Here is a 72,089-nt window from a genome sequence, read left to right on the forward strand (position 1 = left end):
ACCACTTCTCAATTGGGGTTTACCAGGCTCACACTGGCGGAGGAGCTCGAGTGTCTACGGAAAGACAGACGCGAAACTCTGCGTCCGAGAAATCAAACATCAGTAGGAACAAAATCCGCAACGCAAAGCGCTACCAACGTCGCAAATCAAACGCAAGACACAAATCAGCAAAAAAAGAAGAGAAATGTCAGGAAATGGAACAGGAAGTGAGCGAGTCATTGGTGACTACAGGTACTGCCCTTTCCGTTATCAATCTCACGGACACTGTGTTTACTCAGTCTGAACTACGTATCCTATCCATGGGTCTTACGTTTTGTCCTCCCAGTGACTTTAATTATGCAGACATTAGGATAGATTTATATAAATTCATCCGGAAATTAAAGTTGCAGAAACATTTTGCAGGGAGCAAAGCACGTAAAATACCTGCGCAGACGGATGCAGGCAATCAGGGGCTCCAGGCTTGTGATGCCCCATGTCTGCAGGACATGGAAACTCTTAGAGTAGAACAATCAATGTCCCAGGCCGCATTGGAACAGACTGTTGGGAATATAGGGGGCTTTTCATCGTTCAAACTGCGCTCAACATATACTCCTGTCATGTTATATGACAACATTGACATTTTTCATGATACAACTTCTAAGGAAATCAAGGTGCTGTACGCTAAAATGCTTGGCAATAAAAAGAGAAAATATGCACAGAATGATCAATATTCAAAACTCATCAAGAAAATCCAGGAAAATCAAAATATTATTGTGAGACAGTCCGATAAGTGGGGCAATATAGTATTGTGGCCACGACAACTATATTTGAAGGAAGCCCTCTCACAACTTAACAATTCAGACTGTTATAGACATAGTGACATCAGCCTGGTCAGGAAAGCCCAGGGAGACTTCTACACGTTATTAATGGGATGGAGGTCCTATGGCCTTATTAGTCTTGATGAGCTAAAATATTTGAAAAATGACAATCCGATTATGCCAGTGATGTATCTGATCCCGAAGGTACATAAGAATCCAGACAATCCCCCGGGGAGACCGATCATTGCAGCATGCGGGGGATTGTTGGAAAAGACAACCATTTATGTGGATTCATTCCTCCAAGAACATGTACAACGGTTACCATCATTTGTTCAGGATTCCACTGACTTTTTGCGTAAAATTGAAGACGTAGAATGGGATCCTGAATGGTTTTTGATCACGTTAGATGTAACATCTTTATATACGAGCATAAACCACAAAGATGGTCTACGGGCCATCGAATTCTATCTGGGTCAGAGACAGATCATGATGGTTGAGCATAATCGCATGTTATTATCTATGATTTCATTCTGTTTACATCACAAATTTTTCATGTTCAACAACAGATACTACCAGCAGGTTAGGGGTGTTGCCATGGGGGCCTGTTTCTCTCCCAGCTATGCCTGTTTGCATATGGGCTACTGGGAGAGACAGGTCCTCTTTGGCGAACATGCTGCCATAACAATGAGTTCTGTGGTGCGCTGGTATCGTTTTATAGACGATGTGTTCCTTATTTGGAGGGGCACACGTCTTGAAGCCGAGAATTTTATTGAGACTTTGAACGGCAATGACTATAATCTTTCATTCACCTCAGAGATTAGTCAAGTACAGGTGCATTTTTTGGATATGACAATTTTGAATGACCAGGACAAACTGGAAACTAGGCTATACAGGAAGCCCACATCAGGCAACACGGTACTCCATGCCAGTAGCCACCATCCTTCCCATCTCATACGCAGCATCCCCTATGGGGAGATGTTGCGCATTAGACGATTGAGTAGTACGAATGCCCAATGCCTCCAGGCACAGGAGGCCAGTAAAATTAGATTTCTGGCTAGGGGGTACCAAGCTATTCAAATTGACAAGGCAATTGCCAAAGCGAATGCCTTATCACGTAGTGAGTCCCTCCAACGCAAAGACACTTCTGGACCAGACACCTCCCAAGATCAACCGGCCAGGCTGATCTGGCCTTATAACAGGCAACATGGAGCGCTTAGGAGAATCATCACAAAGCATTGGGATCTTATTAAGTGCGACCCAATTATAGGTGAGAAACTTCCAACTAAACCTATTTTCACCTCTAGAAAGGCATATTCAATGCAGGATGCCCTCGTTAAATCTAGTCCAGAAATTGTGTCACGCAGCAATTGGCTGGACAAAAGTAAGGGCTTTAGGAAGTGCTCCACCTGTAAAGCCTGTCAACACGGGCTTAACAAGACAGAGTTTGCGGTCGCATTTTCCACTGTTGCCCGGAAGATCAAGAAACAGTTGACCTGTAAAAGTGAATTTGTGGTATATGTGCTGGAGTGTCCATGTGCCCTGCGTTATGTAGGTAGCACCAAGCTACAGGCGCACAAAAGGATACTCCAGCACATAAGGGCCATCAACACTAATGACCCGGCATATCCTGTTGCGCGCCACTTCAAGGAGTGCCATAATAATGACAGCGCCCTGTTGAGGTATTATGCCATTGATGATGTGGGCCCACTGAGAAGAGGAGGGAATAGAGAGGGTGCACGAAGAAGATTGGAGACTAGGTACATACTGGAAATGGACAGCAGAGCTCCAGGAGGATTCAACTCCACGGAAGATTTCTATACCTGTCTCTAAACGCTATATGATTTTGACTTCACCACTCCCTTGGGTTTGGGTATTGATCCTGGATATTGTGGGGTCTCGGTATGTTTGGGATCAAGGTAGTCTGTAAAAATTAGTGTTGCCAGTTAAAAACAGCGTTCTATGTAATCCAGGTCCTGAGTATGTCCATTATGCCTATTGACCATACACTTTATCATAGCCCAGGCTTGGGCTATAAGAGTGTATAGCATTCAGGGAAAATGAATTTAATCTTTAAGAATTATACCACTGATAAGAGGAAAACAAAGTTTCATTGAAAATGGTTTCCAAAAGGGAAAACAAAAGAGAAAAAAAGAAAAAAAGAGAGAACAAAGTATATTTGTGCACATATCACGGTTTTTAATCACTGTTTGCTAGTGTTTGTTGTAATGTTCTGTAGATCTTGGTTATAAGGTAGGGGAGGCTGCGATAATGTATCTAATTAAGCAAATTCTATCTCCTCCCCAGTCGACTTCAACGACATAGACAGAAATGACTCTTTTTTTAGATGTGCAAGCTGTATAATAGATAAATCTTTTTTAAATGACTGTTACTACTGGGGCTTTTGGAATGCATTTAAGCAATCATAACCCAACGTTATTTATAACCTGTGGTTACATGGCCATCTTAGAGAGGTGTAAATATATTAATTAGTAGTGTATATATATTTGTTGATGTACTCTGAATTGAAAATTGTGTAAATATTATGATTTGCACTAGTCCATCACTGATTGTATTTTGCACATAGCTAATTTGCACATTGCCTATTTTTATTCAAGGGATTATCCCGGAATGAGTGGCATTTTCTGCCTAAATTCGACTTCCATGCCTAGCTTTGCACATAGCTAATTTGCACATTGCTTATTTATAGTTAGGGGATTATCCCGGAATGAGTGGCATTTTTGCCTAAAGCTGTCTTCCATGTCTATCATTTGTTGATAATATCATGTGGTGAGGTCTAACCAATGACACAACAAAGATCACTTGCACTAGCACTTTAAATACTGCTTCCCCTTTTGCATGCGTCATGTGACCAAGGCCTCTGTGAAGGCCGAAACGTTATGCTGAGGTGCGCCTTCCCCACGACTTAATAAAACTGCTCACCTGCACTTGGGTCTCCTCTTCATTTCTGCGCCAAAGGTATCCGTGACTGGGCTCCAGGCGAGAGAAAATTGGGATTGTTTCATATATATATATATATATATATATATATATATATATATATATATATATATATATATATATTCACTGAAAAAACCATAGGTTATAGACCATATATAGTTAGGGATTAGCATTTACAAAACCTTATTTTACTCACACAAAACCATTGAAATTCCATATATAGTTAGTTGTACTAACTATATATCGCGCACCCGCAATCCACTGCTGATCATGTCACATATTACATCATTCATGACATGGTCAGTGACATCACTGATGACATCACTGATGACATCTCAAATGACATCACTGATGACATCACTGATGACATCTCAAATGACATCACTGATGACATCACTGATGACATCTCAAATGACATCACTGGGGACACAGCGCACTCATCGGGTGCAGCGTTGCTGGCAGAAGGGACCGCTTACAGCCAGGAGCCAGGAAGGAGCCGCGGCGCTCACTGCCATCGAGCGCCGCCGCCGTCCAGCGGGGAAAAACTACATCCCCCAGAGTGCCTAGCGGGAGGAAGGAGCGGACCACGTTTTGGCGCCAGTGAATGGTTTTTTCAGTGAATTTTCAAGGTTTTGTAAATGCTAATTCCTAACTATATATGGTCTATAACCTATGGTTTTTTCAGTGAATTTCAATGGTTTTTTAATAGCAAATATCAAAACCTTTGCAATGTATTCTTCTTTAAATCGAAAAATATTTTTTACATGTTTTTAATACAATTTTTTTTTAATTATTTTTATTGTTTCGCTCCCGGTACGCGAACCGGTTAGCTTCCCGTTAACTCAATTCAGAGCCGCGACCTGGTCCGCGAACCGGTAAACGTTCCGTTTGCGCAACTGTCGCGTCGCGTCAGCATGACGTTTCGCGTTCTCGCGTGATACGTCATATGACGTGCTACGTTAGCGTACCCGGAAGCGCAGCGGTACGCGAACCGGAAGCGATCCGCGGCGCGGCGCCGACCGCGTAACGTAAACACAGCAGGTCATGTGACTCGGTAATAACACTTTTCATTGGTTCATTTCACTTTTGGTTTCCTAATGATGTAATACTAGGTCATGTGATCTAAAATGAACACTTTTCATTGGTTTAGAACTTTTGCTTTTCCCAAATGATGAAAACCCCTCCTTCTTTCCTCACTCTGACTTTCATCTTGGTGAGAGAAAGACCCTTTATTTGCATTCTGACATGGCTTCATTAGTGGCTTCAGCTGGTTCTAACCCACCACCTCCACCAAATCCAAAGAAGAGAGGACCACCAGCTGAAGTAATTTTACCACAAGAAGAGGAAGAACAGGAAGAGGAGGAAGAGGAGGAAGAGCCAAGGTTTTTGCCAGAGGAGCCCAGGAGGTATAATCGAAAAGAGAACTATATTTGGCAATTCTATAAATTTCCTGAGGGGCAAAAAAAAGTAAATGCACGCTACGTGTTTTGCCGTATATGCGGTGATAGACTGTCAAGGGGAACTGAAAAAAAATACAGTTACGGCAACTATACTATGCATCGGCATATGAGTAGGTGGCATCCTAATAATTATAGTGCTGCCCAGCTACGTGATGAGCAACAAAATCCCCTTCCGATGGCAAGAAGATCGGTTGTTCCAGAGGTGTCGGGACCAGAGGCGAGGGAGATGATCCCAAACATTCAAATGTTGTTTGGGCACGTGAAGCAAGTGTGCGTGCACTGCGGCGATTTCATTTGCTACAGGGAAAGTAGCATCATTTTGATTATGCGAGCTATTCAGAATCATGTTAATGTTTGTCCGAAATGCCCCAAAAAATAAATTCTTTTTTTTTTGTTGCTCCTGTTGAGCCCTTTCCAATGGATCGTTTTTGTTTCCCCCCCCCCAAAAAAAACCAAAAAAAATATAAAAACGTTCAGAAAATACAAAAAAAGTAAAAAAATGTTCAAAAAATACTAAAAAAAATATAAAACAACAAAAACATAAAAAAAAAGTTCTTTTCAGAACTACCTCCCCGTTATAAAAAAATTGGTAGAATATTTGGAACTCTGCCAACCTCTATTTCTCTTAGTTCGCTCCCCGGAGCGCTACCCGGTACGCGAACCGGAAGCTAACCAAAAAAATTATTTTTAAAAAAAAAGAACAGTAAGTATAAGGGAAGGAAACAGACAGTTATGTGAAAAGAAAGACAGCTCTAGGGAGTAAACAAGAGATACTGTTACCCACAATCCACTGCTGATGATGTCACATATTACATCATTCATGACATGGTCAGTAATATCATCAGCAGTGGATTGCGGGTAACAGTATCCTTAGTTTACTCCCTATAGCTGTCTTTCTTTTAACATAACTGTCTGTTTCCTTCCCTTATAGTTACTGTTCTTTTTTTAAAAAAAATTTTTGGATCAGTCAGAAACAATGACATTAATAGAAACAGAGAGAGTAAACAAGAGTGAAGAACTATGGTCCTCCTCAGCCACCCTCAGAAAACCAAGTGGGTCAAGATACATCTACCGTGCCCCCTTCTACCCATTCTGAACATTATTTGCCCTCCATCTTGTATCTTGATTCGACCGAAACACAAAATGGTGGACTCCCGTAACGCTGCTGGTTTGCGAACCGGGCCACTTCCCGGGAAGCGGTCCAAAAAAAAAGGTGGGTAAGTAATTCACAGACACTAAGAGTAATAGAGACGGAGTGAGTGAACAAGACTGAGGAACTATGAGAAGAGAGGGACTGAGAAAAAGAGTGGAAGGAGTAGAGTAAGTAAGTAATAGAGAAAGGAATGAGGGAAGTAGCAAAGGCAGGAAAGTGAGGGTTAAAGAAATGAAGCAGTGGAACTAATAGTAGGTGAATGTGATAGAAATGTAACGAAAAGAGTACAACTATTTACCTTATAATTGCCGTTAAATTACTCACTTTTTATTTTTATACTTTCAATCTGTGAAAGAGAGAACCAACATTTGAAAAATATTAAAACATGTATTTAAAAATTACAAAAGACAAGGGAAAAGATTGAAGGACAAATAGTTTTTCAACAACTTTGACACTGACAGAAGCTTCTGCTTCTCCAGGTCCCCTACACAGTCCTAAAGATATACATTTTAAACTAACAGTATCTTGATACAGATGAAGTGAGGCCTATCTTAAAACATGGTGCATCTTTTGCATTGCTCTTGTTTCAGAAAAGTGTCGCTTCAGGATGCCAATAACATGTCTCCTATCCAGAGGTTTGTTTGAGGTGAGGCCTACTCAGAGTTCAAGATGAGATTTACACTTGTTGAAGTGTACAGAGGAGATAATATCTGTGAAAGTCTACCAATGAAGTGAGTCATGTCCACTGCACTCTTCAACAAAGTAGAAACCTCCTATGTTTCCCTGGACAGACCTAAACTTGATCTGCACAATGTGATTCGTAATGATAGGAAACACAGGTGATGTAATTGAAATACGTGCAATTTATTTTGCTCATTTCTCAATCACATCACTTGCGTTTCCTTTGCTTAGGTATCTCATTGTGCAGATGTAGTCTAGCATATGAAAGAATACGCAGAAGTGCAGCACTGCATGCAACAACTTTGACACTTACAGAAGCCTCACCTTCTCCATGCCTCCTACACAGTTCTACATATACATCATAAATGCAAACAGTACAGAATTAATTATACATGTTAAATGGTTTATTTTTGCTGTTCTCAGAATGTATCAAAATTCACTAAAAACTGTGACTTGAAGGTATTCATCATGTAACAGCGGGGAAAAAAAAACACAATCAAAATGATTGTGTTTAAAAAACCCATACAACATCAGAAATCAAAATTCAGAACTCCTTAAAGTTAACTTACTTTCCATGACATCCAAGGATGTCCTATGAACAGCTTACACTCTTTTGTGCTGTTATTACTTTCAGCCCGCCACTTTCTGAAAGAAAATCTCCATCGTTTTTAAAAACACGTTACATGCAATAAATGACTTCTTGCTCTCTACCACAATTTTCCACAAGGCCAAATATGGTCAGAGCAATTTATAACTCTTGGATTTCTTGTAAGCCAATCCCGTCATTTGGCATTTCCGCAACTTTCAGAATTAAAATGTTGAAGATCATTTTCACAATCCTGGAATAGTAATATCTTCCCCTTCTTGCTCAGTCATGTTCTACTTTTCCTATGACACTGATACAAGCAGACTTACACTACCTCTATGACTACTACAATTATTTAATTCTCTACATCACTTTTAATCACAAAGCAATGTAAAACAGTAGACAGCATTGCAGACTTACATTCCCTCTACTCCATGTTTTGATTGGCTGCTTCAATTAGTTTATAAAAAGAAACAGTTTTTCTGAACTCATTCAAAGTGCACGTATTACTCCATAATGTCCAGTCCTATGGTTAGAAGTTATGTCTCTGAACTACACTTATCCTCAAGGCCAAATTGTGTAGGAGCCATTAGAACTTCTTGAAATTCCACAGAACACATCCCGAGATTATTTCCCTAAAATTTTGGTTTTAAAAACACCAGGTAAGAGTTTTTAAGGTCATACGGCAATTTTTTTTTGAAAATTAAAACAGAATCATTGCAGAATGACCAGCCATTTCTAGACTTTAAATAAGCTGTGTAATGTCCTGATGTTATTGAAGGGCCGTCATGATATATAATTGCTGCAGTTACAAAAGTCCTTCCTGATATTGACAACTGCGAAGCTACAAAATTTTTAATTAAAGTTGTCAATTTTGTTCCATCAGGCCTACATCGTTGGAACATTAAAATGACATACTGGCCATATGTTCGTATAAATAATGTGGACATCATTTCAGATTTACATTGGCTACACTCCATGTTGTGATCAGCTGCTTTTACTAGCTTATTAAAGGAGACTGATTTACTGTCTGGCAAAGTTAAATATATAAATCTTTCTGAGTCTACACTAGTAGTACTTGATACCATACAGTTCTCGCAGTCATGCTGCCATTGATAAGAAAGCCCAAACAGCTGATCTACATCTACACCTTCAGCATGTAATACATCAAGCATATACATTAAAAACTCCTGACAATCTTGCTGAATATTTTGAGAGAATTGTGTTTGGCCTGAACATCTGTCTAACAGATTTCGAATTTCAGACACACTTTCTATGTTTCTTCTATCAGTGGTACATTTCTCTAACACAGAATTTAACAAACTGCAAAATCTTTGATCAGAATTGACCACAATCTCTTCTTTTACATATTTTAGAGAAAACAAAACATTAATCACTACATTAGCATAGCAGTTGACACCAGAACTGTTTTCAAACTGAAAACCAACAACATCTTCAACAGAATCCTTTTTGTTTCTGCTTGTAATTTTAGGTTCATTGACTTTTTGTCTTTTTGCTACAACCTCCCCAATATTGTTCTCATTTCTTCGTTTCCGGCCTACCACACGTTTCTCAAACAAAGGATACTGAGGCAAATGTGGCGCATACTCTCTTCTTAACCTATTGTATTCCTTAACACAATCTAGATCCGCACAAATGTTTGTGACATCACACTCAATCAAGTACAATCCCGATAAAGTTCTAACTCGTGACAATGCCACATATGCCATACCCTCCTTGAACACAGAACTGCCAATATTCACCAATGCACTGTCTACACTTAAACCTTGCGATTTATGAATTGTCACCGCATATGCCAAGCAAACAGGAAACTGCTTACGGCGAACATATAAGTCTTTTACAAGCAAAAATCTAGCAGAACAACGAGCAATTAGCTGTACTTCCTCAATGCCATCAAATTTAATTTTTAAAAATTCAATTCCATCTCTATTTCTGTATTTCACAAAATCAACAACATTACCCATTGATCCATTTACCAGACCTCTTTCAACATGTAAATTCCTTCTTAAAATTATACGGCAGTTCAAGCACACATTCAGAGTCTTTTCAAAACCTGCAGTTTTAGATATACTCTTCTCTAATGAATCCAATTTTGTTTTCAGATTCTCAGACAAAATAATTGTTGATCCCATATGCTCTACTCTATCAATAGCTTCCAGTTTCACAATCTCTTGCTTTTCTAAATGCAACATTTTGTTGTTAAATTTGGCACATTCTGCAAGAGTTGGCATCAAACATATTCCAGATTTCTTCTCAGTAATTTTCTGAAAAATATTCTCAGGCACAACATCTTGTTCTGGATATAAATTTGACAGTAATCGTGCATGTAAAGCTTCTTTCCCATGCTCGGTCACTTTTCCAATTCTAACATCTTGTAGAATATTCTTGTAAACTTCATCCTTCGCCTGACGCATATTTTCATGCAGTTCAGCATAATTGAAGTTTAACCATATATTGACGTTGCCAATGCTGCCTAGGCACTTCCTGGTATCTTCATGCGTGAGCATTTTGAACACAGGTTGCCCTTTCACTGGTGTCAGCTGCAGAAGATCTCCGAAAACAATGATGTGTTTGCCACCAAATAACACATCATACTCTGTTTTGAGAACTTCTTGCATCCTCAAATGCACAAAGGCAAGCATGACATTGGAAACCATGCTTACTTCGTCAATGATAAGAAGTTTCATTTTCCTCAAGATTCTCGAAACTTCAAAACAAGCATCTCCAGATAGCTTGTGATATTGTAATTTGTTGTCATGCTCCACTGGCAGCATCAGTAAACGATGTAAAGTAATCCCTTTAATATTATGTGCTGCCAGTCCAGTTGGAGCGGTGACAACACAAGACAGCGATGACTCTGTCCTTTCCTGCAAATAGCATGAAATTGCTTTAATGAGGAAACTTTTTCCAGTTCCCGCTTCTCCACTCACGTACAGTCGGACAGGCTTCAACGACGTACATGAGCACTCTTTCTTGTCATGACTTAATCCATGATCAATTTGCATGGTAACTTCGTCATATATTTTCCTCTGCTCAACGTTGAGTTGTCTTTCCAACTCTTCTAAGTTAACCGCATCCTCCTGAGCATGTGCCATGGCTCTTTCCACTTCATTCATAGCAGTGGCAGCTTCATTTTCAATAACAGGTCCTCCTAGTGGATCCTGACTCAATGAAGCAGAACTCTGACTGTCCTGAGAACTGTCTCTGGCAATCTCGGCTGCAATCGTTGCTTCCTGCTCAATTTCCGCATTCAACATTTCTACATATTTGGGAAAAGCAGGACATTCTATGGTCTCCTTGGCGGCATTGAAAGAGTCTTCGTAACAGAGGAAATCTCCAAGCAGTTCCTCTTCTGCACGCCAAGGCTTGAAAAGTTGCAAAAGTGCTAAATAGAAAAACTCCTTTTTTTCAGGAGATTCACCACTCAATTTTCAATGGTTTACCAAGTGGCATTTTCTTTGCTTGACCAGACATCCCTCACTTCCTATTACAGCATACACTCCTTTCTCAGTATCTTCTTTGATGTTCCTCTTGAATATGTAATTTTGCAGAACCTCATACAGACAAACATTCTCGAGGTGACTGCTTCGATTTGGATAATATGTATCCAACATGTTTGTCTTCAAAATGTTGGTACTGTTTGGCTCCTTTTCCGCCAAATATTCAATTTCCCGCACAGGTTTGAGAACTCGATTACGCGTTGCTGCAAGACCAAGACTCGCCCAAACGATACTCCTGGACTTGGCATAGAGACTTGCTGAAGACAACCGGTCAGAACATTCGTACGCTCCGATTTCTCGATGCGACAACATCTTCAGACTGAAACTGTACAACTTCTTGCTGAGGCTCTTTTCATGGGAAATGTCCTCCCACATATCCTTCAATTCTGTCTTCTCTTTTTTGGTGATGTAAGACATCACATACCGAGCCACAGCCATACAGTTATCAGCCACAAACTGTATATCCATGTTAGCATTCCACATGGACAAAATCACCGGGTTGTAGTCGTTGATGTACTTGGACTCTTCGTTCCTCTTCAAATTGTAAGTGTTTTTAGGTGATTTCTTCATGACATTGTGTCGCAGCGAAGACATCAAACTGTTTACTCTTCCTTTAGAAATCACCGGTCGTGGAAAGCCGAAACGACATTTAGTGTAGAACTTGTCTTTGTTTCGGAATTTACGACGGCAGTACTTTCCACATCGATGGCTTTGGAAACGCAGAACTTTTTCTCTTAGGCTTTTCTTCTCCTTTGCGTTTGGAACAGCACACGTAGAATACTGTTGGATGAAACTCATCACTGAGTCTTCTGGATCCGTTCCAAATTTAGGTGCATCCTTGATCCACAGCAACATATGTATATGAGGAGCACCTCTTGCTTGGTACTCCTTTCTCCAGAAGAAATCCAACACCTCTCCAAGAGGTGGATTCTTCTTATTCATGATGAAAGACATCATAGCTCCAAATCTATGATTGAAGTACCTACATACATTGACTGGATCCAAAGAGCACAGTTCTCCAGGTGTCTTGAATTCGATGTTATCTACGTTAGCATTTGCCTCTCGTAGAAATTCAAGTAAGTCTTCCCAGCCATACTCAGCACAGCTCAGAGTGAGGAACCATGTGGGAGTACCTAAGTTCCTCAGCATACATTTTAAATCACCATGACGATGGTACCAGTACTCATTAGTACCACGCTGACACGCCATGAGATTAATCAGGTGAGAATCCAAAATACTGTCTTGGACATTGACTTTATCCATAAAGTCACTTGCCGAGATGTTTTGCATGTGTATACCACTTTTCAAGATGTGGTTCACTGCATATGACAGTCCAGACAGATCGCTTTCAAACAGGAGATGAAACAAATAAGGAATGCATTGTCGAAACCTAGCATCTCCTGCATACAATCGCAAAGTCCGGTATTCAGAAGCAGGAATTTGATGAGGTCGCTCATCATATCTTCCTCCCTGACCTGTTGGAAAAAGCTGTGGGAAACACCGAGCTTCCAAACTTTCCTCCCAAACACTAATGGGACTCCCTTTGGCTTGTTTCATTTGAAACAACTCAATAGCATTCCCCATGACTTCCTTGGAATGCAAAGGATGAACACTATAATGTTCATATATTTCTTCACTAGTAGAGGGTTCTACTTTCTCAATTTGACCAGCACACAAATCGCTATCCTCTTCCTCACTTACTTCCTCTTCTGCAACATATACATTCTTATAGTATTTATTATTTTTTTTCAAATACAATGTTGCCTTTTTAACTTTCCTAACATCTACTAAATCTTGCCATATTTTCTTATTCTTTGTCGGAACCCCATTAACTAAGATAACCAGAGGTTCCTCTTCCACTTTTTCTACTCCAATTGTGTTAATGTTTTTCTTCAAATCTAGAGGCAAATAAACAACTCTTCCCTTTAATCCTCTCTGTAAATCTGATGGAGGCAATTTCCCTGTCTTTGGCTCCATTCTTACAATAGCCTGAAAGGGATGGATACTTTGAATCAAAATAGATTCATAAGTATTTAAATCCTTCAATTCAGAAGGAATCTCAACCAATTCCAGATTATTATGAACTGCTCTAGCAGGCATCTGGTTTTGATTTAATTTGCAAGAACAATAAGTACACACACGTTGATCCAATCCCAAATCAAAACAATTTTCTACCATCAAGTATGTTGCAAAATCCTTCCATTCACTATTATTTTCCCTTTCACTTTTTGCATATAAATCCACTAACTTAGTCTGATTCTTATAATAAGTGCGTCGACAACACACACAAGTGAAATTAGGCCTCTCACTTGATTTCACCTCAAACGTCGCAATTTCCCTCTGGAAATTATCTGTACTGGAAACCTGTACACTATCTTCCACATTACCCTCTTCTTCTTGCTCAATTTCAACATTCTCCTCTTTACCTCCAAAGTAACAAAACTCAATTTCTTCACATATATTCTTCACATCTATTTCAGAACCATGCAAAAGAGCAGCGCATAATTGTTTAAGCATAATTGCTGGACTCTTAGCATAATACAACATTCTAACTAATTTCCTCACTTTGTTATGATGCACTGCTAGCATCCTGAAATGATGAAAAACACTCTGGCATACTCTCCTGGAAAGACAAGCCAGTGAATGTCCATGCAAACCTGTCACTTCTCTTACTCTGCAAGGATCTAATTCTTGCAACAACATCATTTTCTGCTTCAAACTTTTCTTATTAAATGACCGAACAAAATCACAAAGCAAATTGATGGAATCCTGTCGCACACTGCAAATACTACTACACTTCCAGGTGTACACAGGACCCTTAGCACGTCTTCCTAAAACCTCATTACCTAACACCTCTTCTGCCTCTGTTGTCACAAGTTTTTCTTTTTCAACTGGACAACCATCTTTCACTTCATAAGCACGACCACTGGTGTCAACTGCATGCACCAAATCATTATCCTGGAAATAACTCTCCTCATTAAAAAATGCCTCACAGCTTGAACTATGCATCCATTCTCCAGAAAAAACTTCACAAAAATTACTACGATTAACTATTCTCTTCCATCTACTATTTCTTTTGAAATCAAAAATTGCCTTGTTTAGCTTCCTAATTCTATTGATTATCAAAATAAATAACTTACGTTTAATTTCAAATGCCTGATCAATAACTTTCTCAACTTTTTTTTTGTCTTATAAAAAACTAGTTTATGTTGACCTTTCTTAATATTTTTTAACAAATTGCCAATTATCCTGTTCCGGAACATTCGTTTACGAATCTCCCTAAACTGTTGTTTCCTTCTACTATCATGCACAGAGTTATCTCTTGCTCTAGCAGTAACATTTTTCATTGGCCTTTCTTTTCCATTTGATTTCCTTCTCGTTTTATGGACTGAAACATTTTCTGTAGTAATATTTTTTTTTTTACACATATTTCTTATAAAGTGTTTTGTGCTCTTACCAGGTGCTTTCTTCGTGACTTGACAAATCTTTTTGTTAGAGGACTGCTGCGTATTATTTTTCACCTGCTGTCTTTGACGTTTTGCAGCCTTTCTCTGTCTTTCTATTGTAGGCATGGTGAAATCTTGAAATGATCTGCAGTTGAATCTGTGGAAAAATATAATAAATAATGTTATTAACCATTATTACCAAACAGTAAATCAGTAACAGTGATAAAAAACTTAACACACTACTTGACATTTTAATTAGAAGATTTTTTAGTCGTTGGCAAATTTACAATACAGAAATACCAGAAAAGAAATGACATTTATATTTATGTTACCTATGCTATTTTATATGTGAATCTGATCTAATTTTATGAGCATATTTTAATATTTTATTGAAGACACTACACATAACCTGCTTTTGAAGGTGTCTTTATTTTTAAATTAAACGGTTTACCTTTTTACTTTTTATTAATTATAAATTTTAAAAATAAATGTTTATATTTCCAAAGGCTCAAGCAGGTCAGCTTCCCATCCTATATCATATAATTCGGACAAATCTGCATCCTCATCACGCTCTTCTTCATCCTCAGGATTTAAATCATCCAATGGATCAACATCCACTGATGTTTCAATTACAAGTTCAATGATGAGGTCAAAATCAACTGATTGCAGATTGTCGCTCATGTTGAGGTTGTCTTTATCTTTAAAGAAAGATAACAACAATGAGATGTTGCAGAGTAAGAGACAAATCTCACAGATTATAATAGTAAAATTGTTTAACAAGAGTAACATTTTGCAGCTATTATTTAGCCATGTCCAGCGATGCTGAGCAGGTGAAGCCTATGTCTAATTTTTCACTGAACAGGACTCATCTCTTCTTAACCTTGGATAAGCCTCACCGACTCTGTGTCCCCTGCACATACTTAAATGTAAAGGGGCAGATTTATGTTAAATGGCACATCCCCAGGCATGCACCAGTTAACGTGCACCACTGCTCTGCCACCCATGGTGTGCCGCATTTACAATCAGATAGGAGAAACCTGTGTCAAAACCCTGCGCCTGCTTGAAGCAGGCATAGGTCTTGACGCAACATTGTGGAGATGGTGCACCCCTGAGCCTTGCTGGAGCTGCATCGCACTTGCGATACAACTCCAGCAATGCGCCACCTTAACGGCACATATGCGTCAAGCATCTGTGCCGTTTTTGCCCCATGCTGCGCCGCATTGTAAATGCAGCACACCATGGGTGGCGGAACAGCGGCGCAAGATGACTGGCACATCCCTGGTGATGCACCAGTCATCATAAATCTATCCCTAAGCTTCTTATCTTGTTAGAGATGAACTGCCATATGTATCATCAAAATATTTTGCATTTCCTAAATTGCGAATTTTAAGGAATAAATAGCGATTCTTTACCATTCCTAATTTGCGATGAGCAAATTGCTAATTGCAAGTTACCCATTCATTTCCATGGGCTAGGAGGCTCATAGGAATGAAGGTTTAATTTGCGATTAGCAATTTGCCCATCACAAATTAGGAATTTTTCCAAGGGTGCAGGGGTGTCTCAAGAACACCCTGCTGCACCCCTGAAAAAGAAATTTGGGGGCATATGGCACACATACATGCCCTAAGGGCATGTGTTGGCGTCATATGGGACCTTTTGTTTTTTTTAAAAAAAGCTTTTTGAAAAGAATTCACAAATTACCACCAATTTACCACAATAGTTTCCAAATCCTTAATGTCATTTTTTACATATTTTTTGTTTGATACATTGCATTTAAGTAGTCACAAAATTTGCAAATCCTTCAGTGCAATTGCAAAATAAGGAATAGCAAATTTTGCTACTCCTTATTTTGCATCAAACTTGTTTGATACATACCATTTGTCTAATTAACATTCGCAAAGGCCAAAATTCGTAGAATTTTGATCTTTGCGAATGCTAATTAGCTTGATACATATGGCCCCAAGTGAGGCCTGTCTTACAACATGGTGCATCTTTTGCATCACTGCTGCATCGGTTTCATGTGGTACGTTTTTTTTACACCATGACATATCTGCCTAAATGCATCAATTTGTAATGTTGTCGCCTCATAGCAAATCTTTTGCACCACCGCTGCATCATAAAAGTGACGCACAGTGGCACAAAAGAGGCATACACCTATCATAAATCTGTCCCTAGCATTTTAAATGATTAATCCAGGATGACGATAAAGTGTGGCCTATCCAGAGGTTTGTTTAAGGTGAGGCCTACTCAGGATTGCAGATTAAAGTTACGCTTGATGAAGAATACAGAGGAGATAATACATGTAAAGGCCTACCAATGAAGTAAGTAATGTGCACTTTATTGCGCCAGTCATCATAAATGTATCCCTAAGCTTCTTATCTTGTTACAGATCAACCACCATATCTACCATTAAACTATTTTGCATTTCCTAAATAGCAAAATTTAAGGAATAAATAGCAATTCTTTACCATTCATAATTTGCAATGAGCAAATTGCTAATTGCAAATTAGCACCGCCGTTGCATCATAAAAGTGATGCACAGTGGCACAAAAGAGGCATACACCTATCATAAATCTGTCCCTACCATTTTAAATGATTAATCCAGGATGACAATAAGGTGTGGCCTATCCAAAAGTTTGTTTAAGTTGAGGCCTACTCAGGATTGCAGATTAAAGTTACGCTTGATGAAGAATACAGAGGAGATAATACATGTAAAGGCCTACCAATGAAGTAAGTAATGTCCACTTTATTGCGCCAGTCATCATAAATGTATCCCTAAGCTTCTTATCTTGTTACAGATGAACCACCATATGTACCATCAAACTATTTTGCATTTCCTAAATAGCAAATTTTAAGGAATAAATAGCAATTCTTTACTATTCCTAATTTGCAATGAGCAAATTGCTAATTGCAAATTACCCATTCATTTCCATGGGCTAGGAGGCTCATAGGAATGAAGGTTGCAATTTGTGATTAGCAATTAGCTCATCACAAAATAGGAATTTTTTCAAGCGTGCAGGGGTATCTCAAGAACACCCTGCTGCACCCCTGAAAAAGAAATTTGGGGGCATATGGCACACCTACATGCCCTAAGGGCATGTATGGGCGTCATATGTGACCTTTTGTTTTTTGGAAAAAAATGCTTTTTGAAAAGAATTCGCAAATTACCACAAACTAGAAGTTGGTGGTAGTTTCCAAATCCTTAATATCATTTTTTACATATTTTTTGTTTGATACATTGCATTTAAGGAATCGCACATTTTGAATTAAGGACATTTTAAGTCATTTCCACATGTGCAGTGTTTTCAAATTATGATTTGAAAATCGTTTTTGGGGAAAAGTAATGGTTTGCAAATTTATGACAAGGACATAATGGTGTATGCTTCTCTATAAGGTATTTCAGTGTCTCTGATGTCATTTTTCCCATATTACATTATAAGACCTTTCCCCATGGAGCACATTCCTTGTAAATATGCTCCCACCTGTGCATGGCGAATTTAGATTTTGACTGTTTGAGTCACATAGCCATGTTAAAAGTGACCCAAAAAAATTGCAAACGTTTTAAAAAAACACATTCATGTGTCTTAAGGACATTTTAAGTCATTTCCCCATGGACAATGTTTTCTAAGTGGCGCAAAAGAGGCATACACCTATCATAAATCTGTCCCTAGCATTTTAAATGATTAATTCAGGATAACAATAAGATGTGGCCTATCCAGAGGTTTGTTTAAAGTGAGGCCTACTCAGGATTGCAGATTAAAGTTACGCTTGATGAAGAATACAGAGGAGATAATACATGTAAAGCTCTACCAATGAAGTAAGTGATTTCTACTTCATTGCGCCAGTCATCATAAATGTATGCCTAAGCTTCTTATCTTGTTAGACATCAACCGCCATATGTATCATATAACTATATTGCATTTCCAAAAAAGCGAATTTTAAGGAATAAATAGCGATTCTTTACCATTCCAAATTTGCGATGAGAAAATTGCTAATTGCAAATTACCCATTCATTTCCATGGGCTAGGAGGCTCATATAAATGAAGGTGCAATTTGCGATTAACAATGTGCTCATCACAAATCAGGAATTTTTCCAAAGCTGCAGGGGTGTCTCAATAACACCCTGCTGCACCCCTGAAAAAGAAATTTGGGGGCATATGGCGCACATAAATTTTAACAACATTCCTTTACCTCAAAAACGATTTTCAAATCATAATTTCAAAGCACTACACATGGGAAAATTACTTAAAATGTCCTTAAGACACATAAAAGCGTTTTTTGATTGCCTTTCCTGCGTGGTTGGGTCACTTTTAACATGGCTATGTAACACAAACATTCAAAATCTAAATTTTCCATGCACATGTGGGAGCATATTTACAAGCAATTTGCGCCACAGAGAAAGGTCTTACACTAAAATGAGAAAAATAACATCAGGGACAGTCAATTGCCTTATAAAGAAGCATACACCATTATGTCCTTGTCATGAATTTAAAAACAATTCCTTTACCCCAAAAACGATTTTCAAATCATAATTTCAAAACACTGCACATGGGAAAATGACTTAAAATGTCATTAAGACACATGAAAGCGTTTTTTGATTGCCTTTCCAGCATGGTTGGGTCACTTTTAACATGGCTATGTAACACAAACATTTAAAATTTAAATTTACCATGCACAGGTGGGAGCATATGTACAAGCAATTTGCGCCACAGAGAAAAGTCTTACATTAAAATGGGAAAAATAACATCAGGGACAGTCAATAGCCTTATAAAGAAGCATACACCATTATGTCCTTGTCATAAATTTAAAAACAATTCCTTTACCTCAAAAACGATTTTCAATTCATAATTTCAAAACACTGCACATGGGAAAATTACTTAAAATGTCCTTAAGACACATAAAAGCGTTTTTTGATTGCCTTTCCTGCATGGTTGGGTCACTTTTAACATGGCTATGTAACACAAACATTCAAAATCTAAATTTTCCATGCACAGGTGGGAGCATATTTACAAGCAATTTGCGCCACATAATTCATAATTTTCTCCTTAAAGCACACTATTCTCTATCTAAATTAAAGAAATATTTTCTCACCTTAGCAAATACTTTGAGTTTGAAAACAGTCTCAGAAACACACCAATTTGTCTTCAGCAGAGCAAAAGGTATGCACGCCAGAGTCTGCAGCTATCAAAAGCACAGAAATGCTGTAATTCTTCACACATATCTCTCATGTCACCCAATCAAAAGTCTTCCCTCACTTTTTTTCAAATGAAAACCCATCCCCCCTCTGCCCTTTCTGCCTTATCTGCATGGCAACCACCTCTTGGAAGACCTCTGTTGTTTGCAAGTTCACACAACAATGTTGCAATTGAACTCTGAACTCTCAGTGCACCTGCATATCCAGTGCATTCTTTCATTTAATGATTTTTTATTGACCACTCAAAATACATCTTTCAAAGAACACATCCGTGCACCCTAACTTTCTGTTTTCAGCAATCAAAATCCACCAATCACTGTTACTGCTTCATGAACACAGAAACTCCACAGTTTTTTTTCATTTTACACTCTCATTTTTTCAACTGCCATTTCATTGCCACACTTCATCTGACTGCAGGAGAACCTTCTCTCACCATGTTTTCTGTCTGGATTGTTGGACATAGTTATATTCACTGGGCTCAAAGGTACGTTGAAAACAGGAATTTACCTAACCTCAATTAACAAGATGTGGAAATTAAGTGGTTTGGCCACAGAGGATTAAAATGTCACCAATTGATACCATTGGTGAAAACCTTTATGCATTTGCCCAAACCTGACCTGTTAATTGTGCACTGTGGAGGTAATGACTTGGGCACTTTGACTGGTGTAGGTCTGGAAATGCTTTTAAAGGACACCTTTGAGCAATTAATGGCACTTTTTCCTCAGACTGCCTTGGTATATTCAAATATATGCCAAAGACAGAAATGGAGGTGGTCAAACCAATTTTGTCCACAAATTGAGAAGTCGAGGAAGCATGTAAACAAATCTGTTTCAGCTTACATGAGAGACCATGGAATGGGCTCCCTGTACAACAATAACTTGCGTTACTACATGCAAGATATCTACAGAGGAGATGGAGTTCACTTCTCAGATGAGGGCAACAGAATTTTCACTCTGAATTTAAAAATGTGCATTGGTACCTACTTATAAGTACCTAAATGTACCATAAACCCAAAAGCTCTTCTCAGAGCTACCCTACATCTAATCACTCACAGTTATTATTTTACTCTAACATTTTTCACTAATTTTCAACAAAGTACGCTCCCTGGGGCGCTACCCGGTACGCGAACCGGGAGCTAACCTCACGAAATTAAAAAAAAAAATGTTATTTTTTCGCACATATAAGCCTCCTCAGCCACCCTCACAAAACCTAGGGGGTCAAGATAACTCTACCGTGCCCCCTTCTACCCATTCTGAACATTATTTACCCTCCATCTTGTATCTTAATTCGACCGAAATACAAAATGGTGGACTCCCGTAACGCTTAAAGTTCGCGAACCGGGGCGCTCAACAGTTCGCGTACCGGGTCGCTCCCTGGGAAGCGCACCATCAAAAAAGGTGGGAAAGTAGTTCACAGAAAATCCACTGGAGACAATTTCACCAAATATAGATTAGCTCATACTACATACCAATCCCTACCATTTTCACAAATTTGATTGGAATTCCATTTAACCATTTAACCTGTAGAACTCTCTAAATACCCTGAGGTAAATTACTTCTCAAAACACATCTGAAGTGTTGGAATTGACAACCAATGAAAATGTTACTTTCATTTTCTACTTTTTTTACCTGACATTTGATTGGTTATGTACCTGAATATATATAAAGAAAGAGAGAGAAACACAGCCATTTTGACTACTACTTCCTGAATTACATTGCAAGATCATTTTCACTCACAACTTAAACTTCTTTTTAGAAGGTGAGATATTATTTTATAAAATTGAAAACATTTTCAGATAGTTATATACTATCCCTCTGTAAGAGTTAGACATTGAGAAAGGCTTCTTTATTATAATTATGGATTGATTTAGGTTTCTGTGGTATAATTATGAATTTACTTAGGCTTCTTCACAGGCATTTTTTAATAGTACTACTTCACGCCTGAAACCATACAGTGCCCATAGATTACTTCTCTGTTATAAACTCACAAGTACCTGTCTGAACTTAAACCCAACAGTGCCCTATCTCTACTGATATATTTATTTTTTATGCAAATTACAGCAAGAAAATGGAAGGAGAGCAGAATATTTCCTTCGAAATTGTTCTGGAGAACAACACAGAAAAAGATATTGAGGACAATGATGACTCAGATTTCATGGATGAATCACGGGACCATGAATTAGTTCAATGTGTAGAATCTGTGGATCATTTACTTCATTATGATGACGGTCAAATGTGGGAAGTTATGTTCACTCAACAAGAGGACATATCTGACAGTCAAATGTTAGACATTCTATTAAATTTTGAAAAACAATCCGAAAAATAAAATTATATGTAATATTAAAAAATTATTTGAGTCTTTAATCATTTTTATATGTAATTCATAAACTAGTGAAATGTTAGAAATGTTATTAAATGTTGAAACACAATCACAATAATAAATAATTGCTTAAAAAATTAAAAAATTAAAAAATAATCAACAAAACCAACAATCAATTAACATACAGTATTTGAAAAATCTATCATTCATTTTTCATTATAGTACGCTGCCTAGAACGCTTCCTGGTTCGCGGACCGGGCGCTAACCACGAAAAAAAACAAAAATTTTTTTTTTTTTTTTTGCCCCGCAGTGCCCTTTTAAAGCCTCCACATTAAACCTAGGGGATCAGGGAGGATCTACTATGCCCCCTTATGGTTATTTCCACCTTTGTTTTGGCCTCCTCTTGTCTCTCAATCCTCCCGAGAGACAAGATGGCGGCCGCTCCGGACTGTTTAGAATGTTGACAGACACCAGAGAGCCAATCAGCTTCGCTACGCGAAGTTCCGTTACGCGAAAAGTACGCGAACTGGAGCGCTGCCCGGTCCGCTGTTACAGATATATATCTTTTTTTAAACGTTAATTTCTCAAAATCCACTGAAGCACATATATTGAGACCTACAAAAGGCACATCGGGCTACCAGTCCCTACAATTTTGCCAATTTTCGTGCAAATCCATTCAGCCGTTCGGGCTAAAAGTGAGGCCAACCGCCCTATGGGAAACTCAATGTTAAAAACACGTTTTGGGACCCCCCTTTTTTCTCGGCCCCCCCTGGACGAACACCCCCCAAATTTTCAGGGGCTGCTCAGAAACAAAATGTTCCATTTTCCAGAAAATTTCAGCCAATTCCGTCCACAAACGCCAAAGTTATTAGACATAGAATTTTCAAAAATCCCATAGGGAAAAAATCCTAACTATATATACCTACTGGCGACCGCCAGTAGGTAATATATATATATATATATATATATATATATATATATATATATATATATATATATATATTACCTACTGGCGGTCGCCAGTAGGTATATATAGTTAGGATTTTTTCTCTATGGGTTTTTTGAAAATTCTACGTCTAATAACTTTGGCGTTTGTGGACGGAATCGGCTGACATTTTCAGGAAAATGGCACATTTTGTTTCTGAGCAGCCCTTGAAAATTTGGGGGGGGTTCGTCCAGTGGGGGCCGAGAAAAAAGGGGGGTCCCAAAACGTGTTTTTAACATTGAGTTTTCCATAGGGCGGTTGGCCTCACTTTTAGCCCGAACGGCTGAATGGATTTGCACGAAACTTGGCAAAATTGTAGGGACTGGTAGCCCGATGTGCCTTTTGTAGGTCTCAATATATGTGCTCCAGTGGATTTTGAGAAATTAACGTTTAAAAAAAGATATATATCTGTAACAGCGGACCGGTTAGCGCTCTGGTTCGCGGACTTTTCGCGCAACGGAGCTTTGTGAAGCGAAGCTGATTGGTTCTCCGGCGTCTGTCAACATTCCAAACAGTCCGTAGCGGCCGCCATCTTGTCTCTCGGTAGGATCGAGAGACAAGAGGAGGTCAAAACAAAGGGGGAAATAACTATAAGGGGGCATAGTAGATCCTCGCTGACCCCCTAGGTTTGATGTGGAGGTTTTAAAAGGGCCCCGCGGGGCAAAAAAAAACCAAAATAATAATAATCGAACGGCTGAATGGATTTGCACGAAACTTGGCAAAATATTAGGGACTGGTAGCCCGATGTGCCTTTGCTAGGTCTCAATATATGTGCTCCAGTGGATTTTGAGAAATTAACGTTGAAAAAAAGATATATATCTGTAACAGCGCTCCGCTTCGCGTACTTTTCGCGTTACGGAGCTTTGCGAAGCTGATTGGTTCTCCGGCGTCTGTCAACATTCCAAACAGTCCGTAGCGGCCGCCATCTTGTCCCTCGGTAGGATTGAGAGACAAGAGGAGGCCAAAGCGAAGGGGGAAATGACCATAAGGGGGCATAGTAGATCCTTCCTGACCTCTTAGGTTTGATGTACCATTTTGCCAAGTTTGGTGTAATTCCGTTCAGCCATTCAGGCTGTAGACGTATGTAAATGTCCTATGGAAAATTGCATGAGGAAAACACATTTGAAAGTGTTGAAATTTAGAACCAATTAAAATGTTACTTTGGTTTTGTATTTGTGTGTGATGAAAGTTAATTGGTTATGTATATATGTCAAATGAGAGGAAACCACAGCCATTTTGTGATACTACTGTCTGAGGTACATTTGCGAGGAATTTTTGGTGGTGAATTTCTGGTGTTTGATTTACACAGTACTAACACTTCTGCTACTTTTAAAAAGGTGAGTTGTTAATTTGTATGGGGAACTATGTTGTACACTTGAAGATAATTTGAAAAATGTTTTCTGTTATTTATTTGCAGTCCTTCTGTTATACTAAATACTTGATAAAGTTAGTTTTATATTATGTATTACTAAAGACGATAAATGAAAGTGATTATTTTTTTCTGCAATTTACAGCAAGCAATTTCAAAATAAAATGGCTCACAATGAAGAGACCGTGGCAATTTCTTTTGAATTGTCCAACACATTGATTGAAATTGAGAGCACCAATAATGAAATATTGTCACAAGGAGGACATGACTTGTATGATTCCATTAGATTGATTGAAATGGACAGCACCAAGAATGAAATATTGTCACAAGGAGATGACTTGAATGATTCCACTACATTGATTGAAATTGAGAGCACCAATAATGAAATATTGTCACAAGGAGGAGATGGCTTGTATGATTCCATTAGATTGATTGAAATGGACAGCACCAATAATGAAATATTGTCACAAGGAGGAGATGACTTGAATGATTCCACTACATTGATTGAAATTGAGAGCACCAATAATGAAATATTGTCACGAGGAGATGACTTGAATGATTCCACTACATTGATTGAAATTGACAGCACCAATAATGAAATATTGTCAGAAGGAGGAGATGACTTGAATGATTTTTTTGATCAATCTCTTGATGGCGAATTTATCGAGTGTTTGGAGACCATAGAGTTACAAGAATCATCATTGGAGACTTTTAATGAGGACATTGCTGATGAGGACATGTTACTAGTTCTTTCAAATTTAGAAAATTCTGAAGAATAAATTTATATTTAGAAATCAAAAATTGTTTGAGACATTATTCATTTTTATTTTTAATTTATGAGGTTGTAGCGAAGTGATTGTAGTATAAAATGAGACTTATAGTATAGAGTGCAACATTTTTATGTTACATGGTAAGTTTACTCATATTTACTTCCCTTCTGCCACTATATTATCTCCAATGTGTATTTGACATGTCTTCTTCATCTCCGGCCTCCTTTCTCTCACTGTGTGTCTCCGATGCATCTTATCGCTGCTATTTTGTGTAATTACAGAAGAGAGTAAAATAAAATAGTTCGGAACGTGAAAAGGGGGCAAAGTAGAGTACTCCTCACCCCCTAGGCCTTTTTAGGCGGTCCCAAAAGGATCAGTTTCTGCTTTCCTGAGAGATTATGGTATGAGTTCCATATACCACAATAACTTGCATTACAACATGCAAGATATCTATCTCCTATTACCAACTTTTGGAGATATTCGCGCTAAGCGCGAATATCTCCAAAAAGTAACACCTGCCCTGAGCAGTTCTTAGCCATGTTATCCAATGGGAGGTGGATAACATGGCTAAGAGTATTAGCTCGGTAATGCATGAATATCGCTGAGTTTTTAGCGATATTCATGCATTGCGGCCGTTTATTATCGCATTTGCGATGAACCTTGATAATAGTAAGGTTTATCTTCGATAATTTCTGACGATGCTTAGTGGTAAAAAATTGGTTGGTAAGCATCGTTAGCGATAAATATCGCTTAACTTTGGTAATATGCCCCAACGTCTGTTAACGTTCGATTCGAAGGAAATGAGGAAGTGTTGAAAAACATTGTCTGCGCCATCTTGCCTTTTTTGAAATGCCACACTTTTGTCGTGCACGGCAGCCATTTTAGATGTCTTGACCAGACCCACTCTCTGCACGCTGTCGATTCGTAGCATGGCTCCTCACCCTCGTAAGCATCTCCCCCAGGCACTGGTCACCACCGCTCTCTGTCTTATGCATGGGCAATAAACCTTCCCCCATCTGCGCTGCTCTTCCCTGAGAATCACACTCTGTGCCCGCCCGACACCTCCCTTTCGCCCTATTCACTACCGCACCCTCTGACACTCCTCTTCCTCTGTGTCCGATTGTCCAGGCTATCAGCTAGCCCTGCAGATGTAGTTTATGGCTCCAGCTGTAAAGATTCACCCCTCTTCAAAGGAGTTATAGTAGATCAAGGCCCACACCCGATGAGATCCGTCACACCACACGTGTTCCTACTATCTGAAAACCATCCTGTATTGTGATTGGTGAGGGGACCGAGCCTGAAGCGGAAGATTCTAGGAATGACTCTTTGTACATCAAAGTTTTTACAATTATGTGTCACATTAAAAATATATAGCACTCCAACAAAGTAGTAGGAATATAAAACTTTAATAACATATAAATATATACAACAAAACAAAAACAGTAAAAACATTTAAACAACGAAGAGACCGTGGCAATTTCTTTTGAATTCCTGATGAGGACATGTTACTAGTTCTTTCAAATTATGAAAATTCAGAAGATGTTGCCTGGGGGTGGGTCGTCAGTAGCAGTCTGTTGTGCGAATAGTTCCAAGGCAGCAGAACGCGCTGAAATCTAGATGGCACGAAAGTGATGTCTAGTAAGTTGCCGCCCAGCAAATAACGGCGTGGGGCGCCGCGGGGGTGAGTGAGTCCAGTAGGCACCACAGCTATTCTTACCGGCATTGCAGAATTACTGCTGGGGACAATGCCTGTGCTGTAGCAGGGTCACAGCAGAAACAAAAAGGATTCTGTTGAAGATGTTGTTGGTTTTCAATTTGAAAACAGTTCTGGTGTCAACTGCTATGCTAATGTAGTGGTTAATGTTTTGTTTTCTCTAGAAAATGTAAAAGAGGGGGAGGCAGTCCAAAGTTCCGTTAAAAGGGCAAAGGAAAGGATCGGTGGTTTGAACTATCAGTCAAAAAGGGGAGGGGGTGCAATAATTTTTCCTACCGGGTCACACTGTGCTTTCACCGGAAGTGAGGTCTGCAGGATTGTAGTAATTCAAAGTGAGGCTGGCGCCAGCATGGGAGCGCCGACGTCCCGCGGATACAGTTTCGTCACTCCACGGGCGATCATGGCAGTCATTCCCCATCGGGGGTCGGAGACTCCCGTGGCTCCTCTAGAATCTTCAAGGTCGTGGAGGACTACGGTGGTGGAGTCAACCAGTGACCGGGCCATTTCTTTATGTTGGGCCCGCTCTTGCCAGGTCGACCGCCATTTTGAGAGTTCGGCAGCTACCGGCGATCGCGGGGTCACATGAGCGGACGGGCTCCACCCTGCCGGGCGAGACGTTGCAGCATGGCCACAGTGGAAGAACCGTTATCTAGGTCGTTCCGAAACTGTGCAGCACTGTAGTTGTTAGGATGCCACCGCCTGGAGCGCTGAGGGTGCAGCTGGGAAGCCTCCACCTGGGGAGGCGGGAGAGGCCTGTTCGCACCGTCTCTCCCTCCCAGTGCACCCCACGGCGTCTCGCTTGAGATTTGTTATGGCCGGACCAGGCGATGAGGACGAGGGGGGGGTCGGAGGCATGTGCAAGACATCCCCCTCCAGTGTTGTCGCAGCCATTATAAAAGAAAGAAGTGTCCCGTCCGTCTTCGGGCCGGGCTTCCGGTGGATGTCGGCCAGGCGCCCCTGGCTCTGGCCCCATGAACGGGTTTCTTGGTTTATCGGCTGCAGCCGGATCCCGTCGGCCTCGGCCCCCCGACCGTTGGTGGTCGGACCGGAAGAGCATGTGGCGGGACTACCTGCAACTCTCAAGGGCCACCGCGGCCGGACTGGGAGAGAGAGGGGAGGGTCGAGGAGACATTCCCCCCCCCTGCAACTGTTCAGCGTTGTAAAGGCAATCCCCTGGCCGGGTCCCGCTGGTCTCGGCCTCTCCTCCGGCTACACCCTACGTTAGGATCTCCTGGCCGAGGCGTGGCAGCAGGACCTGCCTTATATGGGCTGCTCCCGGCTGGGCGTAGCCGGAACCCTGCCCCACCTTGGAAGTTTCCAGAGTGGGGGTGGATGTTCTACTGACTTGCATTTTCCCTAGTCTATCGATTTTTTTGGCGTGGCAGGCGGTGGGACAGCGAGGGGTGATTTGGTTTCTCTTACTGTTTTTCTGGTCTCTCACCACTGGCATATTTTAACGTTTTCTTGTTTCTAGGACATTAATAGGTTTTATCATTACGTTATGTTATCGTTTCTTTGTTCGTTGTTTAATAAAAGTTCATGTTCATCAGTGGCCTACTGATTTTCGTTTTCCTATTTTTTTCTTTCCAGGTTGTTTCATGGTAAAGTTTCTGTTAACAGGATACAGTGATCACTTCGTTATTATTGCATATGTCCTTTTCACTAGGGGTGCTCTCTGGTCGGGCCAGATGACGTATCTCTAGTAAATGGTCCGGGTGAAAAAGGTGCATCAATCAGTGGGGAGTAGATAGGCATGACAGATTACAACGGGGGAGAAAGGTCCGCATTACATACCCTTTCACTACTTGCAAAGATTTTCCTACGTTTATTTGCAAACAGGGAATACCTCCAAAAAGAACTAATTCCCAAACAGTCAATGTTCGGACAATCAATCAATCAATGAGGAATGAAATAGGTACGACGTGTTAAAGGCTTGCGTTACCTACCCTTCACTATCTGCAAAGGGAGATAGAATATTCCTATTCTTCCTCGTTTGCAGGTAGAGAAGATCGTTAAGAGAATTAACTTCGAACAATTCAATGCTCGATTGAAACAATCAACAAGGGGTACTGTGAACACAAATGAACGCCGCTTATATACATACGCATTGCTATTTTCAACAGGTTGTTCCTAATGTTTCTATTTTAGCGAGGTCAAAAGAGATCCCATTAGTGGCCTACTGATTTTGCTCGATTCCTTTTGTTTTTTTACACGATTTTTCGCTATCTGCAAAGAGTAAACAGAGTATTGCGACTCTGTGCTTGTTTGTAAATAGAGAATGAACCAAAGAGAACAATCAATCAAATGGAGAGAGAAGCAGGCACGACGGATTACAAAGGGGGAAAGGGCTGCGTTAACTACCCTTCACTATCTGCAAAGAGAGAGTACTCCTAATAGAAATGAGGGGTGGGGGGCAGCAATCAAAGCAGATCAGTGTGCATAAACACGAAAAAAAAAATTCTTACCACGTACTTGACATTCGACAGCTTATGATATTTGCTATTAAAAAAACATTGAAATTCACTGAAAAAAACATAGGTTATAGACCATATATAGTTAGGAATTAGCATTTACAAAACCTTGAAAATTCACTGAAAAAACCATAGGTTATAGACCATATATAGTTAGGAATTAGCATTTAAAAAACCTTATTTTACTCACACAAAACCATTGAAATTCCATATATAGTTAGTTGCACTAACTATATATTGCGCACCCGCAATCCACTGCTGATGATGTCACATATTACATCATTCATGACATGGTCAGTGACATCACTGATGACATCACTGATGACATCTCAAATGACATCACTGATGACATCACTGATGACATCTCATTTGACATCAATGACCACATCACTGATGATATCATTCATGTGACAATACAATGCATCTCCTCACATTTTAATATAACCTCTGTTTCACCCAGTGTTAAAAACAGAGTATAATTTTTGAAACCATTGACACACCAATACTAGTTACTACATACGTACTCACTGATTCCTACGTCTACACACACATTCACTCATTCACCCATACAATCATTCATACATACAATCACTCATGTTTACAACACAATCATATGCACTCATACACCTATACAGACACTCACACTCTGCCACTCATCCATGGAGTTACTCACACACCTAGTCAGTCCTGTAAAGAATCAATCACACTTCCATTTTCTACTCTATACAGTTAAACATAGAGCACCTTACGTTTTCAACCATATACTAACACATACTTACTCTCTTATACAATCATTGATACAAGTACACATTGATCTGTACAGAGTCACACACCTCCCAGCCAGCCACACACACACTCAGTCTCCCATGCAAATACTTGGGCAATCAATCAATAACCCATATAGTTACTCATATAGCTACTGATCAACACATGCAGCAGTTTACAGAACAACAGACATAATGATGCACAAATTAAGACAGTTTAGTCACTAACCCATGCACTCAGTGAGACACATTTAATCACTCACTCATACATTCAGTCATGCACCTACTAAATCCTTCGTCCAGACACTTATACATCCACTCATTCTTCAATATGTAAGACATATTTTAACTTTACAGAAACATAGTCACTGGATGTTGTCATCAGTGATGTCATCAGTGATGTCATTTGAGATGTCATCAGTGATGTCATCAGTGATGTCACTGACCATGTCATGAATGATGTAATATGTGACATCATCAGCAGTGGATTGCGGGTGCGCAATATATAGTTAGTGCAACTAACTATATATGGAATTTCAATGGTTTTGTGTGAGTAAAATAAGGTTTTTTAAATGCTAATTCCTAACTATATATGGTCTATAACCTATGGTTTTTTCAGTGAATATATATATATATAAATATATATATATATATATATATAAATATATAAATATAAATATATAAATGCATCATCAGACACTGTGGGGCTCTTTTCTTTGGCGTGGCTGAAAGCGCAGTTTCTCCAGGATCTCCGTTTCTGGCTAGAGCCTGCCCTGTAGGACCGGTGGCCCCTGGTAAAGTGGAGGTGTTCTTTTGATGTTTAATGAGGGGGCATGGACCGCTCCTCGCCTGTTTGCCAGCACAAATGGACTTCCGAAGCAATGTGGCAAAAGGCGTAGGTGAAAGGGAGATATGAGAGGACAACGCCTTTCTTGGAAGCAGTGCGGATGCAGCATAAAATTTAACATCTTGTGGCAACTCTTGCACTAAGCAACGTGAATTTTAATTGCACCGACCTGGGACAGGAAGCTGGCAATAACGCTATTAAGCAAGACTGTAATATTTGGCATGTCCCTAATAACTATGGCGATGCATTATGGGGCCTGAAGTATGTTGAGCAGGCACGTGACCACTGAGTCTGAATAATTGTGCTCACCTGTGATCAAGACGTCAGTGACGTCGAAACGCGTAAGGACATGAGCATGTTGCACAGGATGCGACGAATAAAGTCATCTGCATCATCAGACACTGTGGGGCTCTTTTCTTTGGAGTGGCTGAAAGCGCAGTTTCTCCAGGATCTCCGTTCCTGGCTAGAGCCCGTCATGCAGGACCGGTGGCTCCTGGTAAAGCGGAGGTGTTCTTTTGATATATATATATATATATATTACCTACTGGCGGTCGCCAGTAGGTAGTTATAGTTAGGACCTAGTTTCCATAGGAAATCCGCAAGATTCTATTGGGAATAACTTTGGCGCCAGTGGACGAATTTTCGCGAATTTCTCAAATTAGGTGGCCAGCTCCGCTCCGCTCTTTCTCTGAAAATTTGGGGGGGATTCGTTAAGCGGGGGCCGAGATAAAAGGGTGGTCCCAAAACGTGTTTTTCCTATGTTAATTTCTATAGGGCGGTTGGACTCACTTTTAGCCCGAACGGCTGAATGGATTCCCACGAAACTTGGCAAAATTGTAGGGACTGGTAGCCCGATGTGCTTTTGCTATGTCTCAAGATATGTGCTCCAGAGGATTTTGAGTAATTTAGGTTAAAAAAAATCTATATATCTATAAGTGCGCCCCGGTACGCGCACCGGGGAGCGCACCCGGCGCGTAACGCGAGTTCGCGCGCCGAAAGCTGATTGGCTCTCGGGTGTCTGTCAACATTCCAAACAGTCCGGAGCGGCCGCCATCTTGTGTCTCGGTAGGATCGAGACACAAGAGGTGGCAAAAACAAAGGGGGAAATGACCATAAGGGGTCAGGGTAGACCCCTCCTGAAACCCTAGGTTTGATGGGGGGGCCATAAAAGGTCCCCGCGGAGCAAAAAAAAAAAATTCGATTTTCGCGGGGGGGGGGGGGGGGGGCTTGCGGCTGGGGCTCCGCCCGGTACGCGCACCGGGGAACGTACCAGGGAGCGTACCAAGGGGAAAACCCAGTGAAACAGTAAAATAATAATTGAAAGTGCTTAGAGGTAGGGTAGCTGTCAATAGAGTTGTTGTGTTGTGTGGGTGATTTAAGTACCAACATGTAGGTACCAATGCAGAGTTTTAAATTCAATGTAGACCGTCTCCTTTGTAGATAATTTGCATGTTGTTACAGAAGTTATTGTGGTATATGGAATCCATAGCATAGTCTGTCAGGAAATCAGAAACAGATCCTTTAAGCACACCCTGAGACGGTCTAGGGGATCATAGGTAGTCTATCCTGCTCCCTTATGATGTTTTCCAGTATTACATTTAATCTCTTCTAAGTCTACACAAAATTGGCAGTGATATCGTGCATTAGAGACAGACAGTGAGAGAAAGGAGGCAGGAGATGAAAACAGATGTCAAATACACTTTGGAGATAATATAGTGGGAGAAAGGAAGTAACTATGAGCAAACTTACTATGTAACTCCAAAAAATTGCACAGTATAGTATAAGTCTCACTTTATAATACAATCTTTTTGGTATGACTTCAAGAATTACATTTGAATTACATATAAAAATGAATAATGTCTGAAACAATTTTTAATTATTAAATAAAAATGTATTGTTGAGATTTTTCATACTCTATTAAAACTTCTAACATCAGATTATCTGGAATCTCCTCCACAATTTCATTGCATGATTCCATTGCTTCAAGACAGTTTATTAGTTCTTGATCCCCAGACTCATCCATGAAATCAAAGTCTTCGTTAAGAATGTTGTTATCCATAATTTCAAAAGAAATTGTATTGGTCTCCTCTTTACCTTCCATTTTTTGGCTGTAAATTGCATAAAAAATAACTATATTAGTAGAGTTAGGGAACTGTTGGGTTTAAGTTCAGACAAGGAAATTCTGAGTTTTTACCAGTGAAGTTATCTTTGCGCAGTGTATGTTATCAGGCAGGAAGTAGAAATATTAAAAAGTGCATGTAAAGAAGCCTAAGTAAATTCATAATTATACTAGAGAAGCCTAAATCAATCCATAACTACAACAGAGAAGCCTATCTGAATCTATAACTATAACAAAGGGACAGTAAAAAACTATCAGAAAACGTTTTTCCAATTTAACTTAAAGTGCAGAACAAAGTTCCCCTTACAAATTAACAAATTACCTTTCACAAAGGAGTTGATGTTTTCAGAGAAAATCCTTTATAAATGTACCTCAGGTAGTAGTACTCAAAATGGCCGTGTTTCCCTCTCATTTTTCATATATATTCATGTCCACAACCAATGAAATGTCAGCACCTAAAAATACAAAATGAAAGTAACATTTTCATTGGTTGCAAATTCTAACACTTTCATATGTGTTTTAGTCATGTAATTTACCTCAGGATATTTAGACAAGGCTACAGCCCAAATGTCTCAATGGAATTCCACCAAATGTGGGAAAATGGTAGGGACTGCTATGTAGTAGGGCCTATTCTATATATGGTGAAAGTCTCTCCAGTGGTTTTTAAGTAAATTGACTTCCAAAATTTTTTAAGGGCGCTTACCTGTGCGCGCCCCTGTACGCGTACCGGCAGCGCTACGGGAGTCCTCCATTTTGTGTTTCGGTAGAATTGAGACACAAGATGGAGGATAAACAACATTGGGAATGGGTAAAAGGGGGCACGGTAGACACCCCCTGACCCCCTAGGTTTTCTGAGGGGTCTTAGGAGGCCCATATAGGCCCAAGAAAATGTTTTTGTTTTTAATTTTTGCGGGGGGATCGCCCGGTACGCGTACCGGGGAGCGTACCAGGGAGCGTACTTTGGTGAAAAACAGTGAAAAAAGTTAGAGTAAAGTAATCGTTTTGAGTGATCAGAGGTAGGGCAGCCCTGAAAAGAGCTTTTGGGTTCTGTGGCTGATTTAGGTACCTACAAGTAGGTTCCGATGCACAGTCTTAAATTCAGGAGGAATATTCTATTCCCCTCATCTGAGAAGTGCACACCATCTCCTCTGTAGATATCTTGCATGTTGTAACACAAGTTATTGTTGTATATTGAACCCATTCTTTGTATAAACAGAAAATTCAAATAGGACAGCTGGCTAGGAAAAATTCATAAAACACAAAAATTCATAAACATTATATATAATCAAAAATAAAATAGAAACATATCTACTTTGTTTGCTCAATTTTTTATTTTTTTGCAGAATTTAAAAACGGTTAAAGAGGGAAACTAATAAACATACATATAGCACAAAAAAGGATAACATCACAATAATTAAGAATGACAAAAAGACACAGTTCATAAACACTTTTCATAAAGATTCCTATCTCAAATAATCTAGTTACACATATTCTCAGCTGGTGACAACCAAAGTTGTCCCTACTTCAACAATTAAAATCAACCGTGTCACAATGGGTGGCAAAACTTAATCTGTTCGACGCGCGTTTCGGCGTTTCCACAAACGCCTTCTTCAGGAGCCACAAGTTTGTACTGTAACATATGTATAAAAAAAGAAAAGGAATATTTTACAAACAATTCATTTTATTCCCAGCAATTCTTTCACATTTATTTTAACTATTAAAAAAGACATATATACATTCCCTCCTTCATCAATATATCACCTAAAAATGCAGCCGGCATAACATTCGTATGTTAAAAACCAGAAACAAATACAATTTGTTCACATTTTCCTAACTTTACCTAGCTGTCTTTTTTGATAAACAGTTAATTAAAAGAGAAGAAGGTCTCATCTCATAATAGACTTCTAGAGCAGTTGTTAGTTGAACCTAAAAACAAAGAGCAGTGGAAATGCTAGATAGTTTTTTATACTAACATTCTGAAGGGCCAAGATTTATTAGTGCAAAAGGCACTCAATTGCTGATACTTAAATTATCTCGAAAAAGTGTACTGTCTCCATATTTTATATATATTATACTTACTTCTATTAAAAAGATCAGTCTTCATATGGTCAGATTACTTCACATCTATATAGAGGACACTCCATTTATGGTCAGACAGGGGTGTCAAATTATGTCTGCAATTATCAATGAAAATTCGTATTACAAACAACAATAATTTCAAGGTTTCCATATACAAGTTTAAGGCCCCTCTGTTTGACAATCCATTGGTTCTAAATAGAGCCATAAGGAATATACTATATTTTGTAAAGGTCGACAAAGGGGGAACTTAACATTCAAACTCAATATTACTTGTTACATCCAGACTCTAGGAATTCTTAAAAGCCTCAAATGAAGCCAGAGTAGCTCAACGCAGGAAGTTGCGCGAAATTCATTTTAGAGCTATCTTTGGAATAGAAAGGGGCTGTTTTACCAATCATGCTCTATAGCATGCAGGAAGTCATAAATTTTTAGATGACTAGAAGGCTCACCCCGGTAGGTTCTATAGTGGTAGATCGCCACTCGTCAATCTGTTTGTTTTCCTTTCAACGATATCCGGTGCAAAAGCTGTTAATATATGAACCAAAGTTGCTAAATAAAGCTTATATAAGATATTTGATAATTACAACGTTGTAAGTATATCTTAGGATATTATTTTCACTTACTTTTTTATATGTATTCTAGTAACGTGTTATCTCATAATCTTTACGTAGAAATAGGGCTTTACGTTCCCAGATATGGAGTAAAGTACTTTCAACTCTTTAATCCGGTCTGTCCTTTGTATTTTGGAATTACGCCGGTGTTTACTGGAAAAAACATATTAATCTAGAGTCATCTTTTCTGTTTGTCAAAAACGCTCATTCAAAGAACACTTCGAACAGCTTATGGCTGTCTAGAGTGAATCGTCAGTTATCTATCGCGCTTCTTACCTCTAATCAGGATGTAACAGAGTCAAAAGACGTCGAGCCGCGGACGGGCAGGTTATAGCCGCTGGCATCTCCCGACCGTTGGAAATGATATCATCCGTGTGTGGACACGGAGTCCTTCTTTTAACGTGTTCAGGTCTAAATTGTACGTAGCTACGCGCACATGTGACCCAATGAGGTCATGACGCCAGAGGCCCAAGAATATAATGGTAAACGTTTAAAGGCATATTTACGGTGTAGCCAATATATAATATTACGAATAGATGCGGTTCAGGTAAAAATAACGCATTCAGTGCACTAGCGTGTACGTTTTATTCACGATTCAAAGGCCTTTTACATATGCATGTTATCAGTCCATTACCTTATGATTTATAATTGTGATCTATTTAAAGAAAAAAAGGGGGTTTTAAGGCACGAACACATGGCATTCGTTATATTGAACCCATTCCATAGTCTCTCATGTAAGCAGAAACAGATTTATTCACATGTTTCCGTTCTTTCTCAAATTGTGGACAAAATTGGTTGGACCACTTCCATTTCTGTCTTTGGCATATATTGGAATATACCAAGGCAGTTTGTGGAAAAAGTGTCATAAATTGCCCAAAGGTGTCCTTTAAAACCATTTCCAGACCTACCCCAGTCAAAGTGCCTTGGTCATTTCCACCACAGTGCAAAATTATAAGGTCAGGGTGTGGCAGATGGTGAAAGGTTTTCACCAATGGTATCAATTGATGACATCTCAATCCTCTTTGGCCAATCCATTTGATGTGCACATTTGGTAAATCAAGGTTGTGAAAATTTCTGAGAGCTGCATACCTTTGAGCCCAGTGGATGTAGCTATGTCCAATAATCCAGACAGAATACATGGTGAGAGGAGGTTCTGGTGCAGTCAGATAAAGTGTAGGAATAAAATGGCAGTTGGAACAGTAGGAGTTTGCAAAAAAAAACTGTGGAGTTTCAGTGCTTTTGAATCACAAGCAAAGATTGGTGCATTCAGATAGTTGAAAACTGAAAGTTAGGGTGCATGGTTCTGTTCTGTGAAAGAAGTAATTTGAATGGCTAAGAAAAAGTCATTTAAAGAAACATTGCACCTGATAAGCTGGTGTATTGAGAGGTCAAACATCCTTGCTGAGTTCATTTGCAACATTGTAGAATAAACTTTTAACCCTGAGAGCTCAGTGAGGAGGGAGTTGCTATGGTAACAGGTAGAAAGGGCTGAGGGGGGAAGGGTGTTGGTTTGAAAATAGAGAGGCAAGAGTTTTGATTGGTTAACATGAGGGATATGTATGTAGAATTAGAGATTTTCTGTGCCATTTATGGTTGCAGTGCCTGGAGTACATACCTTTTGCTCTGCTAAAGAAATATTGGTGTGTCTGTCTGACTCTGTTCTCAATCCCGCAAAGCATTTGTAAAGGTGAGTTATGATTCATTCAATATAGATAGAGAGTTCACATTAGGAAGCACATTGAGCTTCTTTGCTGTTGGTTTGTGTCATGCTTTTTGAAAATGCATGGTATCAATATTTGCAAGATAGAGGATTTGTATTTTGTGAAATAGTGAGGTTTCAGTAGTAAAATTGAATGCTTGTACATAGGACCTGCGCTCTGTTTCTAAAATTTTATTTAAAAAACGATTTTAGGGCAAATCAATGGGTTTCAGTAGTGAAATTGAATGCTTGTACATAGGACCTGTGCTCTGTTTCTAAAATGTTATTTAAAAAACGATTTTAGGGCAAATCAATAGGTTTCAGTAGTGAAATTGAATGCTTGTACATAGGACCTACGCTCTGTTTCTAAAATGTTATTTAAAAAACGATTTTAGGGCAAATCAATGGGTTTCAGTAGTGAAATTGAATGCTTGTACATAGGACCAATTCATAAAGGGGGTGGTGATGGACAGAGTATCTGAATTAAGCAGAACACTCCTAACCAGTCAAAAGATCAGGGCTTGATCCATCACCGTTTTTTAGCTCACTGCACCATCCCAGCTCAGAACCTGGCTACATGCAAATTAATCTGACCCTGGCCCAGTGCTTGAATCCTGATGGTGCAGTGAGCAAGGGACTCACATCTGAGTATACCCTTCCACACTTGTGGTGGCCAAAACAATTCATAAAGGGGGTGGTGATGGACAGAGTATCTGAATTAAGCAGAACACTCCTACCCAGTCAAAAGATCAGGGCTTGATCCATCACCGTTTTTTAGCTCACTGCACCATCCCAGCTCAGAACCTGGCTACATGCAAATTAGTAACCCCCTTTTATGAATCGTTTTGGCCACTATAGGAGTGGAAGGGTATGCTCAGACATGAGTCCCTTGGTCACTGCACCATCAGGATTCAAGCAAGCCGGGCCGAAGATGGCTGCAATGCCAGAAACCGGTCCCCAGAAGCTTGTTTCCTTTCCAGTAAAGAATTGGCTTTGTAGTTTGGTCTGCCCTGTTCCCATGATGCACTGGGCCAGGGACAGACTAATTTGTATGTAGCCAGGTTCTGAACTGGGATGGTGCAGTGAGCTAAAAAACGGTGATGGATCAAGCCCTGATCTTTTGACTGGGTAGGAGTGTTCTGCTTAATTCAGATGCTCTGTCCATCACCACCCCCTTTTATGAATCGTTTTGGCCACTATAGGAGTGGAAGGGTATGCTCAGACATGAGTCCCTTGCTCACTGCACCATCAGGATTCAAGCAAGCCAGGCCGAAGACGGCTGCAATGCCAGAAACCGGTCCCCGGAAGCTTGTTTCATTTCCAGTAAAGAATTGGCTTGGTAGTTTGGTCTGCCCTGTTCCCATGATGCAATGGGCCAGGGACAGACTAATTTGCATGTAGCCAGGTTCTGAACTGGGATGGTGCAGTGAGCTAAAAAAGGGTGATGGATCAAGCCCTGATCTTTTGACTAGGTAGGAGTGTTCTGCTTAATTCAGATGCTCTGTCCATCACCACCCCCTTTTATGAATTGTACATAGGACCTGCGCTCTGTTTCTAAAATGTTATTGAAAAAACGATTTTGGGGCAAATTAATGGCTTTTACATTTTTGAGAAGGAATAAATAGTGTGTGCATGATTACATAAAAATATTTGAACCTTTCACAATCATGTCACCTGTGTTACCTCAGATTAGGAAGCAGACTGAGCTTCTTTGCTGTTGGTTTGTGTCATTTTTTTGGTAATGCTTGGTAGGAATGTTTGCAAGAGAGAGGAAATGTATTTTTTAAAATAGTGAGTTTTCAGTACTGAAATGGAATGCTTGTACATAGGACCTGCGCTCTGTTTCTAAAATGTTATTCAAAAAACGATTTTGGGGCAAATCAATTACTTTTACATTTTTGAGAAGGAATAAATAGTGTGTGCATGATTACATAAAAATATTTGAACCTTTCACAATCATATCACCTGTGTTACCTCAGATTAGGAAGCAGACTGAGCTTCTTTGCTGTTGGTTTGTGTCATTTTTGGGGTAATGCTTGGTAGGAATGTTTGCAAGAGAGAGGAAATGTATTTTGTAAAATAATGAGTTTTCAGTACTGAAATGGAACGCTTGTACATAGGACCTGCGCTCTGTTGGTTTGTGTCATGCTTTTTGAAAATGCATGGTATCAATATTTGCAAGATAGAGGATTTGTATTTTGTGAAGTAGTGAGGTTTCAGTAGTGAAATTGAATGCTTGTACATAGGACCTGCGCTCTGTTTATAAAATGTTATTTAAAAAACGATTTTAGGGCAAATCAATGGGTTTCAGTAGTGAAATTGAATGCTTGTACATAGGACCTGTGCTCTGTTTCTAAAATGTTATTTAAAAAACGATTTTAGGGCAAATCAATGGGTTTCAGTAGTGATATTGAATGCTTGTACATAGGACCTACGCTCTGTTTCTAAAATGTTATTTAAAAAATGATTTTAGGGTAAATCAATGGGTTTCAGTAGTGAAATTGAATGCCTGTACATAGGACCTGCGCTCTGTTTCTAAAATGTTATTGAAAAAACGATTTTGGGGCAAATCAATGGCTTTTACATTTTTGAGAAGGAATAAATAGTGTGTGCATGATTACATAAAAATATTTGAACCTTTCACAATCATGTCACCTGTGTTACCTCAGATTAGGAAGCAGACTGAGCTTCTTTGCTGTTGGTTTGTGTCATTTTTTTGGTAATGCTTGGTAGGAATGTTTGCAAGAGAGAGGAAATGTATTTTGTAAAATGGTGAGTTTTCAGTACTGAAATGGAATGCTTGTACATAGGACCTGCGCTCTGTTTCTAAAATGTTATTCAAAAAACGATTTTGGGGCAAATCAATTACTTTTACATTTTTCAGAAGGAATAAATAGTGTGTGCATGATTACATAAAAATATTTGAACCTTTCACAATCATGTCACCTGTGTTACCTCAGATTAGGAAGCAGACTGAGCTTCTTTGCTGTTGGTTTGTGTCATTTTTGGGGTAATGCTTGGTAGGAATGTTTGCAAGAGAGAGGAAATGTATTTTGTAAAATAATGAGTTTTCAGTACTGAAATGGAACGCTTGTACATAGGACCTGCGCTCTGTTGGTTTGTGTCATGCTTTTTGAAAATGCATGGTATCAATATTTGCAAGATAGAGGATTTGTATTTTGTGAAGTAGTGAGGTTTCAGTAGTGAAATTGAATGCTTGTACATAGGACCTGCGCTCTGTTTATAAAATGTTATTTAAAAAACGATTTTAGGGCAAATCAATGGGTTTCAGTAGTGAAATTGAATGCCTGTACATAGGACCTGTGCTCTGTTTCTAAAATGTTATTTAAAAAACGATTTTAGGGCAAATCAATGGGTTTCAGTAGTGAAATTGAATGCTTGTACATAGGACATACGCTCTGTTTCTAAAATGTTATTTAAAAAACGATTTTAGGGCAAATCAATGGGTTTCAGTAGTGAAATTGAATGCCTGTACATAGGACCTGCGCTCTGTTTCTAAAATGTTATTGAAAAAACGATTTTGGGGCAAATCAATGGCTTTTACATTTTTGAGAAGGAATAAATAGTGTGTGCATGATTACATAAAAATATTTGAACCTTTCACAATCATGTCACCTGTGTTACCTCAGATTAGGAAGCAGACTGAGCTTCTTTGCTGTTGGTTTGTGTCATTTTTTTGGTAATGCTTTGCAGGAATGTTTCCAAGAGAGAGGAAATGTATTTTGTAAAATAGTGAGGTCTCAGTAGTGAAATTGAATGCTTGTACATAGGACCTGCGCTCTGTTTCTAAAATGTTATTAAAAAAACGATTTTGGGGCAAATCAATGGTTTTTACATTTTTGAGAGGGAATAAATAGTGTGTGCATGATTACATAAAAATATTTGAACCTTTCACAATCATGTCACCTGTGTTACCTCAGATTAGGAAGCAGACTGAGCTTCTTTGCTGTTGGTTTGTCTCATTTTTGGGGTAATGCTTGGTAGGAATGTTTGCAAGAGAGAGGAAATGTATTTTGTAAAATAGTGAGTTTTCAGTACTGAAATGGAATGTTTGTACATAGGACCTGCGCTCTGTTTCTAAAATGTTATTCAAAAAATGATTTTGGGGCAAATCAATGACTTTTAAATTTTTGAGAAGGAATAAATAGTGTGTGCATGATTACATAAAAATATTTGAACCTTTCACAATCATGTCACCTGTGTTACCTTAGATTAGGAAGCAGACTGAGCTTCTTTGCTGTTGGTTTGTGTCATTTTTGGGGTAATGCTTGGTAGGAATGTTTGCAAGAGAGAGGAAATGTATTTTGTAAAATAATGAGTTTTCAGTACTGAAATGGAACGCTTGTACATAGGACCTGCGCTCTGTTAGTTTGTGTCATGCTTTTTGAAAATGCATGGTATCAATATTTGCAAGATAGAGGATTTGTATTTTGTGAAGTAGTGAGGTTTCAGTAGTGAAATTGAATGCTTGTACATAGGACCTGCGCTCTGTTTATAAAATGTTATTTAAAAAACGATTTTAGGGCAAATCAATGGGTTTCAGTAGTGAAATTGAATGCTTGTACATAGGACCTGTGCTCTGTTTCTAAAATGTTATTTAAAAAACGATTTTAGGGCAAATCAATGGGTTTCAGCAGTCAAATTGAAAACTTGTACATAGGACCTACGCTCTGCTTCTAAAATGTTATTTAAAAAATGATTTTAAGGGCAAATCAATGGGTTTCAGTAGTGAAATTGAATGCTTGTACATAGGACCTGCGCTCTGTTTCTAAAATGTTATTGAAAAAATGATTTTGGGGCAAATCAATGGCTTTTACATTTTTGAGAAGGAATAAATAGTGTGTGCATGATTACATAAAAATATTTGAACCTTTAACAATCATGTCACCTGTGTTACCTCAGAGTAGGAAGCAGACTGAGCTTCTTTGCAGTTGGTTTGTGTAATTTTTTTGGTAATGCTTGGTAGGAATGTTTGCAAGAGAGAGGAAATGTATTTTGTAAAATTGTGAGTTTTCAGTACTGAAATGGAATGCTTGTACATAGGACCTGCGCTCTGTTTCTAAAATGTTATTCAAAAAGCGATTTGGGGGAAAATCAATGGCTTTTACATTTTTGAGAAGGAATAAATAGTGTGTGCATCATTACATAAAAATATTTGAACCTTTCACAATCATGTCACCTGTGTTTCCTCAAATTAGGAAGTGGATTGTGCAGATGAGGTGAGGCACGTCCAGGGGTGCAAAGGAGTTGAGGCCTGTGTCCATGAGTGCAATGGAGAGGACTTACCTCCTCTGACCCTTAGACAAGCATTATCTAATCTGTTCCCCTTGGACAGACCTCAATACATTGAGTATAATTGATGGTAACAGGGTGCAGATGAGAAGAGGCGTGTCCATGGGTGTAGATTAACTGAGGCCTGTCTAATGGTGCAGATGAGTTGATGTCTATTCAGGGTTGCAGATGAGGTGAAGATTGTCCAGGGGTGCATAGGAAGTGATGCCTGTGTTGAAGAGTGTAGTGGAAGAGAGGTCTGTCCAGGGGTGGAAAGAAGGTGAGGGCTGTGTCTAAGAGTGTAGTGGGGGATAGGCTTCATGAAGTCCAGTCCAGTGCACTCTTAGACACCGGTCTTACCACCTATGCTCCCCAGGACAGGCCTTACCTCATGTGTACAATCTGCTTACTAATCTGAGGAAACACAGGTGATATGATTGTGAAATGTGCAAATATATTTTTTTAATCATGCAGATACTATCTAATCCTTGTCAATAATGTAAAACCAATTCATGTGCCCGAAATATTTTTTTAGAATGACATTTAAAAAACAGAGATAAGGTCATATGTATAAGCATTATAGTGTTTATATCGTTTGCTTATTGTCATTGCTTTGTTGTTTGGTAATAGTGGTCTATAATGAGTTTTTTTTTTGTTTACCACAGATTGAAATCAAGATTTCAATAGTAAGGAAATATGCCCTCAACGCAGAGGAGACGGAAAGATGCTAAGCGGAAAAAATCAAAAACAGCAACGGAATTAAAGCAGTCTCCTGCAACAAATACTTCAAAAAACGCGAAAAAAGCTCCTAGTAAGGCAACTAAGTCTTTTTTTCGGAACATATGTAGGTCCAAAAAAATGATAATATACATGTGAATGTACAGAAGGAGAGACCAAATTTGAAGAGGAAGGAGAGATCCCCAAAAAATGTTACTCCTGCAGCAGGAGACAATAATATGTATAGGAATAGAAGGCAAAATCAATTTAGGGACATTCGTAAACGAATGTTTCACAATAGGGTAGTTTTAAATTTGTTGAAAAATGTTAAGAAAGGTAAACAGAGAGCTGCTTTTTACAAGAACAATAAAAATGTAGAGAAGATTGTTGATCAAGCTTTTGAAGTTAAGAAAAAAATATTTATTTTAGTAATTAATAGAATTAGGACACTGAACAAGACAGTTGATGTTTTCAAATCCAACAGTAGATGCAAAAGAGTAATTAATCAAACTAATTTTTGTAAAGTTTTTTCTGGAGAATGGATGCATAGTTCAAGTTGTGAGCCATTTTTTAATGAGGAGAGTTACTTCCAGGAGAATGATTTGGTGCATGCAGTTGACACCAGTGGTCGAGCATATGAGGTGAAAGATGGTTGTCCGATTGAAAAAGAGAAACTTGTGTCTAGAGATGCAGAAGAGGTGTTAGCTGATGAAGTTTTAGGGAGACGTACTAAGGGTCCAATGTACACTTGGAAGTGTAGTAGTATTTGTAGTGTGCGACAGGATTCAATCGATGTGCTTCGTAATTTCTTACGTACATATAGTAAGAAAAGTCTAAAACAGAAAATGAAGATGTTCCAAGACTTAGATCCTTTTAAAGCGAGAGAAAACACAGGTTTGCATGGACATTCACTGGCTTGTCTTTCAAGAAAAGTATGTCAGAGTGTTTTTCATCATTTTAGGATGTTAGCAGTGCATCATAACAAAATGAGGAAATTAGTGACAAGGTTGTATTATGCAAAAAATCCAGCACTTAAGCTTAAACAGTTAAATAGTGCTCTTTTGCATGGAACTGAATTATTTGTGAAGAAGATTTGTGAAGAAATTGAGATTTGTTATTTTTGTGAAAAAGAGGACAGTGTAGAAATTGACACAGTAATACAAGGTAATGTGGAAGACAATGTACAGATTTCAAGTACAGAAAAGTTTGACCAGGAAATTACCGGGTTTAAGGTGAAATCAAGTGAAAGGCCTAATTTTACTTGTGTGTGTTGTCGACGAACTCATTATAAGCATCAAACTAGATTAGTTGATTTATACGTAAAAAGTGAAACGATAAATAATTATGAGTGGAAGGATTTTGCAACTTATTTGTGGGTGGAGAATTCTTTTGATTTGAGTTCTGATCAGAGTATTTGTAAATATTGTTATAATAAATTAAATCAAAACAGAATGCCTGCTAGAGCTGTTCATAATAATCTTGAGTTGGTAGACATTCCTCCTGAATTGATGGATTTAAATACATATGAGTCTATTTTGATTCAATGTGTCCATCCTTTTCAGGCAATTGTTCGCATGGAGCCTAAGATAGGGAAATTGCCTCCTTCAGATTTACAGAGAGGATTAAAGGGAAGAGTTGTTTATTTGCCTCTAGATTTCAAGAAAATTATTGATACAAATGGTGTAGAGAAAGTGGAAGAGGAACCTCTGGTCATTCTAGTTAATGGGGTTCCGACAAAGAATAAGAAAATTTGGCAAGATTTAGTGGATGTTAGGAAAGTCAAAAAGGCAACGTTGTATTTGGTCAAAAACAATGAGTACTACAAACATGTATGTGTTGGAGCAGAGGAAACAGCTGCACATGAAGACAGTGATTGTTCAGCTGGCCAAATTGAAAACGTTGATGTGTCTATAAGTGAAGAAATATATGAACATTATACTGTTCATCCTTTGCATTCCAAAGAAGTAATGGGGAATGCAATTGACTTGTTTCAAATGAAATCAGCAAAAGGAAGTCCCATTAGTGTATGGGAAGAAAGTTTGGAAGCTCGTTGTTTTCCACATTTATTTCCAACAGGCCGAGGTGGACGATATGACGATCGAGCACTTCAAATTCCTGCATCTGAATACCGGACTTTAAGATTATATGCTGAAGATCCAAGGTTTCGTCAATGTATTCCATAGTTGTTTCATCTACTGTATGAAAGTGACTTGTCTGGGCTTTCTTATGCAGTAAATCATATACTGAAAAGTGGAGCACATCTGCAAAATGTTTCGGCGAGGGACTTTATGGAGAAAGTCAATCTAAAAGATAATATTTTGGAATCTCATCTAATCAATCTCATGGCATGTCAGCGTGGTACAAACGAGTATTGGTACCGTCGTCATGGGGAATTGAAATGTATGCTAAGAAACTTAGGAACTCCTACATGGTTCCTCACTCTTAGCTGTGCAGAGTATGCATGGGACGACTTACTTCAATTTATACGCGAGGCAAATGCAAATATACAAAATAAAGAATTCAAAACACCTGGAGAACTGTGTTCTTTGGATCCAGTGAATGTATGCAGATATTTTAATCATAGATTTGAAGCTATGATGTCTTTTATTACCAACAAAAAAAATCCTCCCCGTGGAGAGGTTTTGGATTTCTTTTGGAGAAAGGAGTATCAAGCGAGAGGTGCTCCTCACATACATATGTTGTTGTGGATTAAAGATGCACCCAAATTTGGAACAGATTCGGATGAAACAGTGATGTGTTTCATTGAAGAGTATACAACATGTGCTGTTCCGAAAACTACAGAGGAAAACAGTTTAAGGCAACAAGTTTTTGCGCTTTCAATCCCATCGTTGTGGGAAGTATTGTCGTCGAAAATTCAAAAACAAGGAAAAGTTCTACACAAAATGTCGTTTCGGCTTTCCACGACCAGTGATTTCTAAGGGAAGAGTAAATAATTTGATGCCTTCTCTACGACATACTGTGACGAGGAAATCACCCAAAAATACATACAATTTAAAAAGAAACAAAGAATCCAAGTACATCAACGACTACAACCCAGTGATTTTGTCCATGTGGAATGCTAACATGGTTATTCAATTCGTTGCTGACAACTCTATTGCTGTGGCTCAATATGTGACGTCTTACATCACAAAAAAAGAAAAGACAGAACTGAAGGAAATGTGAGAGGATATTTCACATGAAAAGAGTCTAAGCAAGAAATGATACAGTTACAGTCTGAAGATGTTGTCACATCGAGTAATTGGAGCATATGAATGTTCTGATCGATTGTCATCAGCAAGTCTATATGCCAAACCTAGAACCATCATTTGGGTGAGTCTAGGTCTTGCTGCAACACGAAACCAAGTTTTGAAATCTGTACAAGAAATAGAGTATTTGGCGGAGAAAGAACCAGAAAGTACAGATATTTTGAAGACAAACATGTTGGATACATACTATCCAAATAGAAGTCCTTACCTTGAGAACGCTTATCTCTATGAAGTTCTGCAAAGCTATATTTATAAGAGGAACATCAGAGAAGATATCAATAATGGAATATATGCTGTCATTGGATGTGAAGGATGTCTAGTGAAACAGAGAAAAGGTCATTTGATTAATCATCGAAAATTGAGTTGCGAAAATCCAGACAAAAGGGAATTTTACTATTTGGCTCTTTTGCAACTCTTTAAACCATGGCGTACAGAAGAGGAACTACTTGGAGATTTTCTCTGTTACGAAGACTCTTTTAATGCAACCAAGGATACCATAGAATGTCCTGTTTTTCCAAATTATCTGCAAATGTTGAACGAAGAAATAGAGCAAGAAGCAACAATTGCTGCAGAGATTGCGAGAGACAGTTCTTAAGACAGTCAGAGTTCTACTTCATTGAGTCAGGATCCACTAGGAGGACCAATTATTCAAAATGAGGCTGCCACTGCCATGGATGAGGTGGAAAGAGCTATGGAACAAGCTGAAGAGGATGTAATTAACTTAGAAGATTTGGTAAAACAACTAAACATTGAGCAGAAACAGATATATGACGAAGTCACAGAACAGGTTGAACATGGATTCAGTCATGAGAAAAAAGAGTGCTCATGTACATCATTTAAGCCTGCCCGACTGTATGTGAGTGGAGAAGCGGAAACTGGAAAAAGTTTTCTGATTAAAGCAATTGCAACTTATCTGCAGAAAAGGACTGAATCACCGCAGTCTTGTGTTGTTACCGCTCCAACTGGGCTGGCAGCACATAACATTAAAGGGATTACTTTACATCGTTTACTGATGCTACCAGTTGAGCATGATAACAAATTACAATACCACAAGCTATCTGGAGATGCTTGTTCTGAAGTTTCCAGAGTCCTGAAGAAAATGAAACTTCTTATCATTGATGAGGTAAGCATGGTCTCAAATCTAATGCTTGCTTTTGTGCATTTGAGAATGCAAGAAATTCTTAGAACAGACTATGATGTCTTATCCGGAGGAAAACACATTATTGTTTTTGGAGATCTACTGCAGTTGACTCCAGTGAAAGGACAACCAGTGTTTAAAATGGTCATGCATGAAGATACTAGGAAGTGCCTAGGAAGCATTGGAAACGTTAATATATGGTTAAACTTCAAATATGCAGAACTGCTTCAAAATATGCGACAGGCAAAGGATGAAGATTATAAAAATATTCTACAAGATGTAAGAATCGGAAAAGTAAGTGAGCATGGGAAAGAAGCTTTACATGCATGATTAATTTCAAATTTGTATCCAAATGAAAACATTCTTCCAGAGAAAATTTTTAAGAAAATTAACGAGAACAAATCTGGGATATGATTGATGCCAACTCTGAAAGAATGTTCCATCTTCAACAACAAAATGTTAAAGTTAGAAAATGAGGAGATTGTGAAACTGGAAGCTATAGATAAAATAGAGCATATGGGAGCAACAATTATTTTGTCTGAAAATTTGAAATCAAAATTGGATTCATTAGAGAAGAGTATATCTAAAACTGCTGGTTTTGAAAAGACTGAAAGTGTGTTTAAATTGTCGTATCATTTTGAGAAGGAATTTAAATGTTGAAAGAGGTCTGATAAATGGAGCAATGGGTCATGTTGTTGATTTTGTGAAATACAAAAATAGAGATGTAATTGAAATTTTAAAAATTAAATTTGATGGCATTGACTTATATGTTCGCCGAAAACAGTTTCCTGTTTGTTTGGCATATGCGGTGACAATTCATAAATCTCAAGGTTTAAGTGTAGATAGTGCTTTGGTGAACATTGGAAGTTCTGTGTTTAAAGAGGGTATGCCATATGTGGCATTATCACGAGTCAGAACTTTATCAGGATTGTACTTGATTGAGTGTGATGAAACAACGATTTGTGCTGATCTAGATTGTGTTAAAGAATACAATAGGTTAAGAAGAGAGTATGCTCCACATTTGCCTCAATATCCTCTGTTTGAAAAACGTGTGGTAGGCCGAAAAAGAAGAAATGAGAATAATTGTAGTGAGGTAGTAGCAAAAAGACAAAAAGTAGATGAAACTGTAATTGTAAGCAGAAAGAAAAAGGATTCTGTTGAAGATGTTGTTGGATTTCAGTTTGAAAACAGTTCTGGTGTCAACTGCTATGCTAATGTAGTGCTTAATGTTGTTTTTTTCTTCAAAATTTACAAGAACAGATTGTTGAAAATCGGATGAAACATTCTGCTGTTTATTGAATTCTGCGTTTGAGAAATGTAGCAGTGATAGAGCAAAAAGAGAAAGTGTTTCAGAAATTCGAAATCTTCTAGACATATGTTCTGGTCAAAATCAATTTTCACAGAATATTCAGCAGGATTGTCAGGAATTTTTATTGTATATGTTTGATGTATTGGAAGATGAAGGTGTAGATATAAAAAATCTTTTTAGCCTTTCTTATCAATGGCAGCATGACTGCGACAACTGTAGTTTATCAAGTAGTACTAGAATAGACACTGAAAGATTTATATATTTGGCTTTACCAGACTGCAAATCAGTGTCTTTTAATAATCTAGTTAAAGCAGCTGATCACAATATGGTGTGTACCCAATGTAAGTCTGCAATGCTGTCCACACACACTTATGGTAAATATGTCATTTTAATGTTCCAACGATGTAGACCTGATGCAAGTAAATTGTCAACTTCTATTAAAAATTTTGTGGCTTCTCAGTTATCAATTTCAGGAAGAACTTTTGCAACTGTAGCTATTATTTATCATGACGGTCCTTCAACAACACCAGGGCATTACACATGCTATTTAAAATGTCGTAAAGGTTGGACTAACTGTAATGACACTCATTTGACTTTCAAACAACGTTTGCCTTTTGACTTAAACAATTCAAACCTAGTGTTTTTAGAACCAAAATTTAAGTAAAGGTAATTTCCCTATGAAGACGGGAGCAGTTAATAAAAGTTAGTTTGCTGTTTAAAATTATATTGTGAGTAAAAGTGATGAAGATAATATAAAAATTATAGTTCTCATAAAGGTACGGTAAGTGGATCGCATAGTAAGTGATATCAGTATTATAGGAAATGTTCAACATGAGAGAGCCAGAGATGGAATTATGAATATTTAAATATTGTGAAAATGTTGTTTGAGCCTTTCTTTCAGAACGTCGGGAAAACTGTAATTTTAGAGTTTGTTTTAAGTAATTTGAAAATATACTGATACATCTGACACTATTTGGCCTTAAGGAAAGGTGAAGGAATGGGCAAAGAGTTATGACTGAACAGAAGGAGTATATTAAAACATTGAAACATATTTCAGATGTTCTTGGAGCTTTTTTTCTAGAGAGTCGATGAAATGGAATTTTTAGAGAACAGCAGAGTACCTTTCAACGAAAAGGACCTTCATGATGTACTATTTGGCCTAAAGGAAAAGTAAGTGAATCAAAGATTAGTGTATATATGTGATTTGTAAGTTTATATGTTTTTTTTTTTAACACAATCTTTTTGATTGTGTTTTTTTTTCCCGCTGTAATATGATGAATAGTTTGAACTCACTGTTTTTAGTGAAATTCAATATGTTCTGAGAACAGCAAAAATAAACTATCTAACATGTTGTATAAATTATTCTATAGTTTGTATTGTGTAATTTATATTGTATTCCCAATGTCTCACACTCACTTTCCTTTTTCCTCTTTGTTTCAGCTCTCTTTACTCACTCACACTGCCTTTCAATCACTTTATTTCACGCCCATTCGTTTACTGCACTTCTTTCACAACCCTTCATTTCCATTTTAACTGTCTGCATCCCCTCTCTCCCTTGCATCACTTTTCAGCTTTCAGTCTCTCTGTTTTACTTCCCTTTTCCGTCTTTTCCTCCTTTGCTCTTTTATTAATTTCTCTTTACTCACTCACCAGTATTGTTGCAGTTTATCACTATAACTAATCCACTCTCCCTCGCTTATCTTTGTTTGCTACTTTTTTTACCTCCTCTCTCTATTTTCCGTTCACTACCTCTATGTCCTCAGTCCCTTACTCTCCTTGTGTTATGTTCACTTGTGTTTATCTACCTTCTATCATTTCTCTTACAACAACTTCACTGCTCCTCTCTCATCGTTCTTCACCCTATTTCTTTTAGGCCGGTTCTCTTACTACCCCTCATTTCCTATCTTTCAATGTTCTTCTGTTTACTTTCATCACCGAATCACTTTCTCTCAGTACCACTGTTTTAGTCCTCTTCTCCTCTCTTTCCTTCTTTTGCTCCCTTACTCATTTTCCTTTCCTCACTCATTGTACTCCACTTCACTCAGTCCTTGCCTTAGTTTCTTTGTCTACTAACTTCCTCACTCCTTTTCCCTCAATCCTTCTATATTATCCTCTCTCCCTTCATTCCTTCACTCTATGACTCTCCTTCACTTACTCTCAGTTATCTTCCATTCCTCATTCTTCTAAATGCATCCTTAATTAGACTCCTTTCCCTCTCAGTCATTGTCTTTTTACTTACTCCTGTTTCCTGATTTAGTTTTGCTAACTCACATTCTTTTAGTATCTTTCTTACGTTCAGTTCATTTCTCTCTTCTTCTCTTCCTCTCTGTCAGTGAATCTATATGCCTTACTCTTAGTAATTTGCTCTCCTTCTATTTCTTTAACCCTCTTTTTGACCTTCTACATTACTTTATTTCCCTTTCTGTGTTGTTCACTTGTACTTTATTTCTTAATACACTGTTATGATTGTTAACCTCTTCATTTGTATCTTTTAATTAAAAATATACATTTTATTAATTATAACGTATTTTTTCTTCTCTGTTTCACAGATACAAAGTGTAGTAAAAAATGTAATTAAAGTTACATTAATTATATGGTAAGTGTGACTAAAAAAATGTAGTTTGTCATCACCCTTTGCTTTAACCTCACTATTATTCTCTCACCCTACCTCACTCCTGTTTCCTTACTCTGCTTCCCTCACTTATTCTTATCCTCCATGTTTACTCCCCTTTCCCTAACTCCCCTCCCACATTCAACTTCTTTCAGTCTCCCTGCTTTACTTCCCTTACCCTCTGTTCCCTTCCTTTGCTCCCTCACTCATTCCCTTTCCCTTAATCATTTACTTCACTCCTGTCACTCCTTCTCTCAGTCCGTCTGTTCTCACAATTCCTCATTTCCGTTCCCTCACTCTGTCTCTCTTATTGTCGCTGTCTCTGTCCCCTCATTCTGTCAATACTCTTTCGTCATGGTCACTCCCTACAACTCACCCACACTCCATCACTTACCTTTCTTGGCTGCTTCACTCAGTCCCTTTCAGTCACTCCTTCCTTTACTCTCTCTGTCCTTTTTCTCTGTCACTCCCCATGTCTTACCCTTATTCACTTTTATCCACCCTCTTTTACCCCTCTTTACTTAGAGTCACTGCTCTTTTCTAATTCTCCCTCACTGTTTTACTATCTAATACACAGTCCCTTTGTGTTGCTCCCTCTAGCTCTCTTTCTCTTAACATAACTCTCTCTGTCCCTTTCCCTCATGCTCACTCCTTCATTCTTTTTTTTTCTTTTTTTTTGGTGCGCTCCCCGGTATGCGCTCCCCGGTACGCGTACCGTTACGCGTACCGTTGAGAAAAAAGAATGACAGAGTTTTTTAAAAATTTTAGTTTTTTTTCATGAAGTAGAGGTAGTTCTAAAAAGAACTGTTTTTTTATTCTTTTTGTTGTTTTACATTTTTTTATTATTTTTTTGAACATTTTTTACTTTTTTGGGCTTTTCTGAACAGTTTTATATTTTTTTGTATTTTTAATGGGGAGAAACAGAAAACAGGGATTGAAAATGGCTCAACTGGAGCACAAAAGAAATCAGGAAAAATTATGGTTTCCTCGGGCATTTGTGGTTATCCATAGCAACATTGATTAGTGTGATGCTTTGCTGACCATAACTAATTGTTTTGTTACAATATATACAAACAATTTTGTATCCCCCAAACCTTGTTTGTATATTTGGAATCACCTCCCTTGCCTCTGGACCCGATGGAGTGGGATCTTTGGTTGTTGAGGTTCTGGATGATGATTGGGGTAGGTTTTTGCAGAGTTCCCTCACCTCTGCTGCAGAATAGTTGTTAGGGTGTAAACGCTGCATGTGCCGAATCATAGTATGATTCCCAAAGGAATATTTTTTTGCAGGGTTCCCCCTGGATAGCACAGCCCCACAGATGAGACAAGTCACCTTTTGAGCGTTTACTTTTTTGAAACCCCATGGGATTTTGTAAAACTCCCATATGAAGTGCTCTTTTGGTTTGTATGGGGGATTGTCTTCAGGCAGGAACTACCTTGACTCTACCTCCTCTTCCTCCTCCTCCTCCTCTTCTTCTTGACCACCAATGTAATCTTCTGGTGGTCCTTGTGGTGGTGGTGGTGGTGGGGCACATGCTCCAGCTGCTGATAGTACTGTAGCCATATCTGTAAGAAAAAAGCAGGTCTTCCTCACTCAAACAACAAAGTGAGAATGAGGAAAAAAGGTGGGGCTTTCATCATTTGGAAAACAAAACTGTTCTGAACCAATGAAAAGTGTTATTTTCAAGTCACATGATCCGGGCTTTCATCATTTGGAAACCAAAACTGATCTGAACCAATGAAAAGTGTTATTTTCAGATCACATGACCCGCCGTGCTTACGCTACGTGCCCCGGTGCGTGCCTGGGGGCGCCCCCGTCGCCGCGCCCCGAGGCGCGCCCGGCGGGGCTTACGTTGCGCGATCGTATGCGCTCGGATGCTTCCGGGTGCGCTTACGCCGTGCGTCATATGACGCATCACGCGGCTACGCGATACGTCACGATGTTATTTTCGTTCGCGGCAATAGCGCTAACGGGACGCTCCCCGGTACGCGCCCCGGGGCGCGCCGTAACAATGCGCTCACCGGTGAGCGCATCGGTACGCGCCCCGGGAGCGCTCCGGGGCAAAAAATAAATTAAAAAAAATTAACATAAAAAAAATAGTATTACATAATTATAAAATATAAAATTCATTGTAAAAAATATTACATTTCATACCTATAGAGATTTGCTATTAAAAAACTTATGAAATTCACTGAAAAAACCAAAGGTTTCACATCAGTTATAGTTAGCTGGAAATTTTACTCGCATAAAACCAATGAAATTCCCACGTTATAGTTAGTTGGACTCACTATAACTTGCGCGTGCAATGCACTGCTGATGACGTCACATATTACATCACTCATGACATGGTCAGTGACAACACTCATGACATCACTGATGACACCATCCTTGTGACAGAGTGACAGACCTCTTTTCACTGTAATGTAACCCTTGAAATACATATTCAAAAATAGAAACTTAAATAAAAAAAAAAATGGAGATACCCATACCAGTTACAACAACCAATTCAATAATTCCACCATCTATATACACATCCACTCATTGACCAACAGTTCTATATAGTCACTCATACATATACTCACTCATCATATGTAGTTATACACCTATACATCCTGTTACACACCGACAGTCATCCAAAAGATACTCTCACACATACTCACACATGCAAATAAAGAATTGAACATCCATTTATTTGCATATACAGCTATACACACACAACCACCTTACTTCTAAGGAAACTTACACATACTTACTCTCTTAAACAATCACTTATAGAAACACATACTTATTTAAACAGGAACTCTTACAATCTCTTACTCTCACATATACTCACTTATATACATCAATATTCACATATATTAGATTAAAACATATGTAGTTACTGATAAAGACACCAGTGAGACAGTCATTCAGTCACTAACACACACATATACACACTCATCCACCCATACAGTCCTGCACATATGCTGTCTTCAAAACACATACAAACAGAGAGTCAGTCACTCATGCATCTATGTGCTAAGTAATACCCCCACCAAACCATGCAAACACTCATACTGATACTAAGAAAAACATCTAATAACCCATATACATACACATGTAGCTACTCACCAACCCATGCAGCCACTTACACACAAAGTGAAACACTAATACATACATTTAAATATTTAAACATTACTCTCTAATATATATATTCACTAAGATACACTTAATAAACCAGTTAACCAATAATTGTTTTTTTTTTTTAAACATCCATTTAGACACTTATTTAAACATTTATTCTTTTATAAACTTTTACATATACATATATAAAACATATTTATTTTTTAAAAATACACACATTCACTGGATGGTGTCATCAGTGATGTCATGAGTGATGTCACTGACCATGTCATGAGTGATGTAATATGTGACGTCATCAGCAGTGCATTGCACGCGCAAGTTATAGTGAGTCCAACTAACTATAACGTGGGAATTTCATTGGTTTTATGGGAGTAAAATTTCCAGCTAACTATAACTGGTGTCAAACCTATGGTTTTTTCAGTGAATTTAATAGGTTTTTTAAATGCTAATTCCTAACTATAACTGATGTGAAACCTATGTTTTTTTCAGTGAATATATCTATACTACTATTATAAAGGAAGAACTTTGAAACTTTGAGGCGGGTAAACTCGGGAACCACAGCACCGATCCACACACCCGATACATCGTTGTAATCGTCAGGGTGTGCAGATGGACATAGGCTATATAAACTTAATAAATATACGTTATTTCCAAAATTGACCGGAAAAAAAAGTAGTCCCTTGGAAGAAGCGCCGGCCGCGACGTGCGTGCCCGACGTGAGGAGCGCGGGGAGGAGCGGCGTCCAGGAGCGGGAGGAGGACCAGCGGACATGGCGCGGGGAGGAGCGGTGAGGAGCGGCGGATAGGTGGTGAGGAGCGGCAGACAGGTGGTGAGGAGCGGCGGATAGGTGGGAAGGAGCAGTGAGCGGCTGATGAGGTAGGTTATTTATTTATTTATTTAGGAGCGGTGAGCGACAGAAAAATGAAGCAAAAATGAAAATCGTGAGCAAGAGGAAACAAACGGAGCATTACAAAAGTTAGCCAAACGGTGCATTACTGGAGGAAAAAGTTACGTGTGCAGGTTACAAAAGCGTACATCGTGAGCAAGAAGAAGCAAACGGAGCATTACATAAGTGAGCCAAACGGTGCATTACAGGAGGAAAAAGTTACGTGTGCAGGTTACAAAAGCATACAAAGTAAACATAGAGGTATAATACTGCAATATATGGAGGAAGGCTCCGGGGGACCTACGGACAACGTCGGGGCGGGTGGGGGCCCTGAAGCCTAATTGCTCTCGGACAACGTCGGGACGGGCTGCTAGTATATATATAAAACTATATATATATTCACAATGTAGAACTCCCGCAACCCCTGAGTTGGCGAAGAAGGAGAGACGGACCACTGCAGTAAATCTGGCAAGATGTTTATATAGACCCTTCCATCAAGATGACGCGTTTCGGGCTCGAAAGCCCTTGTTCACATAATTATATATGTATATATATTACCTACTGGCGGTCGCCAGTAGGTAGTTATAGTTAGGACCTAGTTTCCATAGGAAATCCTCAACCTTCTATTTGGATTAACTTTGGCCCTGGTGGATGAATCTTTGCGAATTTCTCAAAGAAGATGGCTCGGTCCGCTGCGCCCCTACCCTGAAAGTTTGGGGGGGATTGGTGAAGTGGGGGCTGAGATAAAAGGGGGGTCCCAAAACGTGTTTTTTCCATGTTATTTTCCATAGGACGTTTAGACACGGCTACAGGTCGAACGGCTGAATGGATTTATAAGAAATTTGGCAAAACTGTAGAGTCCGGCTCGCAGATTACGCTTTTTTTGGAATGGTGTAAATCTGTTCAGTAGTTGGTGAGAAAATTAAAGTTAAAGTCAATTATATATCTATACGCGCGAGCGGATTTTTTTTTTTGCTGCGTGACGTCTGTTAACGTTCGATTCGAAGGAAATCAGGAAGTGTTGACTGCCATTTTGTCACTGCGAGTAAATATATTGTTCATTTCAAAGCGTTGGAACATTATTATTATTATTATTAGGGAGTTTTGTAAAGCGCCTGGTTTACGCCCAAGGCGTGTCCCCGCGCTGTGGTGGGTAGGGTGACCGTGTAGCAGCCCAACAGTAGTTAGCGTTTAAAGAGGTGAGTCTTAAGTTTTCGCCTAAACAGGGTTTCCGAAAACTCCATGCGAAGTTCCATCGGCAGGTCATTCCACCGCTTAGCGGCCAGGTATCTGAATGATCTACCCCCCATGCGTGTTTTCTTTATTTTGGGGATTTTCAGAAGACCTGTGCAAGACGAGCGCAAGCTCCTGGTGGGCTCATACCAGGTGACCAGACTTTGTAATGGGGCAGGGGCTTTTCCTCTCAGAATGCGGTGGCATGTGGCCAAAGCCCTGAATTCCACCCTACTCCTGACCGGAAGCCAGTGCAACTCCTGGAGCGCTGCCCTGGAGGGAGATCTTCTAGGAAGCCTCAAAACAAGGCGAGCGGTAGCATTCTGCAACACCTGGAGGCGGTTTAAAACCTTTTCCGTTGCCCCCAGATACAGCAGATTGCTATAGTCCATGCGAGATGTGACTAACGCATGCACCAGCGTCCGGCGAGCAGCAATGGGTAGGAAATCCAAGATCTTCCTCATGGTTTTTAGAATGCCGAAGCATGTCCCCACCACTCGACTAACCTGGGAGTCAAAAGTAAGATCCTCATCTAGCCATACACCCAGGTTCTTTGCTTCATGACATGGAGCAGGTACCTCTCCCAGGCAGGGTGGCCACCATGCCGACGACCAGACAGGTGGACCCCCCCCCACCACGAGCACCTCGGTCTTGCTGCCATTAAGTTTTAGGCAGTTGGCGGACATCCAGGCTGCCAGTTCTTGCATGCAGACTCTGAACTTGTCCGCCATTAGACCAGGTGCGCGTGAGAGGGATACCACCAGCTGAGTGTCGTCAGCATAGGACACAAGACGTAGTCCGTGGCCTTCAACAATGGTCGCCAGCGGAGAGACATAAAGATTGAACAGGGTAGGGCTCAGGGACGAGCCCTGCGGCACGCCCTGGCCCAACCCGAACTCCCTAGAGTAGCACTCTCCCTGGCGAACTTGGAAACACCTGCCTGTCAAGAATGACCGGATCCATCCAAGCGCAGCTCCTACCACCCCTCCATCATTCAGACACTGTAGCAAGGTGGAGTGAGCTACAGTGTCGAATGCTGCGCTTAGGTCCAAGAGGATCAGGGCCATGGTTTGGCCCTCATCCACTCCCTGTCGCAGAGCTTCTACTGCCATTAGCAATGCTGACTCCGTCGAATGGCGGGGACGGAAGCCAAATTGAGAGTCATGGAGTAGAGAAGCTTCTTCTACAAAACCCATCAGCTGGAGGTTTACAGTTTTTTCGGCAATCTTCGCCATATATGGCAGGAGGGAGATGGGGCGAAGATTGTCTAGCCTATCATAGCTAACATTGGGCTTTTTTTGAAGGGGGAGAACCACCGCTCGTTTCCAAGCATCCGGGACAGTGTGAGTCTCGAATGAGAGATCCAGAAGACGGCGGATATGAGGCTCCAAGACATGCAAACTGCCCATCAGGCGTCCAGGAGTGGTGGGGTCACGAGGGGAGCCTGATTTAATTGACCCACAGATCTGAACGAGTTTTTCAGTGGGTGGGGTTACGAATGTTGCTAGCACCCGTCGTTCATCACATGCCTTAGATACCTCTACCACCTCGAGGTCCATGTCAACCCTACTGGGGAAGGTTGAGTATATAGTAGAGACTTTGTTGGAAAAAAATTCCGCTACTCGGTTGCAATGGTCAACTGTGCAGAGCTCTTCTGGTACTGCTGCAGGCTTTCCCACTGAGAGGGCTTTGTATATTAAAAACAATTCTTTCGAGGAATTTTCGGCTTCCCCAATCCTGGTACCATAGTAGATTTTTTTGGCCTTTTTGATTAGTCCATGGTAATGTCGCCTACTAGAAACATAGTCCAATTTAGCTTGCGTGGCGAAATCAATTCTCCAGCGCCTTTCTGCCCGTTTACACCTGGATTTGGCCATACGGACTTCTTCACTAAACCAAGGTGCATTTTTCAGTGCGCGTCCCCCTGTTTTATTCTGGGCAAGCGGGGCTACGTGGTCTAGGGCGACTAAGATGCGTTGGTCCAAATTATCGTTAACAGTTTCCACATCCGTTCCCCTTAATTCATCCCCCACCATAAGAGCTTCATTAAACCTGGCAAGTGAAAAATTGGCCCATCTCCGTCCAGGACGATGAAGTGCCACTTTTCCTAAAACTTTAGCTCCCGGAATAGAGATCGAAAAGGGAGTCAGGAAATGATCCGACCATGGGATAGGTACGGGGGCTAAAGCTTCCACTTGCCCCCAGTTGGCAAAAATAGGGTCCAGCAAGTGGCCCCGTTGATGGGTAGGGGATTCACCTACCAGTTCGAGCTGAAGGGCCCTCAGCTCCTTGCGAAGGTCCCCTGCTCCCCTATCAGTGGGATCATCCAAGTGTATATTGAGGTCACCCAGCACCAGGAACTTATCTGTGCGTAAGGCTGCCTCTGTGGCACTTTCAATCAGACTTTCTGTAAATCTGGTTGAGGGGCCCGGTGGCCTATATATCAGGAGGCCCTTAACAGTGTATCCCCCGTTGACTTGGATGGAAAACGCGCCCGCCTCACTATCTGTAATCTCAATCTGCTCCAGAAGACAACATAAGCCCTCCCTCACCACAATGGCTATTCCTCCACCTCTGCCTTTGGGTCTATCTAGCCGTACTAGGGTATAACCCTCCGGAATGGCTTCCAGGACCTCTGGGGCAGAGTCGCAGTCCAGCCATGTCTCAGTGAGAAAGAATAGGTCCCATTGTTGTTCTCTAAGGAGATCAAAGATATCCAGGCGATGCTTGCGCAGCGACCGAACATTCAACAAGCCACAGACCAATTTGCGGTGTTCTCTGGTAGTGTGTATTGACAGGTCGAACTTGAACTGGCAGTGGCTGCACCCCGTGTTATCTTCCACCCTCATGCCATGTAGACACAGGTTACTGGCACACATCTTGCGGTAAGATAGCAGGTCCGCTCTGCTCCACTGAATGTGTCCTGTAGGAAGAGCAGGGGGCATGGCCCTGGGCCGAGTTCGGCCGCGGACGGGCGCAGACGGGCTTGACTTGAGCGCGACTTCGGCGCGCCTACGTCGCGCCCGCTGCGCTCGTCCGCTGCGCTGCCGAGAGTGCATCCGCCTTATATGCCCCACAGCGAGTGCCTCAGGAGCACTAGACCGCTGACCGGTCTCCCCGCTCACCGGAAGTAGCCGTCTCGACCTTCCTCGCCCTCCGCACAATCGGTGCTAATCACCGTGTCGGACCGAGGCGGGAAGGAGGGGAGAGATCAGCCCAGAAGTCGGTGTTAGCAGGTAAGCCAGCAAGCTATCGTGGCAAAAGTTAAAACTTAAAACTGGGAAGCCTAAATCGCTATCCCATCAAGCATGTGCAATTTGCAGTTTCCAGAAGTAAAAAGCGCGTTTAAAAGCTGCCTCAGCGCCGAGCACAGTGGCTGCAGACACTGCCACTGCCTACTCACCACCACGCAAGCCGGCTCCTTCTGTGCCTTATATGCCCCACAGCGAGTGCCTCAGGAGCACTAGACCGCTGACCGGTCTCCCCGCTCACCGGAAGTAGCCGTCTCGACCTTCCTCGCCCTCCGCACAATCGGTGCTAATCACCGTGTCGGACCGAGGCGGGAAGGAGGGGAGAGATCAGCCCAGAAGTCGGTGTTAGCAGGTAAGCCAGCAAGCTATCGTGGCAAAAGTTAAAACTTAAAACTGGGAAGCCTAAATCGCTATCCCATCAAGCATGTGCAATTTGCAGTTTCCAGAAGTAAAAAGCGCGTTTAAAAGCTGCCTCAGCGCCGAGCACAGTGGCTGCAGACACTGCCACTGCCTACTCACATGGAAAGGGGAGAAGGTAGAGGTTGTTTTGCTGCGTAGGTTTTCTCAGGGTGTGCAGTAAGGTCCTTAAAGGCGAAAATATATATATTTTTTAAGTTGCGGGGTGCGCGCACTCGGGCGCGCACACCTATTTACAAGAGTGTGAAAATGGAGATAAATCATACTATTGATGCTTGACTGAGGCCAAGGAGATCAGAGTGCATGTGTGTGTAAGGTGATGTACCTCTGGGGAGATGATGTTACGTTTAAACGTAGCCCCTGAGTGCTTAGTTCGGTTCTGTTCTCTGTCACTGTTGTTGATTTAGAGCCCCAAATACAAAGGCTTGTTTTTGCTTGTGAATCCCCAAGTGTATATTTGCTCATACTGATCCATAACGCCCCGGCGTATCCATGTCGTAGGCCGCAGGAGTGGGCGAAACTCAGCTGGCCGAGCAAGACTTGGGGAGGGGGCAGGAGCCAAGAGGAAACAAGGAGGAGTTTTCATCATTTGGGACAAAAAATATTTCTAAACCAATGAAAAGTTTTATTAACAATTCACATGACCTGTTATGCTTACGTTACGCGCTCCGCGCCGCGCCCCGGATTGCTTCCGGGAAGCTGCGCTTCGCGCCTCGCGCACCGGAGCACTTCCGGGTGCGCTAACGCGGCGTGTCATATGACGCATTATGCAACAACGCGATACGTCGTTGGGGCTCCACCGGAACTGATCGAATTGGTAGTCTACAGTGTTTCTGGAAGTTTCAGACTGAAGCTGGCGTCAGCATGAGAGCACCCCGTGGCCATTCTGCGAGCAATCATGGCATAAGCTCCCCACCGGAACTCTGCGGGAGTCGGGGGCCCCGGTGACTCTTGTAGAATCTTCAAGGCTGATGGGACGCTTTTGGGAATGGGGCCCATGCCGTAGCAGTCAAGCGCCCGAGTTCCAGGGTTGTCCAGAGCCATCCTTGCAGGCCAGGCCCAAGTCTGTGGAGCCGACCGCCATTTCCTGAGCTCCGTGGCAGCCGCCTGTCGCTGTACCGCAAGAGTGGGTGCAATTCAGCCGGATGGCGGGTGAGACGCTGTAATAGCAAGAGCAGGCGTAATTGAGCTGGCCGAGCGAGGCAATGTGCCGCAGGAGCGGGCGCAACTCAGCTTGTCGAGTGAAGCTCTGGGGTGCACCTGAGAAACCTCCACCTGGGGAGGTGGGGGAGGCTTGTTCGCGCCGCCTCTCCCTTCCAGTGCACCCCACGCCGTCTCCTGGCGCAGGTATATGTGATGGTTGGACCAGGGCACCACAGGACGTGTCTTCAGGTCAAACGGATTGTGGGACAAGGTCCAGAATGGAAGAGTCACCAAAAGGCTAAAAGTTCCGCCGGACCCCGGGAGCCGGCCGCCTATGTCGAGTGAAGCGCTGGGGTGCAGCTGAGAAACCTCCACCTGGGGAGGTGGGGGAGGCTCGTTCGCGCCGCCTCTCCCTTCCAGTGCACCCCACGCCGTCTCCTGGCGCAGGTATATGTGATGGTTGGACCAGGGCACCGCAGGACGTGTCTTCAGGTCAAACGGATTGTGGGACAAGGTCCAGAATGGAAGAGTCACCAAAAGGCTAAAAGTTCCGCCGGACCCTGGGAGCCGGCCGCCTATGTCGAGTGAAGTGCTGGGGTGCAGCTGAGAAACCTCCACCTGGGGAGGTGGGGGAGGCTTGTTCGCGCCGCCTCTCCCTTCCAGTGCACCCCACGCCGTCTCCTGGTGCAGGTATATGTGATGGTTGGACCAGGGCACCGCAGGACGTGTCTTCAGGTCAAACGGATTGTGGGACAAGGTCCAGAATGGAAGAGTCACCAAAAGGCTAAAAGTTCCGCCGGACCCCGGGAGCTGGCCGCCTATGTCGAGTGAAGTGCTGGGGTGCAGCTGAGAAACCTCCACCTGGGGAGGTGGGGGAGGCTCGTTCGCGCCGCCTCTCCCTTCCAGTGTACCCCACGCCGTCTCCTGGCGCAGGTATATGTGATGGTTGGACCAGGGCACCGCGGGACGTGTCTTTAGGTGAAACCCTCAACTATGGCACCCAACATCCAGGACTTATGCCATTTGTGGAAGGCAGTGACATCGAAGCATCTCAGGGACCAAGCATATCCAGAGTCCTTCCTACAGCCTCTGCGTTCCTTCTTACCTAGTTATGGTTTTTTCACTCCCACTCCAGGCTTTTAGTCTGTGGATGGCAAACTATGAACCTACACTCACCTATGAAAATCTTACTATTGATGCTTGACTGAGGACAAGGAGATCAGTGAAGCGCTGGGGTGTAGCTGAGAAACCTCCACCTGGGGAGGTGGGGGAGGCTCGTTCGCGCCGCCTCTCCCTTCCAGTGCACCCCACGCCATCTCCTGGCGCAGGTATATGTGATGGTTGGACCAGGGCAACGCAGGACGTGTCTTTAGGGGTGTAGCTGAGAAACCTCCACCTGGGGAGGTGGGGGAGGCTCGTTCGCGCCGCCTCTCCCTTCCAGTGCACCCCACGCTGTCTCCTGGCGCAGGTATATGTGATGGTTGGACCAGGGCACCGCAGGACGTGTCTTTAGGTCAAACCCTCAACTATGGCACCCAACATCCACGACTCTGGATATGCTTGGTCCCTGAAATTCTTCGATGTCACTGCCTTCCACAAATGGCATAAGTCGTGGATGTTGCCGTCTCCTGGCGCAGGTATATGTGATGGTTGGACCAGGGCACCGCAGGACGTGTCTTTAGGGGTGTAGCTGAGAAACCTCCACCTGGGGAGGTGGGGGAGGCTCGTTCGCGCCGCCTCTCCCTTCCAGTGCACCCCACGCCGTCTCCTGGCGCAGGTATATGTGATGGTTGGACCAGGGCACCGCAGGACGTGTCTTTAGGTGAAACCCTCAACTATGCCACCGAACATCCAGGACTTATGCCATTTGTGGAAGGCAGTGACATCGAAGCATCTCAGGGACCAAGCATATCCAGAGTCCTTCCTACAGCCTCTGCATTCCTTCTTACCTAGTTATGGTTTTTTCACTCCCACTCCAGGCTTTTAGTCTGTGGATGGCAAACTATGAACCCACACTCACCTATGAAAATCTTACTATTGATGCTTGACTGAGGACAAGGAGATCAGTGAAGCGCTGGGGTGTAGCTGAGAAACCTCCACCTGGGTAGGTGGGGGAGGCTCGTTCACGCCGTCTCTCCCTTCCAGTGCACCCCACGCCGTCTCCTGGCGCAGGTATATGTGATGGTTGGACCAGGGCACCGCAGGACGTGTCTTTAGGGGTGTAGCTGAGAAACCTCCACCTGGGGAGGTGGGGGAGGCTCGTTCGCGCCGCCTCTCCCTTCCAGTGCACCCCACGCCGTCTCCTGGCACAGGTATATGTGATGGTTGGACCAGGGCACCGCAGGACGTGTCTTTAGGTCAAACCCTCAACTATGGCACCCAACATCCACGGCTCTGGATATGCTTGGTCCCTGAAATTCTTCGATGTCACTGCCTTCCACAAATGGCATAAGTCATGGATGTTGCCGTCTCCTGGCGCAGGTATATGTGATGGTTGGACCAGGGCACCGCAGGACGTGTCTTTAGGGGTGTAGCTGAGAAACCTCCACCTGGGGAGGTGGGGGAGGCTCGTTCGCGCCGCCTCTCCCTTCCAGTGCACCCCACGCCGTCTCCTAGCGCAGGTATATGTGATGGTTGGACCAGGGCACCGCAGGACGTGTCTTTAGGTCAAACCCTCAAGTATGGCACCGAACATCCAGGACTTATGCCATTTGTGGAAGGCAGTGACATTGAAGAATCTCAGGGACCAAGCATATCCAGAGTCCTCCCCGGGGTATTTGCACAATGGTCCTCCACCCCTAGGCCGCCAGTTATGCTACCTTGACAGGAACAGTGTCATGCATTTGGATTGATGTTGCAGCAGGCTGCCATGTAAATAGTTATTTAATGAAACGTTTTACCCTGTTACTTTGTTGGTGTGTTGTATATATTTATAATATTTGCATAGGGTTTGTCGTTATTTTAGGCGGGGTGGGTGGCGGAGCAAATTCACTGAAAAAACCATAGGTTATAGACCATATATAGTTAGGAATTAGCATTTACAAAACCTTGAAAGTTCACTGAAAAAACCATAGGTTATAGACCATATATAGTTAAATATCTCAAGTCCATCTCTGCACTCGATGGAGATACAGGTCGTTGATCAGAAAATGTGCTGGCCACCTCTAATGGTAATAGCGTGGCCAGGGCTTTTGTCGATGCCTCTGCAAATTGCACAGGGTGCACTTGTTTGACATGCCGCACCATGGTATGTATGGAAAAGGAATATTTTTTTGTTGGATTTCCTCTTGAGAGAAACGAGTCACATATCGTGCAGGTTACTTTTGGTGCATTTACTTTCTTTTGATCTTCAGGATAAGTGAAAAATTGCCAGATGAAAGATTCTTTTTTTCTTCTTAAAGGTAGTCGATCATTTTGTTCAGATTCGGAAGATGAATGAGATACGGTAGCCATTTCACCAAAGTCTTCCGAAAAATGTAGGACGTTGTTCTCTCTTGAGAGTAGAAAAGATAGTGAGAGAAGTGGGTGGAGTGCTGCGTGTAAATTCCAGAATAGAAACTAGTAAGAACCAATTGGAAGTGTTGTTTTCATGTTGCAGCAGGCTGCCATGTAAATAGTTATTTAATAAAACGTTTTACCCTGTTACTTTGCTGGTGTGTTGTATTTATTTATAATATTTGCATAGGGTTTGTCGTTATTTTGGGCGGGGTGGGCGGCGGAGCCGAGCTATCTTGCAGCCATCATGGCGTCGAGCTCGGTTTCTCTCACTAGTTTCATATTTCTCATGAGGGGTTGTTCCTAATGTTTCTATTTTAGCGAGGTCAAAAAGAGATCCTATCAGTGGCCTACTGATTTTGCTCGATTCCTTTTGTTTTTTCTAACGATTTTTAAGTTAAAGTTTGCTAGCACGATACAGCGGCTAGTCTGCATTTTATATATATGTCTTTTTTATTAGGGGTGTCCTCCGGTGGAGTCGGACGATCTACCTCTAATAAACGGTAAGTGTTCCTCTGAAGGAATGCGTCTTGAAAGTGGCTGACTGTAATGTATGATATTTCACTCAGTGACTTTCAGGCCCATGCTGTTTCAAAACTGTGCATGTGCTTGAAGCAGGCGTAGGTATTGACGCAGCATTGTGAATATAGTGCATTGGTGAGCCTTGCTGGAGCTGCATCACAGTTGCGATGCAACTCTAGCAATGTATTACTTTTTCAGCACAGATGTGTTACGCATGTATGGTGTTTTTGTACCATGGTGCGCCACATTTCAAATGTGGCACACCATGGGTAACGGAGCACTAGCATACTGTGGTGCACATTAACTGGTGCATATCTGGGTATGAAGTAGTTAACATAAATCTGCCCCATAGGTTACAAATCCGCGTTTAGTAGACTGTTTGGCCTTTGTAGTTTTATGTTTTTTCTGTTATTCTATGTAGGTATGTAATATTGCAATATTTTTGTCACGAAAAAGAAGGCATGAGTATTGGGTTTGTGAAAGATTGCAAGATTTTTAAAATTAAAAAGCAACAACCATGCCATTGTTTAATATAGTATTGTAAATACTTATCTTTAACAATGATGAGAGAGTAAAAAAAGGTTAACCTGATGTTTTAAAGTTATTCACAGGCTTCTTTAGAGGAAGTATTCTATATGATTGTAGCGTGGGTGTTTCACTTTTTTATAGGTAATAGAATGCATTCTGCAAGCATGTAGTACTCCTCCTGCTACAGCATAAATATTCTTCAGTGCTTATTTTCATTTCGTAAGTGGTATTGAGACCGACACAGAACTTCAATGGATCTGAGGGGCTGTTGCTGTGCATCTGGAGGACTGCCAAGCCGTTGCAGCAGTGGGAGTCAGGCCTCTCACGACACAGAACTTCAATGGATCGGAGGGGCTGTTCCTGTGCATCTGGAGGACTGCGAAGCCGTTGCAGCAGTGGGAGTGAGGCCTCTCACAGGGTCGTAGCGCAGCTCCTTTTGATGTTCACAATTGCAGATAACAGGGTACAGATGTCCGTGGAATTTATGGATGGTTAGTCACACTAGAGTGTGCGCGGCGCCCCTAGCACCTTATTACGGCACACAGGGGAGCCGCGTTGCACAGTTTGAGAATCAGAGACTTAGGAGATAAACCTTCATAATAGGAAGGCTTCTAAGTGATAAAAATCGCCGGTGCTCGGCGTTAAAAATATCACTGCTATCGGTGGAATTTTCCACGGTGTTAGTGCTTCAACAGAAATGGGAACACATATCTGATAGAAAATCCTGTAACAATCTCAGTATTTCACATTATCGCGTGAAAAGAAAGTCTTTCGAAAGATGTTGAACGTTGTTCTCTTTTGAGAGTAGAAAAGATAGTGAGAGAAGTGGGTGGAGTGCTCCGTGTAAATTGCAGAATAGAAACTACTAAGAACCAATTGGAAGTGTTGTTTTCAAGTCACATGACTTCACATGCACGTCTCAGGACGTGTACGCAGTGATAGTATCTGGTCACGTACGCCATTTGGAAGTAGCGGTCTAATTCAGCGAAGTTTCAAAACGTGAAAAGGAGTAAATCCAAACACATCCGGATTTAATATATCTTCTGAGCTCGATTCAAGCATACAATTGTTAAAGTATAAAACCTTTTATATTTTTTATAAAAAATACCAAGGTGTGTACATTCGGTCACGCACGAAAGTTTAAAAAGACATTCGGCTCCATTTAATGAAAATTTTAATAATAATAAAAAAGAAGCCTAGGTTTAGTGTCTTTGACGTAGTATAAGTTCTTTGATGGGTCTATGAAGAAATGTAATAAGTTGCAATTGCAAAGTTTTCACGAAATATATAGGCGGGTGCGCGCACACGGTCGCGCACGAACGAAAGACAAAAAAGCGGAGATAAACCCCCTTTATAATATGCTCCTTGAGCTCTTTTTGGTAGAATGAGTTAGTTCTGAAAAGAACGTTTTTTTTTTTTTTTTTTTTAAAACAAGTGTTATGTTGTTTTTGATTTTTTAAACTTGCAACAACATTTTCATGTGTGACACAGGATCAAAATGAAATGAAGAAATTTATCTTTTCTCGGGGGATTTATGACTCTCAATTTTTAGTTTAGTAAGAATGAGGCTCTGCTCTCCGTACAGAAGAATTTCTCCACACTCGTTGCATTTCATGTGCACCTTTGCAAGATATGGTCTCAAGTCCATCACAGCACTCGATGGAGATACAGGTCGTCCACCAGAAGATGTGCTGGCCACCTCTGATGGTAATAGCGTGGCCAGGGCTCTTGTCAATGCCTGTGCAAATTCCACAGGGTGCACTTGTTTGACATGCCGCACCATGGTATGTATGGAAAAGGAATATTTTTTTCTTGGATTTCCTCTTGAGAGAACCGAATTGCATATCGTGCAGGTAACTTTTGGCGCATTTACTTTCTTTTGTTCTTCAGGATAAGTGAAAAATTGCCAAATAAAAGATTCCTTTTTTCTTTTTAAAGGTAGTCACTCATTTCCTTCAGATTCGGAAGATGAATGCGGGGCGGCAGCAATTTCAGCAAAGTCTTCCGAAGGGTGTTGAACGTTGTTCTCTTTTGAGAGTAGAAAAGATAGTGAGAGAAGTGGGTGGAGTGCTCCGTGTAAATTGCAGAATGGAAACTACTAAGAACCAATTGGAAGTGTTGTTTTCAAGTCACATGACTTCACATGCGCGTCTCAGGACGTGTACGCGGTGATAGTATCTGGTCACGTACGCCATTTGGAAGTAGCGGTCTAATTCAGCGAAGTTTCAAAACGTGAAAAGGAGTAAATTCAAACATATCCGGATTTAATAAATCTTCTGAGCTCGATTCAAGCATACAATTGTTAAAGTATAAAACCTTTTATATTTTTTTTAAAAATACCAAGGTGTGTACATTCGGTCACGCACGAAAGTTTAAAAAGACATTCGGCTCCATTTAATGAAAATTTTCATAATATTAAAAAAGAAGCCTAGGTTTAGTCTCTTTGACGTATTATAAGTTCTTTGATGGGTCTATGAAGAAATTCAATAAGTTCAGATTGCAAAGTTTTCACGAAATATATAGGCGGGTGCGCGCAGTCGGTCGCGCACGAAAGCCTGGAAATGCGCTATCCATTTTATTGAGAACTGTTGCCGAGAGTGCGCACACCGGGTCGTGCACGAAAGTTTAGAAAGGCTATTTTTATTTACAGACAAATTTTAATGCGTTGAAAAAAAGGCAAGGTACAGACTTTCTAATTCTGTATCGCTTTACAAGGAGTCTCTATGCAACTTGAACAGTGAAGAAAACGGATTTTTTCCCAAAAAAATATTGCCAGAACTTTATTGACAAAAGTATAGGTTGCATACACGAGATATTCCTGAATTAGCATTTTAAAAACCAATTAAATTCACTGAAAAAAACATAGGTTTTACACACGTTATAGTTAGGAAGTAGCATTTACAAAACCTATGAAATTCACTGAAAAAACCATAGGTTTGACAGCAGTTATAGTTAGCTGGAAATTTTACTGATATAAAACCAATCAAAATCCACGTTATAGTTAGTTGGACTCACTATAACTTGCGCGTGTAATGCACTGCTGATGACGTCACATATAACATCACTCATGACATCACTGATGACACCATCCTTGTGACACAGTGACAGACCTCCTTTCACTGTAATCTAACCCTTGAAACACATATTCAAAAATAGAAACTAACATTTTCAAAAAAATGGAGATACCCATACCAGTTACAACAACCAATTCAATAATTCCACCATCTATATACACATGCACTAATTCACCAACAGTTCTATATAGTCACTCATAGATATATTCACTAATCATATGTAGTGATACACCTACACATCCTGTTACACACCGACAGTCATCCAAAAGTTATTCACACACATACTCACACATGCAAATAAACTATTGAACATCCATTTATTTGCATACACAGCTATACACACACTACCTCTTTAGCTCTAAGGAAACTTACACATACTTACTCTCTTAAAAAATCAATTATAGAAACACATACTAATTTAAACAGGAACTCTTACAATCCCTCACTCTCACATATAGTCACTTATATACATCAATATTCACATATACTACATTAAAACATATGTAGTTACTGATAAAGACACTAATAAGACAGTCATTCACTCACTAACACAGACATATGCACACTAATCCACCCTTACAGTCCTGCACATATGCTGTCTTCAAAACACATACAAACAGAGTCATTCTTGCATCTATGTAGTAAGTAATACCCCCACCAAACCATGCAAACACTCATACTGATACTAAGAAAAACATCTAATAACCTATATACATACACATGTACCTACTCATCAACCCATGCAGCCACTTATACACAAAGTGAAACACTAATACATATATTTAAATATTTAAGCATTACTCAGTAATATATGTATTCACTAACATATTCAATAATATATACATATATAACACATATTTATTTTTCAGAAAGACACACATTCACTGGATGGTGTCATCAGTGATGTCATGAGTGATGTAATATGTGACGTCATCAGCAGTGCATTACACGCGCAAGTTATAGTGAGTCCAACTAACTATAACGTGGAATTTCATTGGTTTTATATCAGTAAAATTTCCAGCTAACTATAACTGCTGTCAAACCTATGGTTTTTTCAGTGAATTTCATAGGTTTTGTAAATGCTACTTCCTAACTATAACGTGTGTAAAACCTATGGTTTTTTCAGTGAATATATATATATATATATGTATTATATATATATCCACTGAAGAAAACATAGGTTACAGGGATGTTATAGTTAGGCTGACATTTCACTTGCACGAAACCAGAGAACTGGCCTCACATATTCCATCACTCGTGATATGGTCAGTGGCATCACTGATGATATCACTGATGACATCCCAAATGACACCGCTGATGACATCAGTGAGTGAGTGAATGCGTAAGTGATTTTGTGGATGATGTCATCATTTATGTCATCAGTGATGTCATTTGAGATGTCATCAGTGATGTCATCAGTGATATCCCTGACCATGTCATGAGTGATGTGATATGTGAGTTCATAAGGAGTGCATTGCAGGGGCATGAGTTATAGTTAGCTCAGCTAACTCTAACTGGTGGGCACCCTATGACATTGCTGTAGACAGCCCTGGGGGGTAGTTGTCCCCAGGGACATCTACGGCTCCAGGAGGGGGCAAGCACTGCCCCCTCCCATTTATAAAATAGCCCCGGGTCGGTGGTGGTCACTGGGGCTGTGTGGGGAGGCAGGAGCCCCCCACACAACATTTTTAATCATAGCTCCAGGAGGTGGATGTCCCTGGGGCTTCGTGGTGGGGCAGGAGCCCCATCACACATTATGGTGCATTTAGCCATGGGGAGGTGGCGGTCCATGGGGCTGCTTTGGGAGGTCTGGAGCCTCTCCATGCATTTTTGTACTTTTAGACCCGGGGGAGGTGGCAGTCCCTGGGGCTTCGGGGGGTTGCCTGTCCCCTCGCATTTGCAAAAAGTATCCCCAGGGAGGTGGCAGTCCCTAGGGTATTGCATCATTATTTTTGATTGCCCACAGGACCTGGCCCTCCCGGTGACCTAAAGGAAACCAAGTGCATTAGCCCATGCTTCATTTTTATGACATTTTCAGCTGGATTCGCAGATCCACCAAGAATCACGCTGAAATTGTTTAAGAAAATACTTTTTTGGGCCCTGGGGGCCTAGGAAGTCAGGATGTTTCTACCCTGTCCTCTTTTGTTGTTTCTTCATGTATTTTTGGTTTAAATCATTTTTATTGCATTTCAAGAAATAAAACACAAAACAAGGCAGGCAGTGCAATTCTCGGGGACACCCCCGGTATCCGATTCCCGCCCCCTCGCCTCTCGGCTAATCAAAGTGCGAACGGGAGCAGAAGATGTGTCCATGCGAGCAGGCGTGGGCTTGGTGCTGAGTGACAGAGCCTCGAACAACCCCAACTGAACAGTCCCCCCTCCCCCGCTCCCCCTTCTCCCCACTGGATCCCCCCTCCAGTGTGGGCAGCACGCCTTTCCATGCCCAAAGTGTACCAAAGCCTGTGCAGCCACCCCGTGTGTGTGGGTTTCAGTGTGGTGCCGCGCTTTATAAATGCTAAACATAAACATAAACATAACCAC

The sequence above is a fragment of the Lissotriton helveticus genome, chromosome 7 (assembly GCF_964261635.1).
Source record: "Lissotriton helveticus chromosome 7, aLisHel1.1, whole genome shotgun sequence".
In the NCBI taxonomy this organism is placed as follows: domain Eukaryota; kingdom Metazoa; phylum Chordata; class Amphibia; order Caudata; family Salamandridae; genus Lissotriton; species Lissotriton helveticus.